The sequence below is a fragment of the Budorcas taxicolor genome, chromosome 5, assembly GCF_023091745.1.
Source record: "Budorcas taxicolor isolate Tak-1 chromosome 5, Takin1.1, whole genome shotgun sequence".
NCBI classification, from domain to species: domain Eukaryota; kingdom Metazoa; phylum Chordata; class Mammalia; order Artiodactyla; family Bovidae; genus Budorcas; species Budorcas taxicolor.
The window spans coordinates 88,713,286-88,780,982 of NC_068914.1; the positions used below are offsets into that span (position 1 = coordinate 88,713,286).

The 67,697-nt window shown below is 38.7% G+C and overlaps 2 protein-coding genes across 2 annotated transcripts; both read right to left on the minus strand.

Annotated features, from left to right (window-relative positions):
- Positions 1 to 22,643: 22,643 nt before the first annotated feature.
- On the minus strand, positions 22,644 to 45,803 carry YEATS4 (YEATS domain containing 4). Its single transcript, XM_052640749.1, has 7 exons — positions 45,607 to 45,803; positions 42,645 to 42,764; positions 40,108 to 40,174; positions 39,911 to 40,005; positions 35,735 to 35,827; positions 35,555 to 35,642; positions 22,644 to 23,289 (listed from the first exon to the last, which is right to left on the minus strand). The coding sequence occupies exons 1-7, from the start codon at positions 45,655 to 45,657 to the stop codon at positions 23,120 to 23,122; spliced, it is 684 nt and encodes a 227-aa protein (XP_052496709.1). The 5' UTR covers positions 45,658 to 45,803; the 3' UTR covers positions 22,644 to 23,119.
- A 10,847-nt stretch (positions 45,804 to 56,650) lies between these two features.
- Positions 56,651 to 62,119, minus strand: LOC128048330 (lysozyme C, milk isozyme-like). Its single transcript, XM_052640704.1, is given in 5 exon segments — positions 56,651 to 56,691; positions 56,694 to 56,701; positions 57,952 to 58,030; positions 60,071 to 60,235; positions 61,984 to 62,119. Coding segments are annotated over 5 exon segments (429 nt in total).
- Between the last annotated feature and the right edge of the window lie 5,578 nt (positions 62,120 to 67,697).

Here is a 67,697-nt window from a genome sequence, read left to right on the forward strand (position 1 = left end):
AGAAACACAGATGTAAAGAACAGACTTTTGGACTCTGTGGGAGAGGGAGAGGGTGGAATGATTTGGGAGAATGGCATTGAAACATGTATACTATCATGTAAGAAACAAATTGCTAGTCTAGGCTTGATACAGGATACAGGATGCTTGGGGCTGGTGCACTAGGATGACCCAGAGGGATGGTATGGGGAGGGAGGTGGGAGGGGGGTTCAGGATGGGGAACATGTGTGCACCCGTGGCAGATTCATGTTGATGTATGGCAAAACCAATACAATATTGTAAAGTAATACATAAATAAATAAATAAAATGACTAGAAAGACACACACACAAAGAGGGTATGGTAAGAGCCCCATGTTTGTGGGACCTTGACATTATCTCTGTCAGTTTGGATGCTCTGCCATCTAGTGCAGCCCCCACATCTGGTCTTGATGGAATGTCCTGATTAGTTATCAGATATGCCCAACTACTCTGGGGACTAGCTTTTCAGTTCAAGTCTCACCAAAGACAAACGATTTCACACTGGTAGTTCTACTGAAATCCTCCTCAGGTTGTCTCTGTCCTCCTGTGGCTCAAAAAAGCATTCTTCCCTTATAGTCGGTTTTGTCAATCTTTTTCCATATTGATTACTAAGAACAAAGAGATCATTTCTTAAGTTATGATTACAATGCTCATTTTGCCTATTTCAGTCCTATTCTAACTATTCTGTGGTACTTGCAATAATTTTTGTCGTACTTATATTGCAAATAAACTGTAACAGGAATATGTTATTGTATAGAGTTTACAGGGGAGATCTAGGTTCAATACAGAAGATATAATAAACAGGTAAAGTATAGAATGGGCTGACTCTTAATGTAAAACATTTCTTAGTCATTGGATATTATTTATATGAGATGTCCAGAAAAGGCAAATCTATAGAGACAGAGAGGAAATTAGCAGTTACATGGGGCCAAACGTGGGAATGGGGAGTGACTGCAAGTAGGGACAAGGTTCCTTTTAGGAGTGATGAAAATACTCTAATATTAGATTGCACAACTCTGTTAATTTACTAAAAATCACTGAATTAGACACTAAAATAGGTGAATGTATGGCATGTGTCTTACTTTGCTAAGGCAAGAATAGCACAGACTGGGTGGCTTAAACAATAGACATCTATTTTCTGATAGTTCTGGAAGCTGGAAGTCTGACAACAAGGTGTCAGCAGAGCGGATTCCTTGGTAGGGCTGTAAGGAAAGGAGCTGCTCTGAGTCTCTCTCCTTGACTTGCAGATGGCCATCTTCTCCCTTTATCTTTGCACCATCTTCCCTCTATATGCCTGTATCCAACGTCCTCTTATAACGACACCAGTCATATGGGTTACGGTCTGGAGTAATACCTCATTTTAATCTAACTACACCTTTAAAGACCTTATCTCCAAATGCAGTTCCATTCTGAGGTACTGGGGATTAGGACTTAACCTATGAAATTGCGGGGTGATGTAATGGGGACACAATTCAGCCCATAACAATATGTAAATTATGCTTCAATAAAGCTGTTTTTAAAACATTAATATATCAGTCAAGCACTTACTAGGATCTACGTTCTGTGCCAAATAATACATAAATCATTTCATTTGATCTTCTCAATAACATTATGAGGTAAGTATAATCATGCCCACTTGAATCATGAGTAAAGTAAGACATGGATTTGATCTCTGGGTCAGGAAGATCCCCTGGAGAAGGAAATGGCAACCCACTTCAGTATTCTTGCCTGGAGAATTCCTTGGACAGAGAAGCCTGTCAGGCTACACACAGTCCATGGGGTTACAAAAAGCGGGACACAACTGAGCAACTAACACTTTCACAAAAGTAAGACACAGGGAAATTAAACAATTTGCCTGTGGTCACAAAGCCAGTAAGCAATGGAACCATGATTCAAACCTCATAGTCTGACTTTAGAGCCCATGATTTTAATCCTTATGATAACAAATGTGCTGAGCAATCAGGCCCTTTAAATCATTCCTCTGATATTGGTTTTATAATTTCAATTATGTAAGAGGACACTTAGGCTCAAAGAAATTAAGCAAACTGCCCCAATTCAGACAGTCTGTAATTGGGCTTTCTTCAAAACCCAAGCTGTTTCTAAATATTATGGTATTTCTAATTATATGTAACTGTGGTTCTCACTGTTTCTGATAGGAGATCTCTAGAGCAAGAAAAAGCTTCCTGGCACACAACAGATGCTCAATAAATAGTTGTGGAATGAATGGAAAGATATAAAAAGGGGCTGGTCTGTGGTTTTAACATCACAGTGATGGACAAAGGAATCTGCTATGCTGGAGACCTGAGATGCCTCAAACCTGAAATTCCGGAGATCACTTGGGTTGCAGGTCAGGGGATCATCCTGCATGTGGAGTTCTTGATACAAACTCTAGAAGTTACCTTTCAGTTGAATTCCTTTGTATGGGGAAATGGTCACCCTCATAGACTCCTGGTGCAAATGCAAACTGGGAAGAATTTTTCACTGGGCAACCTGGCAATGTGTATCAAAAGTCTTATACACACACACCCTTATGTCCTGATAATTCCTTATCTAAGAATTTATGTGTTAAGAAAAAATTGAAAACAATCTAAATATCCAATGAGAAAAGAATATGGTAACCAGGAGGCCCCAGCTGGCCCTGTGGTTAGGACTCAGTGCTTTCACTGCCAGGGCCTGGGTTCAATCCCTGCTCAGGAAACTAAGATCCCTGAAGCTGTGCAGTGTGGCCAAAAAAGAAAAATATGGTACAGACATAGAATAGGAAATAGTAAAGTCCATAAGCAAGGACTTTACTTTTTATTATTATTTATTTATTATTGTTCTAGATAAAGTTTATGCTATATAATATTAAGAGAAAAAAACAAAAAAATAAAACCAATTGCAAGGCAGTTCACCAAAAAAGAAACTCAAATGGCCAGTAAGTACACAGAAAGATATTCAATCTCATTCAGAAATAAAGAAATGCAATTCAAAACAATGAAATATTTTTTATCTATAATTGGCAAAGTGTTGATCAAAGGATAGGGAAACACCCTAATACACAGTTGTTGTAAGTATAAATTGATAAACTTTGGGGAGAAATGTAGTACTATCACTAGAATTTAAAAATATTTAAATTTAAAATTAAAACATAAAATTAATATTAAAATTTAAAAATTGGACATAGCAATGTTACTTCTAACAATTTTACTTTGTTCTATAGAAATACATATATATGCAAAGATGTTCATTATAGCACTAATTGTAATAGCAAAAAATTGAACATTCAAAAAGTGAAACATGGGTAGCTCTCAAAGTAAATGATTTAGAGTTCTATGTGCTTATTTGCAGAGACATTTACTTAGTTTCAAGGTACAGCCAGGAGCACAACAGTTACCTAAGATAACTCAATAGAGGAAATTAATTGCAAAATGAAGATTCACCTCAGTTCAGGTCAGTCGCTCAGTCAGGTCCGACTCTTTGCAACCCCATGGACTACAGTACGCCAGGCTTCCCTGTCCATTAGCAACTCCTGAGCTTACTCAAACTCATGTCCATTGAATCGGGGATGCCATCCAACCATCCTTACCTCTGTTGTCCCCTTCTCCTCCTGCCTTCAATCTTTCCCACCATCAGGGTCTTTTCAAATGAGTCAGTTCTTCACATCAGGTGGCCAAAATTTTGGAGTCTCAGCTTCAGCATCAGTCCTTCCAATGAATATTCTTTTAAAAAAAAAAAATTTTTTTTTATTTTTATTGGAGGCTAATTACTTTACAATATTGTATTGGTTTTGCCATACATCAACATGAATCTGCCATGGGTGTACATGTGTTCTCAATCCTGAACCCCCCTCCCACCTCCCTCCCCGTACCATCCCTCTGGGTCATCCTAGTGCACCAGCCCCAAGCATCCTGTATCCTGCATCAAACCTAGACTGGCGATTTGTTTCTCATATGATAGTATACATGTTTCAATGCCATTCTCCCAAATCATCCCACCCTCTCCCTCTCCCACAGAGTCCAAAAGACTGTTCTATACATCGGTGTTTCTTTTGCTGTCTCGCATACAGGGTTATCATTACCATCTTTCTGAATTCCATATATATGCATTAGTATACTGTATTGGTGTTTTTCTTTCTGGCTTACTTCACTCTGTATAATTGGCTCCAGTTTCATCCACCTCATTAGGACTGATTCAAATGTATTCTTTTTAATGGCTGAGTAATACTCCATTGTGTATATGTACCACAACTTTCTTATCCATTCATCTGCTGATGGACAAGTTGCTTCCATGTCCTGGCTATTATAAACAGTGCTGCGATGAACATTGGGGTACACGTGTCTCTTTCAATTCTGCTTTCTTCAGTGTGTATGCCCAGCAGTGGGATTGTTGGGTCATAAGGCAGTTCAATTTTCGGTTTTAAGCAGTCTCCACACTGTTCTCCATAGTGGCTGTACTAGTTTGCATTCCCACCAACAGTGTAAGAGGGTTCCCTTTTCTCCACACCCTCTCCAGCATTTATTGCTTGTAGACTTTTGGATCACAGCCATTCTGACTCTTTTAATGAATATTCAGGACTGATTTCTTTTAGGATGGACTAGTTGGATCTCCTTGCAGTCCAAGGGACTCTCAAGAATCTTCTCCAACACCACAGTTCAAAAGAATCAATTCTTCAGCACTCAGCTTTCTTTATAGTCCAACTCTCACAAACATACATGACTACTGAAAAAACTATAGCTTTGACTAGATGGACCTTTGTCGGCAAAGTAATGTCTCTGCTTTTTAATATGCTGTCTAGTTTGGTATTAGCTTTTCTTCCAAGGAGCAAGTGTCTTTTAATTTCATGGCTGCAGTCACCATCTGCAGTGATTTTGGAGCCCCCCAAAGGAGGCTGTCACTGTTTCCATTGTTTCCTCTTCTATTTGCCATGAAGTGATGGGACCAGATGCTATGATCTTAGTTTTCTGAATGCTGAGCTTTAAGCCAACTTTTTCACTCTCCTCTTTCACTTTCATCAACAGGCTTTTTTAAAAAAAATTAAATTACAAAACCAATACAGTATTGCAAAGTAAAATAAAGTAAAAATAAAAATTTTAAAAATTAAAAAATAAAAAAATTAAATTAAAAACCAAAAAGAGCCTCTTTAGTTCTTCTTCACTTTCTGCTGTAAGTGTGGTGTCATCTGCATATTTGTGGTTATTAATATTTCTCCTGGCAATCTTGATTCCAGCTTGTGCTTCATCCAGCCTAATGTTTCTCATGATGTACTCTGAATATAAGTTAAATAAGCAGGGTGATAATATACAGCTTTGACATATTCCTTTCCTGATTTGGAACCAGTCTGTTGTTCTATGTCCAGTTCTAAGTGTTGCTTCCTGACTTGCATACAGATTTCTCAGGAGGCAGGTCAGGTGGTCTGGTATTCTCATCTTTTGAAGATGTTGTGATCCACACAGTCAAAGGCTTTGCATAGTCAATAAAAGAGAAGTAGATGTTTTTCTGGAACTCTCTCGCTTTTTTGATGATCCAGTGGATGTTGGCAATTTGATCTCTGGTTCCTCTGCCTTTTCTAAAACCAGCTTGAACATCTGGATGTTCACGGTTCACAATATTGCTGAAGCCTGGCTTGGAGAATTTTGAGAATTACTTTACTAGCTTGTGAGATGAGTGCAATGGTGTGGTAGTTTGAGTACTCTTTGGCATTGCCTTTCTTTGGGATTGGAATGAAAACTGACATTTTCCAGTCCTGTGGCCACTGCTGAGGTTTCCATATTTGCTGGCATATTGAGTGCAACACTTTCACAGCATCATCTTTTAGGATTTGAAATAGCTCAACTGGAATTCCATCACCTCCACTAGCTTTGTTTGTAGTGATGCTTTCTAAGGCTCACTTGACTTCACATTCCAGGATGTCTGACTCTAGGTGAGTGATCATACCATTGTGATTATCTGGGTCGTGAAGATCTTTTTTGTATAGTTCTTCTGTGTATTCTTGCCATCTCTTCTTTATCTTCTGCTTCTGTTTGGTCCATACCATTTTTGTCCTTTATTGTGCCCATCTTTGCATGAAATGTTCCCTTGGTATCTCTAATTTTCTTGAAGAGATCTCTAGTCTTTCCCATTCTGTTGTTTTCCTCTATTTCTTTGCATTGACCGCTGAGGAAGGCTTTCTTATCTCTCCTTGCTCTTCTCTGGAACTCTGCATTCAGATGCTTATATCTTTCCTTTTCTCCTTTGCCTTTCCCTTTTCTTCTTTACTCAGCTATTTGTAAGACCTCTTCAGATTGCCCTTTTGCCTTTTTGCATTTCTTTTTCTTTGGTATGGTCTTGATCAAATCAAGATTATCTAAGCCATTTCTCCTACTCTTTCTGCTTTTCTTTGTGTATCAACTTCAACTTCTGTCTGTAGATCAACTTTCAAATTCCTCTCCATGCACATAGATGCACCAGCTATAGTTCAAGCACCAGTAATGGTTGAAGATAATCCCAGGAGATAATCTGAGTCAGATAAATCCAATCATTTCTAGCCAGGGGCAAGGGCCACAGGACTCACCTCTGTGAGTAGAGTAGAGATTGTAGTTCTCACCAGAGGAGACTGCCATGGGAAAAGCCTGTCTACCCTTAACAACATGGGAAACTAGACTGGCACTGATGCTATCTATGAAAGCAGTGAGTTCATGATGGGGAAAAGATAGGGATGGAAGATGATAACTTCAGTTTTGGACATGCTCAATAGAGATGTTCACAGAACACCCAAATATACTTTAGGAAATAAATGAATGTAAAGTCTGGAGTTCAGCATGAGAATTTGGACTAGAAATCCAGGCCTAAGACAGTCAGCATAAAAAGTGTTTGAAGCTATGGGTAAGTGAGAAAAAAAAATTGCTAGTTCAAGACAGAACCCCAGAGAATAGAAAATACAGAATAAACCCAGTAAGGGGAAACACTAAAAGAGACTGAAGAACACTGCTGAAAGGATTGGTGAAAAAAAAGAAACAACACAGTAAAAATCATGAAAGGAGAAAGATATTTCAAGGAAAATAAAGTGGTCGATTCTATTGGACAAGATAAACTCTGAAAATCTCCCAGCTGGCTATGGCCCCAAGGCTCTGATGATGGACATCAGAGTGAAGGAAAACTCTAAATGAAAATGAGTTTAGGTTAGGAAATGAATTCCTCATGATTTAATACTTTTGTAGCCACTCATGGAACAGCGAGTTGACAAGCATTGGTGAAATTAAATTGAAAGAATAAGTTCATGTGCTTTTGATTCACAATTCTTCAGCAAATCTGTACTGTATAGAGTAACTTGGACTAACTTAGTTACCTGGGGACATTTATAACGGCCCAATCAGGTTTTTACTCTGAATTCACAGAACAAATCCTAGAGCTCCCTCTTGGGGTTGGCACCTCTTGTATAGTCCTCATCTTGGAAATATTAAAAGGATCAGCAAACTGTGGCCCCATGGCGGCATCTGGTCTGCCTCTTTTCGTATGGCTTGTGAACTAAGGATGTTTTTTCACATTTTTCAATGTTTGAAAAAAAAGAAGGAAAGAATTATGTGATATAAAATTTATATGACATTCAAATTTCAATGTCATTAAACACATTTTCATTGGAAGACAGTGCTCATCTATTTCAAAATAAATGCTTTCATGCTACAACAGCAGAGCTGTGCAGCAGTGACAGAGGGTATATAGCCCTCAAAGCCTAAAATATTTACATCTAGTCTTTTTCAGAAAACACTGTGGAGCCCTATTCTAGAAGATTGGACAGGGTGGTCCTGAACTGAACTGAACTGAACAGTGTATGAATACCAATTTCCCTTCACTCTCCGTGACATTGTATACTAGAAATCTTTAAATGTTTTCATTATAACAAATGAGAACAGTCTTATATTAATCTGTATTTCTCTGAATACTACTGAGTTCACACATCTTTTCAAATGTTTGACCACCATTTGCACTTTTCCTTTTGTGAATTACTTGATCACATTTTTTGCCCATTTTTCTATTGCATTGACTTGATTTTTTAAGATCGACTAAGCAGAGACATTACTTTGCCAACTAAGGTCCTTCTAGTCAAGGCTATGGTTTTTCCAGTAGTCATGTATGGATATGAGAGTTGGACTGTGAAGAGGGCTGAGCACCAAAGAATTGATGCTTTTCAACTGTGGTGTTGGAGAAGATTCTTGAGAGTCCCTTGGACTGCAAGGAGATCCAACCAGTCCATTCTGAAGGAGATCAGCTCTGGGATTTCTTTGGAAGGAATGATGCTAAAGCTGAAACTCCAGTACTTTGGCCACCTCATGCGAAGAGTTGATTCATTGGAAAAGACTCTGATGCTGGGAGGGATTGGGGGCAGGAGGAGGAGGGGACGACAGAGGATGAGATGGCTGGATGGCATCACGGACTCGATGGACGTGAGCCTGAGTGAACTCCGGGAGTTGGTGATGGACAGGGAGGCCTGGCGTGCTGCGATTCATGGGGTCGCAAAGAGTCGGACACGACTGAGCGACTGAACTGAACTGAACTGTGGGTAATACATATTATATTATTATATAATATATATTATATAGTACATATCAGTATATACTCCATATTATATAGTATAATCATAGTGTACATGTTATTGTATATATGTACTACCTCTATATTATTGCATATTTTCTGTATATTGGTATGGCATATATATATTGAAGCAATGTTTATATATATGCACACATATAAATATTCTCTTTGAGTATTATCAGATATGTAACAGGAACTATTTTTTGTGTGTGTGAGTCAGATTTTATTCTTTCCTTATAATTATTTTTTTACCTTTTTATTTTGTATTGGGGTATATAATGAATTAACAATGTTGTGATAGTTTCAGGCGGACAGTGAAGGGACTCAGTCACACTTACACATGTATCTATTCTCCTCCAAACTCCCTGCCCCTCCAGGTTGCCACTTGAGCAGAGTTCTGTAATGGGAACTATTAATCTTTGATCAGGGCAGCCTGGTGTTGGGAGTGATTAAACTCTGGGTCTTCAGAATTAGACCTGAGTTTCAGCTCAAATGTCTCAGCTCCGTTGCTTCTTTGGCAAAGCACTTAATCTCCGCAAACTTAGGTTTTCTTATTTGTTAAGTAGGAAGAAAGACATGCGCTCACTAGGTTGTCTTCAGCTAAGTGTGGGGCCATGACGCATTCAGTAAATGATAACACTTAGCATTATTACTTTTTAAAATTAAGATATAATTCACATACCATAAAGTGTACAGGTCAGTAACTTTTATTCACGAGGTTGTACAACCATCACCATGATCTAATACCAGAACAGTTTCATCATCCCCCAAAGAAATCCTTTCTCCATCACTCCCCACCTCCCATACCCCTTCCCCTGGTAACCCCTAATCACTTTCTACTTCTGTGGATTTGCCTATTTTGGACATTCCATATAAGTGGGACGATACAATATGTGGCTTTTGTGCCTGACATCTTTCCTTTAGCATAATGTTAACAAGGTTCATCCGCACTATAGAAGTTTTCAGCATTTTATTCATTTTAATTCTGAATAATAACCCATTATATTTATATACCATGTTTGATTTATTCATTCATCAGCTGATAGACATTTGGGATGTTTCCACTTTTGGCTATTATGAATCATGCTGCTGTAAACAGTCAGGTTCAAGTTTTTGTGTGAACCTATATTTACAATTCTTTTAGGTATATACCAAGGAGTAGAACTGCTAGAGCACTATGTTTAATTTTCTGGAACTCCCAAACTATTTTCCTTAGCAGCCGCACCATTTAACATTCTCATCAACAGTACATGAGCGTTTCAATTTCTTCACACCTTTGCAAACACTTTTTATTGCCTGATTTTTTATTACAGTGATTCTAGTGACTGATGGAGAAGGCAATGGCACCCCACTCTAGTGCTCTTGCCTGGAAAATCCCATGGGTGGAAGAGCCTGGTAGGCTGCAGTCCATGGGGTCGCTAAGAGTCAGACATGACTGAGCGACTTCACTTTCTCTTTTCACCTTCATGCATTGGAGAAGGAAACAGCCACCCACTCCAGTGTTCTTGCCTGGAGAATCCCAGGGACGGGGGAGCCTGGTGGGCTGCAGTCTATGGGGTTGCACAGAGTCAGACATGACTGAAGCGACTTAGCAGCAGCAGCAGCAGTGACTATGAACTGATATATATCATTTTGATTCTGATTTCCCTTATGATAAATGATTAATATATATTACCCCCCAAAGCACACCTTTTCATGTGCTTATTGGCCATCTTTATTTCTTCTTTAGAGAAATGCCTATTCAAATATTTTCCCCAATTTTTAAATGATGTCTTCTTCAGATATATAGTTTGCAAGTATTTTCTCCCAGAAAAGAGTTGTCTTTTTATTCTCTTGATAGTGTCCTTTAAAGTATAAAAGTTTTTAATGATACAGTCCAATTGATCTATTTTTTTTTTCTTTAGTTGGTTAAGCTTTAGGTGTCATATTCCTAAGTATTTCAATCTTTTTGATACTATTATAAATGGAATTGTTTTCTTAATTTTATTTTCAGTTCATCACTAGTATATTGAAATAGAACTGATTTTTGTATATTGATCTTGTGTCTTGCAACCTTGCTAAACTCATTTATTAGCTCTAATACCTGTGTGTATGTGTATTTCTTAGGAGTTTCTAGGTACGAGAACATGTTATCTGCAAATAGAGGTAGTTTTACCTCTTCTTTTCTCATCTAGATGCCTTTTCTTTCATTTTCTTACCTAACTGCCTCAAGTGTAATCTCCAGTAGTACAATGCTGAACGGATACGGTGAATGCAAACATCATTGTTTTGTTTCTGATCTTACAGGGAAAGCGTCCAGTCTTTCACAATGATGTATGATATTAACTGTGGGTTTTTCATAAATGCCCTTTATCAGGATGAGGAAGTTTCCTTATATCCCTAGTTTATTGAAAGTTTTTATCTTAGGAAGGTATTGTATTTTGTCAAATGCTCTTTCTGCCTCTATAGAGATGATCATATGTGGCTTTTGTCTTTTATTCTGTTAATACGGTGTATATATTAGTTGGCTAGAGCTGCCATAACAAATTACCATGGACTGAGTGACTTAAAAAACAGAAAGTTTTCTCATACTTCTGGAGGCTAGACATCTGAGGTCAAGCTGTTGACAGGGTTGGTTTCTTCGGAGGCCTCTCTCCCTGGCTTGCAGATGACCATCTTCTCCCTGTGTCTTCCCATGGTCTCCCTAATCTCTTTTTACAAGAACCCAGTCATATTGGGTTAGGACTTGCCCTAATGACCTCATTTTAATTTAATTACCCCATTCAAAGACCTGATCTCCAAATACAGTCACATACTGAAGTCCTAGGGGTTAAGACTTCAATATATGAACTTTGAGTTCATATACCATTCAGCCCATAACAGTGTATTTCACAGACTGACTTTTTTGGGGGAGGAGGGGGTTAAGGTGTTTTTCTTTCTTTAAACAGCCTGGTCCATGATGGGGGCCTCTCCATCTCCCCTCTCCAGTTTGGCTACAGTTCTGAACATCATTGGATTTTGAGCAGCTCCACCTAGAACACCAAGGTTGCACCACCTGGAATCTTTGCCAGAGTTTCCCGTGCTCCATAACCCAGCTCTGATGGAATCACCAGCTTCTGCTTTTCCCCTTACACATCCCTAGCAGCCCCTGGTCCCAGCCCTTGATAAGCTGGCCTGTGCCCAGAGAGAAGACAAATGGTTGGTTCTGGGGCAGGGTGCTGTCAAACTCCGTTCCATCTTCTAGCTTTCCCATGTAGTGCCTGTGCAGGATGTACCCTTTGCGCTATTTGATGGGACAGTGGTCTACTCATTTCTTGACTCTGATCTGCAGCTTCTGGGGAGGCCACCTCAGCCAGGGTATGGCCCTTTTGCTCACTGCCTGCCCTTCCGACCCTCCCGGTCCCCAGCTCTGCTCGTCAATTCCCACCCATCCCCTTCTGCAAAGTCCAGACCCTATCTGGCTACAGAGCGGCTGCCCCAACCGGGAGTTGGGGGGACTCCCATTCACACCACATCCGGTTGCTTCCCACCCAGCACATCCATATATCTGCGGCTGTTGCAGGGGATCGGCCCCAAGGCACCTACATGTCTCTACTAGGTGGTTCTGGGGAGCCCCAGTCCTGCAGGTGTACATCCAGGCTGGCCCTGTGCCTCCTCCCCAATTGCTGCCCCAAGTTCGCACCCTCTGGGGCCTGCAGGACACCCAGACTGGTCCCCTGTTGGTCACAGATTGCTTTTTATATGCTGAGCCAACTTTGTATTCTTGGAATAAATTCCACTTGATCATGAGATCACTTAATTCTTTCTATATGTTGCTGGATTTAGTTTGCTAGTATTTTGTTGAGGATTTCTATGAGCAGCTGCTAACATTATGATGGTCTTTATTCCCACCATTCAAAGTATATTTATATATGCTATTTCACTTAATTGCATGAGGTGAGTAGTCCAGTCATATTCACACTAAACTGAGGCTCAGGAAAGTGAAGTGATTTTCCCCTAATTATAAATTTGCAGTAGTATATAGTACAAATTGAAACCACAACTACAGATGAGAAGAACATTAGGGAGATGAAAGAAAGGAGGATTTGGTGAAAACAAAAAGAGAGATTTTGTATGGCTAGAAGTTTACAGGGTCAGTTTGAATGGCATCCATGATCTTAATGACATAAGAATTGAGGTCATCTGCTGATGTGCACAATAAGAGTAAATAGACTTGTGGTTTCAATTCATGCGTATTATTAAACCAAGTAGGGGTGACAATTCTGATTAATTTTGAGATATGATTTGACTAGATAAACTGGAAGGGGAATAAACCAAAAAAATGATGATAGGGCTTGGACTGTATCACTATCAGTGTATACTGCAACTTAGATTCCTTCCTTCTTGAAAAGCTCTTCTCCAAGTAAACTATCAACTCATACCCTCTCCTCTAAGCCTTAGTGGAGCTGTACAGTGATGTACCATGACTCCTCAGTCAATGGATATTGAGTTCAAATTCTACCTCTGGCCCCAGTGGATTGCATGACTTTGCAAGTCATTTAATATCGGCAAGCCTTCCAGTTCAGCTCAGTCGCTAAGTAGTGTCTGACTCTTTGAGACTCCATGGACTGCAGCACACCAAGCTTCCCTGTCCATTACCAACTCCCAGAGCTTACTCAGACTCATGTCCATAGAGCCAGTGATGCCATCCAACCATCTTATCCTCTGTTGTCCCCTTCTCCTGCTACCTTCACTCTTTCCCAGCATCAGGATCTTTTCTAATGAGTCAGATCTTCGCATCAGATGGCCAAAGTATTGGAGCTTCAGCTTCAGTACAGTCCTTCCAATGAATATTCAGGACTGATTTCCTTTAGGATGGACTGGTTTGATCTTCTTGCAGTCCAAGGGACTCTCAAGAGACTTCTTCAACACCACAGTTCAAAAGCATCAATTCTTCAGTGCTCATCTTGCTTTACACATCCACACAGGACTACTGGAAAAACCATAGCTTTGACTAGACGGACCTTTGTTGGCAAAGTAATGTCTCTGCTTTTTAATATGCTGTCTAGGTTGATCATAGCTTTTCTTCCAAGGAGGGTCTTTTAATTTCATGGCTGCAGTTACCATCTGCAGTGATTTTGGAGCCTAAAAAAATAAAGTCTGTCACTGTTTTCATTGTTTCCCCATCTATTTGCCATGAAGTGATGGGACTGGATGCCATGATCTTCTTTTATTGAATTTTGAGTTTTAAGGCAGTTTTTCTCTTTCACCAAATGAGGGAATTGAGTTAGATGTTTTCTAAGCTACCTTTCCAGTTTTATGACTCTATTAATTTAGTGAATAAGGGGAGTGGTGATTGACTGAAAATTTTCAAACAGCATGGATGAGGAATTCACTAGGGGTAGATAAGGAATTACTGAAGAGCAATGAAGCCTGGTGAAGCAGAGAGCAGGTAAGCTAGGAAGGGTAGAAAGTGAAAGTGAGAAAGTAAACATTGGGTGGGGGATGCTACCCAGAGTTGGGGATGTCATGGGGCATATTACAGAGGCTACTGGAATCTAGGTAGTTAATTCATTAAAAATTGTTTTAATTAAATATAACTAAAGAAGGACTTCCTTGGTGGTCCAGTGGCTAAGATTCCATGCTCTCAATGCAGGGGGACTGGGTTCAATCCCTGGTCAGGGAACTAGATTCCACAAGCCACAACTAAGAGTTTGCATGCTGCAATTAAGACTCAGTGAGCCAAATAAATTAAATAAATAAATGCATTTTAAATATAACTAAAGAAATTAAAAATCCAGATCAGACAGTCCAGGCTGGGACAGAAGACAGATAAACCCCACTACCTATTTTTACATCAGGATCACAATGTTATTTATCTCATTTACTGGATGATGCACTGAAGAGCAAGGACCTTACCCATAAGCTCCTTCAGCAAAGTTCCAGAAGAAAGCCCTGCCCCAAGAGCTTCTTGCTTCATTTAGAGGTCACATGTGAATTTCATTTCTCTGAATGTCACATGATGCTTCATAATAATCTTGTTTATAGGAAGCAATGTTCTGATAATGAAAAGATAACGGTTTCTGTACAGCAGAGGGTAACACAACATTGTAAATCAACTATACTCCAAAAAAATTTTAAAAACACGTCAATTTTTCCTTTTCATATAAGTTTTAAACTATTTTAAAATTCTCTTTGAAACTATTTTAAAATAAAATGCACTGTTATTGTAAAAATTTCTAACATGCACACATGTAATGTAGATAGTGACAATCCCATTCCTTTTCCTATTGTCTCCTCCAAGTCAAGCTTTCTCTCTATACACTAATGTAATATTATTTACAAAAAATGGAATCATGAACACTGTTTTGCAAATTGTCTTTTTGTTTTCTTTTTCTTTAAAATTAATTAATTTATTTTAATTGGAGGTTAATTACTTTACAATATTGTGGCAGTTTTTGCCATACATCGACATGAATTTTTGCTAACCAACCACTATAATCCAGGTATTTTTCATGTCACAGCATACACATGTGCTTTATCCATTTTGACAGCTACAGGGGAGTCCACCATATCACGATATCATAATTTATGACACTCTTATTAATGGGCATTTACCTTGTTTCCAATTTTTTGATATGTAAACAATACTGCAGTGAACATCCTTGCATATATGTCTTGCATATTTGGGTAAATGTTTCTAAATAATACCTTCTTAAAACTAACTGCTTCAATAAAAAGTTAGGTGTACAAATGTAAATTTTAAAAGTGAGATTGCTGGCTCAAAGAGTATTTTAGTAGACACTGCCAAATTATCCTCCAAAATGTCAAACCAATTTATAATCTCACCAGTGTATGAAAGCAGATGTTTCCTCACTCTCTAGCTAGCACTGGGCAGTCTTTTTGTTTTTTAAAAAAATCTTTCTCATCTTATACAGATGGTGAATTGTCAGATTTAGCAAGTAAAAATTAGAATGTCTAGGTAAATTTGAATTCAGATAAAAAGATCAACCATCTTTATCTGTGAACTGGTTTCCATGTCTGGTCTCTCCTTTGGTATCATCAGTGACCGTCTTCTCTGATTATCAACACTTATCGTAGACATTTTTCTCTTCCTTGCTATTTAAATTTGCATATTCTTAAGAGTTAGTGGGATCAAGGGAACTTCCCTGGCAGTCCAGCAATTAAAACTGTGCTTTTCAATGCAGGGGACTCAGGTTTGATTGCTGATCTTGGAATAAAGATCCCATGCCACATGGTGCAGCCAAAAAAATAAATAAATAAATCTAGTAAGACTTAGTGAGAGCAAGTATAAGTATAGGCCACTTTCACGTCCTTTTTAGTGCACTACCTGTTTTTATATTTGTTCCTTTTGCCAGTGGTTTATTTGTCTTCCTTAATGATTTCTAAGAATGTTCTTATCATTAAAGAATTAGACACATATATAGCTCAGTTTTCCTTTTAACTATTTTTGTTTCATCCCCCATCTAGAAGTACTGTGTGTACCAGTTTATCAAGCCATATCACTACGAACGAATGTGCATGCTCAGCTGTGTCTAACTCTTTGAGACTCCATGGACTAGCCTGCCAGGCTCCTCTGTCCATGAGATTTCCCAGGCAAGAATACTGGAGTGGGTTGCCATTTCCTCCTCCAGGGGATCTTCCTGACCCAGAGTCTTCTGTGTTTCCTACATTGGCAGGTGGATTCTTTACCACTGAGCCACCTGGGAAGCTATACTACTATGACAGTGTCTCAGATCACTTGGATATTTTGTATAAATACAAATTCCTGGACCTCATTCTAGATGTAGTCAATCAAATTTCTGGAAGTAAAACTTGGGACTCTGTACTTAAAAATCTCTGTTGGGGGGTTTTCTTTCTATCTCCATCTTTTCTTTTTTCCTTCTTCCTTACTTCCTACCCATCCTTCCAGACTTTTATTTAGTGATCAAGAGTAAAAAATTTGCTAGAATTATTAAAATTAAAATATAGAGGTAAACATGCAAACAATGTGATCAGAAGCTATATCTTCTGAGAGAGTACACTGTGATTAAAATGACTATTCTTTATCAGTTCTTGACTTTAGGGAGAGAAAATAAAAATTGTACCTTTTTTCCTCTTAACATTAAAGAAATCCCCTTTATTATGGAAAATTTAATGCACTTATAAAAGTAGAGGGAGTAATTCCCACGTCCCATTGCCCAACATCAGAAATGATCAACATATGGTCTATCTTGCTTTATCTATGTGCCCTATTTCCCTCTACCATATCCCATTTCCTCAGATTCAAAGCACATCCCAGGAGATTCCTAAACTCATCTGAGATCCAGAACTTTAGGATTTTGGGTTTCCGATTGTGTTTTACAAGTTCTTTCCAGAAAAATATTTACTCATGTTTTTTCTAGCTAGTCCCTGTATAATCTCATTTACTCTAGTTTCAACCTTAAAAATTTGAAGTCTATAACTATTTTTTTTTTTAAACCAAAGACAAAAGTCAGTTGGGGACATTTGGGGTAATGCTAAGGAGTAAGTACCTGAAATACCCTCTACTAGAGATTTCAATACCTCTTCAATATTCCATCAAACAGGACTTAACACCATAATTTTCTTAGATTTTCTTCAGTTCAGTTCAGTTCAGTTGCCCAGTCGTTTCCGACTCTTTGTGACCCCATGAATCGCAGCACACCAGGCCTCCCTGTCCATCACCAACTCCCAGAGTTCACACAAACTCATGTCCATCGAGTCAGTGATGCCATCCAGCCATCTCATTTTCTGTTGTCCCCTTCTCCTCCTGCCCCTAATCCCTCCCAGCATCAGAGTCTTTTCTAATGAGTCAACTCTTCACATGAGGTGGCCGAAGTATTGGAGTTTCAGCTTTAGCATCAGTCCTTCCAAAGAACATCCAGGATTGATCTCCTTTAGAATGGACTGGTTGGATCTCCTTGCAGTCCAAGGGACTCTCAAGAATCTTCTCCAACACCACAGTTCAAAAGCATCAATTCTTTGATGCTCAGTTTTCTTCAAAGTCCAACTCTCACATCCATACATGACTACTGGAAAGACCATAGACTTGACTAGATGGACCTTTGTTGGCAAAGTAATGTCTCTGCTTTTTAATATGCTATCTAGGTTGGTTATAACTTTCCTTCCAAGGAGGAAGGAAAGTTATAACCAACTTCCCACTGTTTCCACTGTTTCCCCATCTATTGGGCATGAAGTGATGGGACTAGATGCCATGATCTTCGTTTTCTGACTGTTGAGCTTTAAGCCAACTTTTTCACTCTCCTCTTTCACTTTCATCAATAGACTTTTTAGTTCCTCTTCACTTTTTGCCATAAGGGTGGTGTCATCTGCATATATGTGGTTATTAATATTTCTCCTGGCAATCTTGATTCCAGCTTGTGCTTCTTCCAGCCCAGCGTTTCTCATGATGTACTCTGCATATAAGTTAAACAAGCAGAGTGACAATATACAGCCTTGACGTACTCCTTTACTGATTTGGAACCAGTCTGTTGTTCCATGTCCAGTTCTAACTGTTCCTTCCTGACCTGCTATAGGTTTCTCAAGAGGCAGGTCAGGTGGTCTGGTAATCCCATCTCTTTCAGAATTTTCCACAGTTTATTGTGATCCACACAGTCAAAGGTTTTGGCATAGTCGATAAAGCAGAAATAGATGCTTTTCTGGAACTCTCTTTCTTTTTCCATGATCCAGTGGATGTTGGCAATTTGATCTCTGGTTCCTCTGCCTTTTCTAAAATCAGCTGGTACATCTGGAAGTTCACGGTTCATGTATCACTGAAGCCTGACTTGGAGAATTTTGAGCATTACTTTACTAGCATGTGAGATGAGAGCAATTGTGTGGTAGTTTGAGCATTCTTTGGCATTGCTTTTCTTTGGGACTGGAATGAAAACTGACGTTTTCCAGTCCTGTGGCCACTGCTGAGGTTTCCAAATTTGCTGGCATATTGAGTGCAGAACTTTCACAGCATCATCTTTCAGGATTTGAAAGAGCTCCTGGAATTCCATCACCTCCACTAGCTTTGTTCGTAGTGATGCTTCCTAAGGCCCACTTGACTTCACATTCCAGGATGTCTGACTCTAGGTGAGTGATCAAACCATTGTGAATATCTGGGTCATGAAGATCTTTTTTGTACAGTTCTTCTGTGTATTCTTGCCACCTCTTCTTAATATCTTCTGCTTCTGTCAGGTCCATACCATTTTTGTCCTTTATCGAGCCCATCTTTGCATGAAATATTCCCTTGGTATCTCTAATTTTCTTGAAGAGATCTCTAGTCTTTCCCATTCTGTTGTTTTCCTCTATTTCTTTGCATTGATCGCTGAGGAAGCCTTTCTTATCTTTCCTTGCTATTCTTTGGAACTCTGCATTCAGATGCTTATGTCTTTCCTTTTCTCCTTTGCTTTTCACTTCTCTTCTTTACACAGCTATTTGTAAGGCCTCCCCAGACAGCCATTTAGCTTTTTTGCATTTCTTTTCCATGAGGATGGTCTTGATCCTTGTCTCCTGTACAATGTCAGGAAACTCCGTCCATAGTTCATCAGACACTCTGTCTATCTGATCTAGTCCCTTAAATCTATTTCTCACTTCCATTGTATAATCATAAGGAATTTTATTTAGGTCATACCTGAATGGTCTAGTGGTTTTCCCTACTTTCTTCAATTTAAGTCTGAATTTGGCAATAAGGAGTTCATTATCTGAGCCACAGTCAGCTCCCAGTCTTGTTTTTGCTGACTGTATAGAGCTTCTCCATCTTTGGCTGCAAAGAATATAGTCAGTCTGATTTCACTGTTGACCATCTGGTGATGTCCATGTGTAGAGTCTTCTCTTGTGTTGTTGGAAGAGGGTGTTTGCTATGACCAGTGCGTTCTCTTGGCAAAACTCTATTAGCCTTTGCCCTGCTTCATTCCGCATTCCAAGGCCAAATTTGCCTGTTACTCCAGGTGTTTCTTGACTTCCTACTTATGCATTCCAGTCCCCTATAATAAAAAGGACATTCTTTTTTTGGTGTTAGTTCTAAAAGGTCTTGTAGGTCTTCATAGAACCGTTCAACTTTAGCTTCTTTAGCATTACTGGTTGGGGCATAGACTTTGATTACTGTGATATTGAATGGTTTGCCTTGGAAACGAACAGAGATCATTCTGTCGTTTTTGAGATTGCATCCAAGTACTGCATTTTGGACTCTTTCGTTGACCATGATGGCTACTCCATTTCTTCTAAGGGATTCCTTAGATTTTCTTACATGTTACTAAACACCAGAATTTTCTTACCTGTTTCTTATCTCAGTTTCACATTCATGCCACCTGATGTTCATAAAGTCTTAAATTACTCAATTTAGTAAAGAAAGATTTGAGGAGTATTTAGGCATGAGCATCAAACAATTAAATGCTCAGACTTTGAATATGAGAAGTATTATTGAGGCAGAAAGATGGTCTGAGTCACATTGTTGACTCAGCATCTAGCTACAGTCCCTTAATCTCCTACCTATAAAATATGGATAGCAGCGTCTACCACACTGCTTAGAACAATGAGACCTATATTTTGATCTTTAAAGAAGTGAGTTGCCTAATTAGATGAGTTTCCTTTAATTATTCTTCATGTTTATTTCAATGAATTATCCTTTGGTGGACTTCCCTGATACCTTGGTTGGTAAAGAATCTGCCTGCAAGGCAGGAGGCACTGGTTAGATTCTGGGTTGGGAAGATCCCCTGAAGGGATAGGCTACCCACTGCAGTGTTTTTGGGCTTCCCCTGTGGCTCGGTTGGTAAAGAATCCATCTGCAATGCAGGAGACCTGGGTTTGATCCCTGGGTTGGGAAGATCCCCTGGAGAAGGGAAAGGCTACCCACTCTAGTATTCTGGCCTGGAGAATTCCAGGGACTGTATAGTCCATGGGGTTGCAAAGAGTTGGACACGACTGAGTGACTTTCACTTTAATCTTTGGTAAATATTCTCTTCTATTTGTAGAAGAATAAGGAAGTAGAAATTAAGACATGGTAGAATATTTTTAAAGTTTTTATCATTCTAAAGAGAATTTGCTACTTAAATGTTTAAAAAATATTTTGAAATAAAATTCACATAGCACTCACCGAAATCATTGTAAAAATGTACAATTGTTTTTAATATATGCACAAGATTGTGCAATCACCATCACTAATTCCAGAAAACTTCATCACCCCAAACTGGAAATTCCCTTTGCATCACCTGGCAACATCGAATCAACTGTTTTTTTGTTTAACAGATTTGCCTATTCTGGACATTTCATGTCAATGGAATCATACAGTATGTGGCTTCTGTGTCTGGTTTCTTTCACTTGGCATATGTTTTCAAGATTCGTTCATTCTGAAGCACAATCAGTACTTATTTCCTTCTTCTGAATGAAAACTATTCCTTTGTTTAGATATACTACTTTTACTCATTCATTCTTCAGTTGATGAATATATGTGTATATATGAATATATATCAATATATGAATATATTGTTCCTTTTTGACTATCATAAATAATTCTGCCATGAACACACATGTACATTCAAGTTTTCATGTGAATGTTTTCATTTCTCTTTGGTACACATCTAGGAGTGTAATTGCTGGGTCATTAGAGTAACCAATCTTAACTCCTTGAGGTATAGCCAAACTATTTTTCAAAGTGGCTGGCTGCACCATCTTACATTACTGTCAGCAATGTATGAGATTCACAATTTCTTCATATCCTCACCAACTTGCTTTTGGTTTTGTTTAAAATTATAGGCATCCTGGTGGGTGTAAAATGGTCTCTTGTGGTTCGGCTTTGCATTTACGTAATGACCAATGATGCTGGGCATCCCTTCATGTACTTACTAGCCATTTGTATTTCTTTGGATAAATGTCAACTCAATCCTTTGTTCATTCAAAAACTGGGTTGTTCTTGTTATTTTGATTACAAAGATTCGTTGCATACTTATGGAAGACCTTACTTTAAGCCAACACAGAAATAAGACCTGACAAAGGGCTAGATTGACTCATGATTATGTATTTTAAACTCTTGTATTCATCCATGCATAAAGTCAGAATTACCTCTATGAACTTCAGCTTTATGAATACATTCTTAGGGGCTAATCTTATGGAATAATGGAGGGATGATCTCCCATGTCAGGGTTCAAGTAGAATGGGACTTTCCCATTCTTTTTCTGATCTATCCCCAAGTCTACCCCACACTGTGGGCATTGGGCTAGAGGTAGGGTAAAGCTGAATGAAGCCTGGCATAACTAGAAGTGCCATCTCCAACACCCCCAACCAGATCTCCTGGCAGAAATTTCAGACCACAGAGAGTTTTGCATACCTCCATAATGTTTATAAATGTCACAACCTAAAAAAATAAAGCAACAAGGTAAAAATTAACCAATCTACCAGGGCAGATAGATTAAAAGTATCTTAAAGTACTAGTGGCTAGTTATCACTCTCCAGAAGGTATTAAATCTGCATTAGGCACAGGCATAGCTTTCATTTTTAGGAACTTGTAACATATTCGTATTACGTTTTCCAAAATACTTTCCTACTTACTGTTGTTCCTAGGTTGCCAAGATGGGTTAGCCAATAAAGCCTTAGAAATTAAGTACCACTAGTGTTCAAATTAGATGACTCAAAAGTACAGGGCTGGGATGTCCCTGGTGGTCCAGTGGCTAAGACTCTGTGCTTCAAATGTAGGGGCCTTAGGTTTGATCTGCAGTCAGGAAACTAGATCCCTTACGCTAAAACTATGATCCAGCAAAGTCAGGGAAAAAAAAAAAAGTAGAGGGCTCACCATGTGGATTTGAACAAGACAGCCTGAGGGAGAAGGTAGAGAAATCAGAGGTAGTTTACAAAATTGTTGCATAGATGTATCCTATGTGTCTTTGGAACATGCACAAGGGATTGAATATTGTTCTATGTGAAAACTAATGACATTGCGGTAGTTAGGCAGAACAATACTTCAGATATGATCTTGGCCATCTGAGAGCTTTGGTATGTTACAATGACTGCAAATCAGAGATACATGGTCACAATACTATGGAGATACATTAGTCGTAATGAGAGAGTTCCAGGGGCTTCAAGACAAAGAAACCCATCAAAAGGCAGAAATAGCATATGCAGACTACATTTATTCAGTGCTTACTGGACACCGGGCACATCAGGTACAAAAGAGCTGGGATGGGGGAGGTAAAAATTTAATACACACATTAATTTTATGACTAATTCTAACTACTAGGGGAAGTACAAAATTTGTACAAGTTATACTTTATAATGAAATTTCAATGCCTGTCAAAAGGATAAGCTATACATACAATGCAATAAAAATGTTTTAAAATTGTGCTTAACATCACAGAACTACTCCAAAATGGGTTGGTAAAATACCTATACACCATTCATTCTTATTATACACATATTTCACATTAAAGATTGCTGGTAAAGTACAAATACTTTGACCCCATTGCTGAAAAATTTATGGTCGACAACTATATACAAAGTTCCTTTTAGAAACACTGTAGCATTTGTAGTCCATCTCTCCTTTAAAGTCCACCTTATTTTCATCTTAGCTCACTATCAAGTTGTCTTCAGAACTGTTTATATTTCTTTTGTCTGATCATCTTCTTCCAGTTTTCTGATTTCATTTTTTAAACAATTTATAGTTTCACGACTTGCTTTTAATCTCTCTTTAAGCTCTGCAATTTCAAAGCTTGTTTTTTTTTTTGCAGCTTCTAATTTTTCTCTGGTTTTCACTTCAAGTTCTGCAACTAAAGAAAACAGACTGTTATTAATTTATTGCATTTTTCTCATATGTCTGAGATATGTCACAGAGTAATAAATGTGACATTCCGTTAGGTCAATGTTTCCATGATGAAATGCAAACAACTTAAGATATGTAACTAAACACAGGAGGGTGGGTGAGAAAGTCTCAACTCTCAAGAGAGGATCTAAGACGTTTTCTATCACAAAGAATAGAATTCGGGCCACCAGTATTTTAATTCACACTTAAGATTTTAAGACATAATGTCCTTGTTTTTCTCCATTTACATACTAATTTGGAAATTAGGGAGTATATAGTCCAAGAGACTTCCAAGTAATAAGACTTCACTAAAAAGAGGATTCTTAAATTTACGTGTAGGAAAAACTTACATAACAAAACCACACTGGTAAACCTGTACCTTTTTCAAAACAGAGTAGTAACTACCTAGGCTTGAATTCTAGCTCTACTAGTTGTGCCACTCTGAATAAGCTATTTTTTTAATCTCCATGCTCATTTCCTCATTTCTAAAATACAGATTATAATGGCAAACACCTTGTGATATTATTTGCTTAAAAGATTTAAAATGAATATCATCTGGCACATAAAAACATATTAAGTACTATTATGACAGAGGAACATTAAATATTTAAAACATTCTAGCTGGCTATGTAACAAATTACTAAAGAAAAATATCATTACTGCAAAATAAACTATATTTATTTAAATATTCCACTTGGATAGTGTAGTACCATGTTTTATAGAGAAAAAAATGTCTACTATCACCCAACATTTCCACCTTGTAGACATTTCAGGTAATTGCTGTTAAGGGACAGCTGTACTTTTGTTAATGTAAAATGATCACTAGTTGGCAGCAGCATGGATTGAAGGAAAAAAAACTAAAACCTTTTAAAATCAGAAAGACTTGAGTTCAAATACACCTTTGGTCCCTTACTAGCTGAATGCTGATATCTCTCTCACTTAATTTCTTCTTTCTATATAATACAGTTAAAACTTTGTATTTCACAGAGGATTTAGGATTAAGCAATACATGTAAAAACCATTCAGCATGTTAAAAACACATAATGTGTTCTTATTTTGCCCACTGCTGGTGACTTTCTTTTTGTGATACATTTTACATTGCCAAAACAATCCACATTTTTCTTTGTAATTTTTCATTGTTTTTATTTTTTAAATTATTTTTGAAAATAGATAGTACATACACCTGATACAAAATTAAAAGGCTGAAAATTGTGTGATAAATTCCTGTAAATAGTAATTGCTAGGTTGAAGAATAACTGTGCTTATAATTTTGGAAGAATGCCAAGTGACTCTTAGAGGTTCTATTATTAATTTATAATCTCATTAGCATAGTATGTCTGTTCCCCTACTGCATCAACTTTTTGGTCTTAAATAATCTGGAAGGTTAAAAATTATATTTCAGAATAGTTTTAATTTGCACTTCTATTACTTCTGAGATTGATAATCTTTTAATATGGTTAGGGGATATTTCTCCCTTTCTTTCTATGAACTGCCTATTTATCCTTTCCTCTGTTTTCTATTAGGTGACTGGCCCCTGCCTTTTAAAAAACTGAGGTATAATTGACATACAACATATGAGTTTCAGGTGTACAACATAATGAGTCAATACTTGTATATACTGCAAAATGATCATCACAGTAAGTCCGAAGTTAACATCTGTTACCATATATACAAAAAAGATCTTCACGACCCAGATAATCACGATGGTGTGATCACTCACCTAGAGCCAGACATCCTGGAATGTGAAGTCAAGTGGGCCTTAGGAAGTATCACTATGAACAAAGCTGGTGGAGGTGATGGAATTCCAGTTGAGCTATTTCAAATCCTAAAGATGATTTGAAAGTGTGAAAGTGCACTGCTTCACTGCACTGCTGTGCAAGTGCAGCACTCAATATGTGGGCAAATCTGGAAAACTCAGCAGTGGCCACAGGACTGGTAAAGGTCAGCTTTCATTCCAGCACCAAAGAAAGGCAATGCCAAAGAATGCTCAAACTATCACACAATTGCACTCATCTCAAACGATAGTAAAGTAATGCTCAAAATTCTCCAAGCCAGGCTTCAGCAATACATGAACTGTAAATTTCTAGATGTTCAAGCTGGTTTTAGAAAAGGCAGAGGGACCAGAGAGCAAACTGCCAACATCCGTTGAATCATCGAAAAAGCAAGAGTTCCAGTTTTAAAAACATCTATTTCTGCTTTTTTGACTATGCCAAATCCTTTGACTGTGGATCACAATAAACTGTGGAAAATTCTGAAGAGATGGGAATACCAGACCACCTGACCTGCAGCTTGAGAAACCTATACGCAGGTCAGGAAGCAACAGTTAGAACTGGACATGGAACAACAGGCTGGTTCCAAATGGGAAAAGGAGTATGTCAAGGCTGTATACTGTCACCCTGCTTATTTAACTTATATGCAGAGTACATAAAGAGAAATGCTGGGCTGGAAGAAGCACAAGCTGGAATCAAGATTGCCGGGAGAAATATCAATAACCTCAGATATGCAGATGACATCACCCTTATGGCAGAAAGTGAGGACGAACTAAAGAGCCTCTTGATGAAAGTGAAAAAGGAGAGTGAAAAAGTTGGCTTAAAGCTCAACATTCAGAAAACGAAGATCATGGCATCTGGTCCCATCACTTCATGGCAAATAGATGGGGAAACAGTGGCTGACTTTTTTTGGGGGGGCTCCAAAATCACTGCAGATGGTGATTGCAGCCATGAAATTAAAAGACGCTTACTCCTTGAGAGAAAAGCTATGATTAACCTAGACAGCATATTAAAAAGCAGAGACATTAGTCAACAAAGGTCCGTCTAGTCAAGGCTATGGTTTTCCCAGTAGTTATGTATGGATGTGAGAGTTGGACTATAAAGAAAGCCAAGCACAGAAGAATTGATGCTTTTGAACTGTGGTGTTGGAGAAGACTCTTGAGAGTCCCTTGGACTGCAAGCAGATCCAACCAGTCCATTCTGAAGATCAGCCCTGGGTGTTCTTTGGAAGGACTGATGCTACAGCTGAAACGCCAATATTTTGGCCAACTGATGCAAAGAAATGACTCATTTGAAAAGACCCTGATGCTGGGAAAGATTGAGGGCACGAGGAGAAGGGGAAGACAGAGGATGAGATGGCTGGATGGCATCACTGACTCAACTGACATGGGTTTGGGTGGACTCCGGGAGTTGGTGATGGACAGGGAGGCCTGGCGTGCTGTAGTTCATGCAGTCGCAGGAGTTGGACATTGAGTGACTGAACTGAACTGAACCATATTTAGTTACGAATTTTTTTCTTGTAAGGAGAAATTTTAAAATCTACTCTTAGCAACTCTCAAACATGCAATATAATATTATTAACTATAGTCACTATGTTGTAAATCATATCACCTCTTATTTATAACTAGAAGTTTGCACCTTTTTGGCCATGGCCCCCTCAACCCCAACCTCTGGCAACCACTAATCTGTTCTCTGTTATTTTTGAGCTTTTTTTTTAGAGTCTACATATAAATAAGATTACACTGTATTTGGTTTTCTCTGATTTATTTCACTTAGCATAATGCCCTTGAGGTCCATCCATGATGATGCAAATGGAAAGATTTCTTTTTAATGGCTGAATATTATTCCATTATGTGTGTGTGTGTGTGTGCATGTGTATATATGTATGTATGTATGTATATGTATATAAAACACACTTCTTTATCCAGTCATCTATTGATGGACACTTACGTTGTTTTCCTATCTTGGTTATTGTAAATAATGCTGTAATGAACCAGAGAAGGCAATGGCAACCTACTCCAGTACTCTTGTCTGGAGAATCCCATGGACCTAGGAGCCTGGTGGGCTGCAGTCCATGGGGTCGCTAGGAGTCAGACACGACTGAGCGACTTCACTTTCACTTTTCACTTTCATGCATTGGAGAAGGAAATGGCAACCAACTCCAGTGTTCTTGCCTGGAGAATCCCAAGGATGGAGGAGCCTGATGGGCTGCCGTCTACAGGGTCCCACAGAGTCAGACACGACTGCAGTGACTTAGCAGCAGCAGCTGTAACAAACATGGGGTGTATATATCTTTCCAAGTTGGTGTTTTCGTTTTCCTTCAGGCCATACCAGAAGTGGAATTGTTGGATCATATGGCAGTTCTACTTTTATTTTTTTGAGGACCCTCCACACTGTTTTCCATAGTGGCTACACCAATCAACACTGAATAAGGGTTTTCTTTTCTTCACATCCTTGCCAACACTTGTTATTTCTAGTCTTCTTGATAACAGCCATTCTGCTGCTGCTGCTAAGTCGTTTCTGTCGTGTCCGACTCTGTGTGACCTCATAGACGGCAGCCCACTAGGCTCCTCTGTCCCTGGGATTCTTCAGGCAAGAATACTGGAGTGGGTCGCCATTTCCTTCTCCAATGCATGAAAGTGAAAAGTCAAAGTGAAGTTGCTCAGTCATGTCCGACTCTTTGCAACCCCACGGACTGCAGCCTACCAGGCTCCTCCATCCAAGGGATTTTCCAGGCAACAGTACTGGAGTGGGGTGCCATTGCCTTCTCTGAACAGCCATTCTAACAGACATCAAATAATATTTTGTGGTTTTGATTTGCATTTCCCAGATGATAAGTGATATTGAGCGTATTTTTGATATCTGTTGGCCATCTGCATGTCTTCTTTGAAAAAATATCTATTTAGCTCTTCTGTCCAGTTTTAATTGAATTGTATGCTTTGTTTGGCCATTGAGCTGTATGAGTTCTATATATATTTTGGAAATTAACTTTTTATCAGATACATGATTTGCAAATATTTCCTCCCATTTAGTAGGTTTCCTTTTAATTTTGTTGATGGTTCTTTTGCTCTGAAGCTTTTAAATTACTGGTTATTGGCCTTTTAAAATGATGTGAGGAGCTCTTTATATCGAAAAGAAACAAGTCATCTGTGATAGAAGTACAATATTTCTTTTCATGGTTTGTCTGTCCTTAGACTTGGTTGACAATGCAGAAATTTTTACCCCCTTGCTCCCCTACTCTCTTCATATCAATTAAAAGACATACAGAGAGTGAAAGCAAGCTTCGCCGGTGGCTCAATGGTAAAGGCTCTGTCTGCAATGCAGCAGATGCAAGACAGGTAGGTTCAATCACTGGACTGGGAAGATCCCTTGGAGAAGGAAATGGCGATCCACTCCAATATTCTTGCCTGTGAAATCCCATGGACTTCTGGGCTTCCCTGGTGGCTCAGACGGCAAAGAATCTGCCTGCAACGAGCGAGACCTGGGTTCTATCCCTGTGTTGGGAAGAGCCTCTTGGAGGAGGGCATGGCAACTCACTCCTGTATTCCTGTCTAGAGAACCCCCATGGACAGAAAAACCTGGTGGGCTACAGTCAATGGGGTTGCAAAGAATCAGACACAACTGCAGTGACTAAGCACATACATGGATTTCCAGAGAAGCCTGGTGGGCTACCATCCGTGGAGCCACAAAGAGCTGGACACAACTGAGCGACTAAACAATAGCAGAGTGAAAGGCACACTGACAGAGGCACATTGACAGTGGATTGACAGAGGCTGGGACACAGACGTAGGAGATAGACAAGAAAGAAAAATGCATTACAGTGTCATGAGGTAATTAGGGAGCTATAAAGCAGACAGGATTCATATCAAGGGGAGAGAGAGAGAGAGTGTGAGTGAGTGTGTGTGTGTGTGTGTGTGTGTGCGCGTGTGTGTATCAAGGAATGTTTCTTGGCAGAAGTAAAATCTGAACTGAGTTTTAAAGAATAAGATAGGAATTAGATGAAGTGGGACACAGCAGGCCTTGGAGACAGTACAGAAAGATGTGGGAAACAACAAGGACTTTATGACTGTAACAGGTAGTTTTCAATCTAGTCAGGAAGACTTAATTTAACTCATCTGTTAGAGGACAGCATTCATTGTAGACATAGATCTTTGTTCTTTGATTTAGTTACCATACTGTATTTTTGATAAATCATAAAATTGCCAAGGGTACCATATATAGGAGAAATGGGTTAATGAGGAAATCCTAAAGAAAACATTTAAAAACTTGTTTTAGCCTGTTCGAGTTTTCTGCTTCCTATATATTAAATGTTTACACATACATTTAAGATATATATGTGCATATATATGTGTGTGTCCATGTGTGTATGTATGTATGTACACATGTGTATGTATGTATGTATGTATGTGTGTGTGTTCAGTTGTGTCTGACTCTGAAATTCCATGGGCTTATAGCATATATAAATATATATAAAATTTCTATTTTAAATTCCAAATGAAGCCTCAATTTACAGTAAACCAATCCAAAGAAGAACCGTTAGTTTTGCAAAGCAAATGTAACGCACTGGTTAGAAGCACAGGCTTTTTACAAAGAGAAACAACAGTTTATTGGTTAAGAGTACAGACTCTGTGTGGGTTTAAATCCTGGCTCTGCTGAGTGATTCAGGGCAAGATCAAAACTCTCTACGCAAAATGGGGTTAACAGTAGTACCTCCCTCTGAGGGCTATTAAGGGAATTCCTAAGGGCTTCCCTTGTGGCTCAGCTGGTAAACAATCTGCCTGCAATGCAGGAGACCTGGGTTCAATCCCTCGGTTGGAACGATCCTCCTGGAGAAGGGAAAGGCTACCCACTCCATTATTCTGGCCTGGAGAATTTCATGGACTCTATAGTCCATGGGGTCGCAAAGAGTCAGACATGACTGAGCAACTTTCACTTCACTTCAGAAATGTACAGCACTTATCTAGTACGTGTAAGCTCTATTAAGCATTCAATATCAGTTTAGTTATTCCTTATTGAAGCAACTTCTATTAAAAGCTAGACCATTAGTGCTTAAGTCAATTTCTGCAGGTTTACCAATATAAATATCTTTATAAACTTTTAACGTGCTTTATAATGAGCAACCTTTATCTTATTACTCTGTCTACAAATATTACAATGCTTTTAGACCCTAAGTTCTGAGGACTGCCTAGGAGACTGGGCTGTACCACTCACTCACTCATATTAATTGAGCAAGTTTCTTACCAATGTGTGCCTCAGTTTCCTTTTCTAAATGGACTACCTAAAAAAAGTTATTATAGATATAAATGAGCTTATACATGTATAGACTACAAAAGTACTCAACAAATCTGATATTATTACCAAATATTGAGTATAATGTTCTCAAACTGGTAAAAGTGCATCTATCTTTTTTTACACCTTTGATTAATATTCCCAAATTGCTTTCCTAAAAGGCCTATTCACATAAACAATTCATGAGAAGACAGTGTTCACCACATCCTTACTAGGTACAACTATGAAAGATTTCTTTTGCATATTTGATACAAATATAGCCATACATTATTATTGGTTTGCATTTTAAAAATTACTAGCAGGGTCAAATATTTTTCTTTTTATTTACTAACCACCTTTCTTCTGTCTAGTCCACTCCTTTGTCCTTTGTTTTAAACTGAAGTTTAAAACTATATTCTATTTTTTCTAGAGTTTTACAGCTTTTAATCCTTTGTCATATCTTCCAAAAATCTATTTTTTCTTTTTTTGCCCTTTTGAAATGCATAAGTTACATACCTTTTGCAAAAAAAATTTTTTGTCTTTCAATGTAATTTCTTCTAACACCTCAAATTTAGAAAGTCTTCCCTAGCCAAGATAGATAGTCATTTCTCTAATTTTTTAAACAGGTTAATTGATATAAAAAAAAATTTAGGGACTTCTCTGGTGGTCCAATTGTTAAGACTCTGCACTTCCAATATAAGGGGCACGGGTGTGATCTTTGCTTGGCCATATGCACATGGTATGGCAAAAAAAAATCAAAAAACAATTAACCATCATTAACTAAAATGGAATTTTTTAAGTGCCATGAAGCAATGATCTAAATTAAGTTTTCTTCTCAAAAGTTATCAACTGTGCCAATACCATTTACAGAATTATCTTTTTCTTCCTTATAGATTTGATGCTGTTAAGAAAATAACCTCAAGATAGGTGAAAAGACAGCCTTCGGAATGGGAGAAAATAATAGCAAATGAAGCAACTGACAAACAACTAATCTCAAAAATATATAAGCAACTTATACAGCTCAATTTCAGAAAAATAAATGACCCAATCAAAAAATGGGCCAAAGAACTAAACAGACATTTCTCCAAAGAAGACAAACAGATGGCTAACAAACACATGAAAAGATGCTCAACATCACTCATTATTAGAGAAATGCTAATCAAAACCACAATGAGGTACCATTTCACGCCAGTCAGAATGGCTGCTATCCAAAAGTGTACAAGCAATAAATGCTGGAGAGGGTGTGGAGAAAAGGGAACCCTCTTACACTGTTGATGGGAATGCAAACTAGTACAGCCACTATGGAGAACAGTGTGGAGATTCCTTAAAAAACTGGAAATAGAACTGCCTTATGACCCAGCAATCCCACTGCTGGGCATACACACTGAGGAAACCAGAATTGAAAGAGACACGTGTACCCCAATGTTCACTGCAACACTGTTTATAATAGCCAGGACATGGAAGCAACCTAGATGTCCATCAGCAGATGAATGGATAAGAAAGCTGTGGTACATATATACAATGGAGTATTACTCAGCCATTAAAAAGAATACATTTGAATCAGTCCTAATGAGGTGGATGAAACTGGAGCCTATTATACAGAGTGAAGTAGGCCAGAAAGAAAAACACCAATACAGTATGCTAACACATATATATGGAATTTAGAAAGATGGTAATGATAACCCTGTATGCGAGACAGCAACAGAGACACCGATGTATAGAACAGTCTTTTGGACTCTGTGGGAGAGGGAGAGGGTGGGATGATTTGGGAGAATGGCATTGAAACATGTATAATATCATATACGAAACGAATCTCCAGTCCAGGTTCGATGCAGGATACAGGATGCTTGGGGCTGGTGCACTGGGATGACCCAGAGGGATGGTACGGGGAGGGAGGTGGGAGGGAGGTTCAGGATGGGGAACACATTCACACCCAAGGCGGGTTCATGTTGATGTATGGCAAAACCAATACAATATTGTAAAGTAATTAGCCTCCAATTAAAATAAATTATATTTTTTTAAAAAAAGAAAATAACCTCAAGATAATACAAAAATGCAGTTTACTAATAAAAACTTCCTAAGGTTGGGGCTTCCCTGGTGGCCCAGTGGTTAACTCAGCTGCTGATGCAAGGGACACATGTAGACCCCTAGTATGGGAAGAGTCCACATGCAGTGGGGCAACTAAGCACATGCTCCACAACTACTGAGGCTGTGCTCTAGGGCCTGTGCTCCCCAACAAGAGAAGCCACTGCAATGAGAAGTCCATGCACTGCAATGGAAAGTAACCTCCACTTGCTGGAATTAGAGAAGGACTTCCTGCAGCAACAAAGACCCAGTGCAGCCCAAAATAAATTTGAAACATGGACCAAGGAGTCTAACACGTGCGTGAGTCAGGGGCTCTGCACAAAAGCCAGGCGTGGAGGGAGGTGGGGGTTGGAGCGGATCATGCCTGGGGGGGTTTCAGGTCATGCCAGTTGGCGAAGCAAGCACACAGGGTAAGCGGTGATAATGTCGGCCACCCACCTGCCTTGAAAAATAATCTAAATAAATTTAAAAAAGAAACTTTCCAAGGTTATAAAGCTCCACATATAAGCTTTAATATAACGAAAGTAGTTTGTGGGAAAGTCTTTTTATAAAACACATTTGTTTTTACTGTTACACACATATGAATTAATGATATTAGTCTTGTTGAAAACACAGAAATGCAGGCACTTGAATTTTAAAAGGGAATTTTTCTCTATGAATATGAAATGGGAGAAAGATTTATAATGAAGAGAAAATTACCAGTAACAAATTAAAACAGCATATTACTAACGCTTTTCACCTTTTCGAAGTGATCATATACATTTCTGTTTTATGTTCACGACAAAGTAGACCATATTTTCAGATGTAGAAAATGAAGCATAAATCCTTTTAATGAGTGTGATTTGAAATTTTAAATGACTACCAAGTGGCAATTTTAATCAGTATTCAGATCACTTAACCCCCCAGTCATGGGTTTCATGAAAACACAAACACTACTATAACCATTAACGGTTTAACAGCAATCTCTTTCCCCAGCAGGGCATTTTCATCCCCTCACCCTTTTCTTTTACTGGATCACTTCTTTCAGCCTACACCTACATTTACTGGTCCACTTCCCCCGGAAAACACTGGCCTCTGGACCCCAAATCCTGCTTTTCCTACTGCTTCAAGAGCTCCTTTCCCTTTACAGGTCAAACTCCAAGACAGGCTTATCCATAGCACCTGTCTCCAGTGTCTCATCTCATTCTCTCTGGATCCACTTCAATGGATGTCTGTCCTTACTATTCTCCTTCAACTGCCCCACTGAGGTCACCAAGGAATTTCACGTTGCTATCACCTATATCGCCTATTTCTTGGCTCTTATCTTACTTGCTCTCTAAGAGGTACACAGCTAACGACTATTTCCGGATGAACCTTCTTCACTTGGCTCTAGGGTATTATGTGCACCTAGCTTTACTCCCTCCACACTCATGTTCATCTTTTTTTTTTTTTTTAAACTAATTTCCTTAGCCAGTCATCTCCTTAATCTCTAAATTTTGGGAAAGCCTAGGGCTCAATCCTTGAACCTCTGTTTATCTTCACTTACTCTACTGATGATACCATATGGCCTCACAATTTATAAATCCATCTATATGCCCAGACCGTTTCTTGAATACCAGACTTTGAGTACAATTCCCTTCTCAACATCTCCACTTACATGTCTTACAGGCGTTTCACACTCATCATGTCCAAACTTTACTTCTAATCTTTCCCCTCAAAGCTGCCCCTCCCAGACTTCCTATCTCTATGAAAAGCAACAATAATTTTTTGTTTGTTTCCTTCTTCAGGCTCCAAACCTTAAGAGTCATGTTTTGTATTAATATACCTTCTTCTCACATCTTATTAAACCATCAGCAATCCTACTGTACCTATCTTTAAAACAGAACCTCCATTGCTGCCCCATTGGTACCACTCACAACTCTATCACATCTGGACAATTGCAACAACCTCCTAACTACTCTGCTGCTACTCTTTCTGGCTTATAGTCTAATCTCAATATAGCAACCAGGGTGACTGATCTTTTGAAAATGTTACTCCTATAATGTCACTCTGCTGCTCAACACCCACAAAAAAACTTCACATCTCCTTAAAGTCCTTATAGTTACCTTTAAGACCCTGTTTGACCTGGTCCTCTATTAACTTCTTACTTCTTTGGCCTCGTCTCCCAATCCATGTCCCCTCTACTCCAGTCACACTTGCCTTTCTGTTATTCCTTGGATACGCCAAGCCTGCTCTTACCTCAGGGCTCCTGCCCTTGCTGCCCCTCTACACATAACATGCCTCCCTCATGCAGCTGCATGGCTCATTTCCCCACTCCTTTTGGTATTTGCTTGAACGCCACAATTTCAGGAAGCATTCTCTGACGTGATATTTAAAACTCTAACAATCTCCTTGCACCAGAAGCACTCCCTCACCTGCTCTAGGTTTCTCCATGCCATCCAATCACTACCTAACATTCCATTGTTCTATTTATTGGATATTTCTCTTCCTTCCACTAGAATGTAAGCTCCATGAGGACAGGGCTTTTGTCTGGTTTAGACACTGCTTTATCTTCTGAACCTAGAACAATGCTTGGCATAGTACTGATGCTCAATATATATTGTAAGCAAATAAATGAAAGATCAAAGTAACAACTGAATAAATGGTAACATAAATGTCCACATGGGGTTGCTAAATAGGTTTCATCTTGAATGACAAATGCAAATGATTGATGCAGCTGCATGAAATGCTGTGTAGAGAGAGAGAGATGCTAACCACAGTACACTAAAGTATAATGTTATGCAAGGTTCTTCACACCATCATTAGCAAAGACTAGTATACACAGAAAATGGTTGAGTGACAGGTTCAGTGAGATTAATGACAAGCTACACTTAAATGAAATTAGTGAATAAAAGACAAACAGTATTTCAGAGTGTGTGAGCAGCTGTCTTTTACCTTTTTGAAAGTTGGCCTACTTTGGGAACTATTTAAAGCATCCTTATTTGTTCTTTGGTAATACATATTTTGTTTCCTAACTCCTAAAAATTTAACCTATACATAATAAAAAAATTTAATAGTCACTTATCATACAATCCTTTCATCATCACTGAATACATTATTACTCAGGATTAATTATAAACTCATGGTACTTACATTCTGTTTCATGCTTATAGGCTCCTAAGGTAAGCTGACGAGATGTTGTCAATAATTGTTGCATCATTGCTGTTGGGTCTTGAAATATCTAATGGGATAGAATGGGAAAAAAAAGCCCTGTAACTTCAAAATCTACAAATTGAAAATGCTTTAAAAACTCTTATTATAAAATCTTCTTACCATTTCATCATAAAACTCTGAAACCACTGTTTTTTTCCCCAGCATTGCATTGGTGTCTGACTGAAACAGCTTTAATAAATGATACAGTGTTACCTGTGAAATAAAAACAGATATGACATCCGTGGGTGGTTTTTATCATCATCATATGAGATTATTATTTCTCTAACTGATTTACAGTTACAGAAGTAACTACTAAAGTAAAGCAGTAAACCTATCAAATTCAGGATCTTGTCACAACTACAACTTACAGTGGCAGATCATCCGAACTCTGACTGTACTTTTATTTTCCTATTAGGTATTAACATCTATCCATATCTGTTTAATATGTATGCTACAAAGAGGATAAGTAAAGACTGGCTACAAAGCATTCCAGAGAGTGACTGTATATAAAAATAACACAAGATATGGCTATGCAAATTAAACTGGGAAATCACTAAGACAAAAAGTCTTTTACTTATACAAATGAAATTTGCTTAACTGTGACAGATAAAGTTTACACATTCACTGTGAGGAAAAAAGATTTGATTTCAAAAGGAATGATCAATACTAAAATACTCAAGTTTTAGAGGACAAGTTAATTTCTCCAGTGTAATATTAAGATTATAACATAAGTAGCATAATAAGCAAAAAGTCAGCCACTGATAATTCACTTTGGCAAGAGCAACCTCTCTTCAAAATACTTGGAAACAGATATAATAAGACATCAACGGAAAAACTTTGCAGCACAATGTATGATTATTTGTACAAAACAAAATCTAGCAGGTAAAACATCAAAGGTTCATGCTGAAGTTGGAGAAGCAACTGAGAGGACTTGAAGAATTTTCCAAAAAGTCAGCTAAAATCATCATAAAAAGCAGGCATCATATTTAAAGCAGATAATTTGACAAATTTCTAGGACGACAGAAAGCAGATGAGACTACACCAATAGATAAACCATAATGGAGAAATTCATAACCGAAAAACTTAGGGAAGAAAACTACATTAGACGTGAGAGACAGTGGCCCCAGTGGAGCCCGAGAGAGACAGGTGTAGAAATCAAGAATGCTTTGGGTGGCTAGGTTGGTTAATCTTCCTTCTTCTCCTTTTACTCACAGACAAGAGAGCATATCCTCCTGTGGATCCTAGAATTCTTCACCCAATCAATCAATCATGAAGTAAAAATAAAGGTATTTTTAGAGAGCATTTACTCTGAAAATTTATTTCTTAGGCATCCTTTCTGAAGAAATTCCTCCAGCAAAATGAAAAAATAAATATGAAGACAAAGGATCATGTGTCATCCTCAGGAGTTGAGAGGCACTATCTAAAACTGAAAAATCCAAACTTAGGGATTTAAATACATCAGATACATGGGAATTAATTCCTAGAGAAACTGAAAACAGTAACTGTCGTTTTCCTGAAGAAGGGGTCAGAAATGGGGTTTCTATGTTATGAGGTTAAATTATACCCCCCTAAAGATAGTGAAGAATCTATACTTATCCTCAGTACCTGTGAATGTGACCATATTTGCAAACAGAGTCTTTGCAAATATAATCAAGTTAAGATGAAGTCACGGGGGGGCCCTAGCCCAATATGACTGATATCCTCATAAAAACGGAAGAGACCCAGAGATGGGAAGGGAGAGACGGCCATGTGACAGTGGAGGCAGAGACTGGAGTTAATGCTGGCACAGCCAAGAAACACCTGGGGCTACCACAAACTAGAGGAGGCAAGAAAAGATCCTCCCCTAGAGGCTTTGGAGAGAGCATGGCCAACATCTTGAAACTGGACTTCTAGTCTCCAGAACCAAGAGAATCAACTGCTGTTTTCACCCATTCAGTTTGTGATACTGTTATGGCAGCAACAGGAACTTAATACAGGAAGCTTGCACATTTTATTTTTTAATCTTTTAAAACCTATATATTATGTGTTTTATAATTTGAGCAGTATTGAAAACTACATCATAAAACTGCCCTTTCCCAACCTTGCTCAGATTTTGCGAGGCATTCATGCAGATACAGACAATGAAAAATTTCAAGACATAATGTCTCTAATTTACACTGATGCTTGAAGATTCTTAGAACAATGAAAATGCCTATACCTGCTGGCAATATTTCTAGGAATAAAACCCTAGTATTAGTATTTTGCTTTTAGAAACAACCATTCCTTTTACATAGTGGCTTCACCTGTAATAGGTTACTGGATAACGGAAGCAAATCACAAGTTACCCATGTCTTTCTTTTATAATTTAAATAAATCTTCATATGACTTATTTTCTATAAGAGTCAACTGAAAAACTATAATAGTTTCATTACACTGAAAGAACACAAGAACAGTTTGGAGTGGATAAAATTCAGGTTCATGTAGATCTACATAAAAACCTATCAATAAATTAATCACTGCAGAAGTGCAAAAGAATGTATTACCTTCCTTTCCCAAGAGTAGACTTTCAGAACTGTCTCATAATGAGGCTACATGATATAATGATTTCTTTCAGAGATGTATCTTCCAAGGTGGGGCAGGGTGGTGAGATGGGGGAGACAGATGAGGCGGCAGACAGGTAAAGCAGCACATTCTCAAAATAAAATGAATTCAAAGCAACCTTACGAAGTTAATAAGAACCTCAGCTCTAATAACATTAACAATTTCTCCCTCTCCCCTCTCTCAATATCTGCCATATTCTGTGCTCTATATTCCCAAATAAGACTATTTTGATCAAGGATAGGTGTAGTGTCTGATCTTTGTATCCTGACCTCTGAGAAGTATCTTGCAAATATATTCAATAATTTTTTGCCAAACAGAGTATCTGTGAGAGTATCACAGAAAGACAAGAATGGTAGGAGATACCAAAACGTTACCATATGGAAGATATTTAAATAACCATTTAGATGGATCTTCAGGAGGAAAATAAAAACAAACTAATCTATGAATAGTTATCAGGAAAAAGTTCAAGGAAGATTAATATAAAGTAGAACTTTCTGAAAACTAGAACTTCTCCAAATCTGAACAGGATGTTTCACTTCATGATGGAAGTTAGTCTTCTTTTCTTACTATACTGGAGGGGCTAAAGGAAACTTCTATGTAGTGGTCTACATCAACCAGTCCTAAATCCTACTGTGCATCAAAATTACCTGGGGGGTGCTGGCCCCTCTCCAAATCTATGAATCACCATCCAGAGAATGGGGACTAGATGTCTGAACTTCTAAAAAATACCTTAGGCATTTCTGGCGTAGTTAGTTAGGAACTAATTCTATCACTGGCCCAGGTGCTATTCAAGTCCTTTAAAAGCACACAGTTTTACAAATGTAATCAGATAATTAAAGTGTAAATGTTTGGTGCTGAAGGAATGAACTCAGTCTATCAAGACGAAAATTGATGATGATGAATGTTAAAACCCTGAAAGTGGAGTTGAACACTGACCATACAAATGTGCAATGAAATAGCCTGAGTTGTAACTCTGTGTTTAACAATAAAGCAGGCTTAGTGGTTTTAGTCAAAAGAGTAAAGGAAAGAGTATGACATCTGAATGCAAATGTACAGGTCCAAAAACTAGCTCTATCACAGTTAACTGTATTTTTGAGCACAAGACTTTATCTCTGACCCTTAGTATCCTCATCTCTAAAAAGAGGATCTCACCAACTTCACCAAGTTGCTGAGGGCTCAAAGCGAAAACTTCTGGGACTTTTTACATTAGCTAGTAACAACTGGAAGAAGAGAGCAAATGATGAAAAAGTAGTTATAATAAGGAATCATGAATAAGATAAAGCTGCTAGTACTGATGACAGTATGAAAAAGTAAAAAGGCATTCTAGGGTTTTTAACTAGACACTGGACACTCCCATTTCAGAAAGTATATGGACTCAACTTGTTTATTACTAATAACCAAAAAATACTAATGAATTTTAGACCTTTTTTTGCTTTAGTAATCATATAATTTCCATGATTTCTTTCAAATAACTGTTCATACTGTATTCCTTCCTTTTACACTTGGAAAATAAAAGATTTTTGAAAGGCATTTCATTTAAAAAGGAAAAACCTTAACGCATGGCAAGGTATAGCAAGACATAAACTTATATAAACTATACTTGAATAAAAAAATGTCAACATACAGCTTGTATATGTTGTCTAATGTACTATTACATTACATTTTTACAATTACTAAAAAATCCATTTTATATCTACAAAGAGTAACATTACTCACAGGTCTTTCATTAGGATCAATGAAAAATATTTTGATGATTATTTCGAATTCACCCCATCCTGTTTCAGTAATCTCATATGGAGGCTTAGTAACAACTAAAACAAAGAAAAAAGAAAACAATCAGGAATTTTTAATTGCTGATACAATTTCCTAGTTCTTTTATATTTTGTATGTTATGAATAACAGAACTACTGTACCTCTCAAAGGATTGCCATAGCTTTCATGTAATTTAAATTGGATTTTCTTCACATATGCTGACATATCCTAAAATACAGAAGAATTAATTAGTTCTGCCATCTACATATAAAAATTAGAGGGGAAGAAATGCCTAAGAAATATGAATTACAACCTGGAGGTTTGTTTTTTAAGCAAAGGAAGCTTATGCCAGATTCTTTCATAATTCATCATACATATAAGTATATATGTCTCTATTCACGTGTGTTACAAATCTTATGTTTATGTACCTCTGAGTATTGTTTGCTAATATCTGTTGACAATATTCAAAATCAATTCTGATTTTTCCATAAAAACAAATACATTTTTTCCATGTGGTAGTAGACTGTATCAATACTTCATTTTATTGCTTAATAATATTTCACTGTATGAATACACCATATTTTATTTATCCACTTATCAGTTTGGAGACATCTGGGCAATTATGAGTAATGTCACTGAATATTTACATACAAGTTTTTGTGTGGACTTTGAAAGTTTTTTGTCTTTTAATGTTGTTTAATACGTGATAGTATAACTGCTGAAGAAGAAACATTATCAAGCTTAGTTGGTTTCACTATTTTAATTCAGTCTTTTGGTGAAATATACCAAGAAAAGATAAACAGAAATCAAAGGTCAACTAGAATCTTCTTTGCCCTTGAAATAAAGATAACTTTGGGTTGCAACACTACTTGCTGTGCTGTATTTTGCTTAATTTCAGCTCCAGTGGCCTACATTCAACTGCTGCTGCTGCCGCTGCTAAGTCGCTTCAGTCGTGTCCGACTCTGTGTGACCCCACAGACAGCAGTTCACCAGGCTTGCCTGTCCCTGGGATTCTCCAGGCAAGAGTACTGGAGTGGGTTGCCATTGCCTTCTCCGCTACATTCAACTAGTCACCTTTAAATTGCGGCTGCACTGAGTTCTATGTGGGCGTCCCTGGTGGCGCTAGTGGTAAAGAACCTGCCAGCCAGGGCAGGAGATAAGAGATGTGGGTTTGATCCTTGTGTGGAAGATCCTCTGGAGAAGGACATGGCAACCCGCTCTGGTATTCTTGCCTGAAGAATCCCATAGACAGAGGAGCCTGCATGGCTATAGTCCATAGGGCTGCAAAGAGCTGGACAAGACAGAAGCAAGTTAGCATGCAGGCACTGAGCTGAGTCACTATAAACTGTCCTACATGGCAGTTTAATGTGAGGCATGTTGTGTTTTATTTACTTCCAAACTGATCATCTCTTAATTTATTAAACATGACTGAACACAGTGTGGGGTTACAGGGGAAGATGACCCTTAAAACTGACACTATAAAGTTATTTTGAATAGTTACTAGATTCCTTCACAAAATGTGCCCCCTCCTTGATAAAGTATAAGTCCAAAATTCTTCTCTCTTACATGTGGTAAAAGTATTTGAAGCAGGATAACTTTATCATTATCAAGCTATGAATCTATCCTGTGGTTTTTGGCACCATTTTCAACTTTTCAGACGTTAACATCTCTTCATGATGCCTCTAAATGCCTTTACAGATGTTTCCAGATGGTGACAAATGATAACAATGATAACATAAATTCTCATTTGCCTTATTGCTTCCACTATATTGGATCAATAACAGCTGACATACAAAATGAAGAGTTTTAAACAGAGGAATATTTATTCATTTAGTACCTACTGAATACCTACTATGTACTGACTACATTCCAGGCATTAGAGATTCAGCCACAAAACCAAACTACCAGCAGCCAGATTATGTAGCAGTTTTGTCTTTCATCTTCTGATTATCAAATTATAACTTAAATTTATCATTCCTGAAACATGTGATTATATACAAGGCTACCTTAAGAGGTGGTGATTAGAAGACATACTATGTATACAGGACAGTTCTTGTTACCATCGTTGTTGTTTAGTCGCTAAGTTGTGTCCAGCTCTTTTGCTACCCCACAGACCACAGCCTGCCCAGCTCCTCTGTCCATGGGCTTTCCTAGGCAAGAATATTGGAGTGGGTTGCCAAGTTTTTCCCTGGGAATCTTCCCGACCCAGGGACCAAACCCACTTCCTCTGTATTAGCAGGTGAATTCTTAACCACTGAGCCAGCAGGGAAGCTCATAACTTAATTTTCATTAGAAAACAGTTTTGGAAAATTGATTTCTACTAACAAGTATACAAAGATGACAGTTCTTACTTTATTCTTTCAACTTTTGGGGTAACATTTCTACAATGGGCAATTTTTTTTTACCTTTTTTTTTAAAAAAAAACTTTTTATTCTGTACTGCAGTAAAGCTGATTAATAATGCTATGACAGTTTCAGGTGAACAGAAAGGACTCAGCCATACATATACATGTACCCATTCTCCCTCAAACTCCCCTCCCAATAACATTCAGCAGAGTTCCATGTACTACACAGCAGGACCTCGGTTATCCTACAATGGGACAATTTTATTATCAGTTACTATAAAATGACATTACAATTTATCTTCAAGCAAAACAAACCACAGTGTCAAAAAGGTTTTAGGAAAAAGAAATATTTACCTCATTTCTATATGGTTTTACATATACTGTCCACTGATGGGTGTGCCCATCTTCTTCTCTTTTCTTTCCAAAATATCGAGCAACATTACCATAAACTATTGGTTTAACGATAGTAACACCCTAAAATATAAACAATTTCAACATAAATTAACATTGTATCATTACCCAAATAAACAGAAGGAAAGCTTTGAAAGCCTGATTAAAGAAATGGCAGGCGGCCTAACAACCTAGGTTTGCATATACCATGGATTTCCCTTAAAAATCAATTCCAGACCATTGGCCTCATTTTATATTACCACAAATAACTAAATATCACAGTAATTACAGTGTTCTCACTTTGAAAACATCTATTTAAATCATATAAAGTACTTTGAGAGTTTCTATTTTTGCTTTGGTTATTTAATAAAGAAACAGAAAAGGTTCTTTATTTACAGACTTTAAAGAACAACCAGTAATTAATAGTCACTAACTTTGATTGTCATCACCTGATGGTAATGTCCTTATTAATCAGCTTACAGCAAGGTTTTCCAAAGCACAGTACAAAAATTAAAGGCAGTTTCAAAGAGAATTTTTTGGTAGAATAAGGGAAGCATTTTCTTTTTATTACTTGTGCTTACTTTAATCTATATTAGAAAAACCACAACTACAACTAGCAATTCAAATCACAATTTCAAGAATAGTAATGCTTAGGAAGGGACTTTAAACATTAGATTTAAACAAACAAGTTAAATATTACATTTGAATTCAGATAATGGCAGAGGCACTTGGAAGAGTCAAGCTTGATAAACACTTGACTGATGGCATGTTTGCTATATTTGTGCTCAGGTCTGTGATGCATGTACATGTTTCTGTGCACATCTCAGAACCGCAAAGGCAGAGTATGATGAAAAGGAGAGAGAAAAAAATTTCAGGAGAAAATGCTGAATGTTGCACATGAATTGAAGACTAACTGTTGAATAGTAGGAGTGTACCTGAAGGTCAAGACCAAGATATAGCATATGTAAAAAGTGTAGGGCCAATGTAATCAACAAGTAATAAGAAGAGGAAAAGCGGTGAACAAACAGAAAAAGTTTTTCCTTTTTTTTCAAACTTCTTATTCTGTATTGGGGTATAGCCAATTAACAATGTTGTGACAGTTTCAGGTGAACAGCAAAGGGACTCAGCCATACATACACATCTATCTATTCTCCCCCAAACTCCCCTCCCATCCAGGCTGCGAGAGTTGCACCTGCGATACAGTAGGTTGGTCATAAAGAGAAAAACTTCATTGCGACTAGGTAATCCTCAAATAAATCAATACCTATTAGCCTAAAGTTAATTCAGAAGAAGGCAAGCAGTTTCTATGGAAATTAAAAAAAAGTTACAGCAAGTGCACTTTTGGGGCACACAAAGATAGGGCCTCACCTTTAAGGACTGAATGAATAAACACAAAGGAGCACTGACAAGGTGAGTAGGTAACAGATTTCATAGCGCCAGTGTTGACAGGAACTTGTAGAGGTCTTCAAATATTTAAAGGGCTTTCATTTGCCAGTGGACTTTCTACTAGGATGAAATTTATCTAAATTGGAAAAAGGTGCTTACAAGATCAGGTAACAATCAGCAAGGAGAAGAAACAGGTCCCTAATTTTAAGTTTTAAATGACTAACTCACATCCATTTTTGGTGGAAAAGCATTTGAGGACTACAAGCCTGATCTCCTCACTTCATTTTGGACTTACAAGACTTTTAGAACCTAACATGATTACAAACTGAGAAAGCTCTGTAAGTTCTCCTCTGAAAGCTAATCTTACAATCCTCTTTTCTGTTTTCTCTTTTTTCCCTTATTTTTTATTATTATTTTTCAATCTTTTTATAATCCTCCTTTCTGTAGTACTTTCTTACCATTCCAAAATCTGGCCCCAAAGCAGAGAGAAAATATGTTTATGAAACTCCTACTACTATGAATTTTACCTGGCCATGTCTTTCCCCTTCCATTTAATTTCAGTAGCTTTTGAAACTTTCAAAGAGCTCTCACTTTATAAGAAGCATTAAAGCACTGTGTGTGACAACTGCATATACAGCATAAATTTCTGTAAACAATATGATATGGAGAAGGAGTCTTAAAACCTAGAGCAACTAGACTGGTGCCAAAATTGGGTGATTTCTTTTTGAAAAAATTTTTCTTTCTGTGGTAAATAAAAATCTGAAGGGGGTAAAAACCAATGTTATATCAGGAACCAGCTGGTCGTGACATAAAAAATTAATGTGCCAGGTAACGTATTAAAGTGGGAGGGAAATTTGTCACGGTGTCAAACATCACGTTAAGCTCGATTATAACTTTAATTACAAACTAAGAAACTAACGTGTACTGAATGTTGCCTATGTGCCAGGCATCTTCTTTGCCTTGATTAATTAGTATCCTGGCCGTAGCCTTGAGGCTTTCAAACACTACAAATTTGGGGAAGTCTTCGGAACTTTTCTACCGCCAGCTCTATCGTTATCACACTTGTAAATACTGGGAGTAACATTGCCTTTTTAAGGCTGCAATAGGGGCTGAGAGAATTCGGTAAAGCATTCACCTACGTGCTTCTTTAGCATGGAATCTGCTGTTGTTATCCCACAATAGGTGGGTGACCCCGACCCCGATTTACAGGTGACCTGGGTTGGAAGCGGATGAACACCAAGCCAGGATCTGCCAGCCCTCCAAGTGGCTTCTTCCTTGGCGACGACGTCCATCTCTCCCCCAGGCACCAAGGATTATGTCAGTTTATTTTGGCTGGGATGGAAGGGAGGGGGTTACACCTGAAGTTGGGGCCCAATGAAACCACGATTTTCCCTTTGGGGCTCTGAGTCGCCGTCCTCCTAGAAACCCCAGTTTCAGCCTGAGGCAAGAAGGAGCGAAAGCTGACCCTCCCCAGGCCGCGCTAGAAAGAGCCGGGACGAAAAAGATATTCCGTGAGGGGAGGCACCGGCCGTGCACTGACCTTCACTCTCCCGCCGGAGTCAGGCCCAAATTCGGCCATTCTCTTGAACATATTGTCTTACGGTAGAAGCCGCAGCCGCCAGGGAAAGAGACCGGGGCCGGCGGGCTCGCCGCTCCCTCAGAGACCCCACTCCTCCCGCGCGGGCCCAGGAGGAGGGTTTCTGGTCGAAGGAGGACGAGTCAGCGGGGTTCCGGTCGCCTAGGAAGCGCCAACTCCTCGCCGGGGACGGCGTCCCGGAAGCCCATTCAGCTCTGCTCTTGGTAAGGTCGGATCTAGAGTGGGCGGCAGCGGCGAAGTGTGCGCAGGCGCGACGAGCTCTCTTACACTGCGCACGCGCAGGGCCACTGCGGTGGGTGTCGGTGGACCAATCTCGGTTGCCAGGGTCAGAGGAAGCCGGCAATTTCCAGTCAGCATGTCGACGGCCCAGACCACCTGGCTTCGCAGTGACATAGAAACTGGCTGTTCGAGGTGATACATTGCCATCGCTAAAGCGTTACAGTTCTGAAATTATGTTCATGATAGCTCGGCTACTCACCGCTTTTCTTTGCGTTCAAGTAGCCGTCTCAGGGGACCACAGAGGATGAGACGGTTGGATGGCGTCACCGACTCATTGGATATGAGTCTGAGTAAACTCCAGGAGTTGGTGATAGACAGAGAGGCCTGGCGTGCTGCAGTCCGTGGGATCGCAAAGAGTCGGACACGACAGAGCGACTGAACTGAGCAGTCTCAGACTTACATGGTTGCATCGATTATTTATTTATTATTCTATTTTTATTTAAATTTATTTATTTATCATTTATTATTATTTATTTATTATAATTTATTTACTGCCTTTTTCATCTCTTTCCTTCCTTTTTCTGCTCAGTTTCGATTCTAAGATCCCTAACGTGACAACAGACCTCCCCTCCTTTGTCCCTTCTGTGGTACTAACTACTTTGCAAGTTTTGTTGTTTGTTGTTCAGTCTCTCAGTCGTGTCTGACGCTATGCCACCGCATGGGCTGGCATACACCAGGTTTCCCTGTCCTTCACTATCGCCTGGAGTTTGCTCAAACTTCTGTCCATTGAGTCGATGATGCCCTCCAACCATCTCGTCCTCTGTTGCCCTCTTTTCCTCCTACCCTCAATCTTTCCCAGCATCAGGGTCTTTTCGAGGGAGTCAGTTCTTTGCATCATGTGGCCAAAGTATTGGGCTTCAGCTTCCGCATCAGTCCTTCCAATGAATATTCAGGGTTGATTTCCTTTAGGATTGACTGGTTTGATTTCCCTGCTGTTGAAGGGACTCTCAAGAGTCTTCTCCAGCACTACAGTTCAAAAGCATCAGTTCTTCGGTGCTTAGATTTCTCTATGGTTCAACTCTCGCATCTGTACATGACTACTGGAAAAACCATAGCTTTGACTAGGCATGCCTTTGTCAGCAAAGTTTTGTCTCTGCTTTTTAATATGCTGTCTAGCTTTGTCTTAGCTTTTCTTCCAAGGAGCAAGCATCTTTAATTCATGGCTGCAGTCACCATCCACAATGATTTTGGAGTCCAAGAAAACAAAGTCTGTTTCCATTTTTTCCCCATCTATTTGCCATGAAGTGATAGATCAGATGCCATGTTCTTAGTTTTTTGAATGTTGAGTTTTAAGCCTTCTCTTTCACCTTCATCAAGAAACTGTTTAGTTCCTCTTCACTTTCTGCCTTAAGGGTGGTATCATCTGCATATCTGAGGTTATTGATATATCTCCAGTCTTGATTTCAGCTTGAGTTTCGTCCAATCCGGCATTTCATATGATGTATTCTGCCTATAAGTTAAATAAGCAGGGTGACAATATACAGCCTTGATGTACTCCTTTCCCAATTTTGAACTAGTCCATTGTTCCATGTCCAGTTCTATCTGTTGCTTCTTGACCTGAAAAATACCCTACAGAAAATAGGCAGTTTAGCTAAACACATGCCTGGTACCAAGACTTCATCTGTCATTTAACTCTAAAATACTGGCAACCAGGCCTTTTTTTTTTCTAGTAGAGAATAGGGAGAGGCTGCCCTGGGGGATGTGACCAGTCTAAGAGGAGAGATCTAAGGAGCCTCAGTGAAACTGACTCAACCCACCAGGTCATCCTTCAGTGAAGTACACATGGTCAAATCCACACAGGCCCTCAGAACCTCAAATGACTTTTAAAGTTTCCCAATCCTAAATTTAAGTAGATAACCAAGGATTGCCAAATAACAGAGAAATGCCTCTTGTATGAAAGATATAATCCAAAGTAAACAAGCCAAATGGCAGATTAGAGGAAACAGAGAAGTCAACTAAAATCAAAGTCAATCAAACTGTTATTATTAATATGCTGTGTGCTGTGCTTAGTCATTCAGTCATGTCCAACTCTGTGACCCCATGCACTGAGGCCCACTAGGCTCCTCTGTCCATGAGGATTCTCCAGGCAACAATACTGGAGTGGGTTGCCATGCCATCCTCCAGGAATCTTCCTAACCCAGGAATTTAACCCAGGTCTTCCACATTTCAGGCAGATTCTTTACCATCCAGGCCACCAGGGAAGCCCAAGAATACTGGAGTGGGTGGCCTATCCCTTCTCCAGGGGATTGTCCTGACGCAGGAATTGAACCAGGATCTCCTGCATTGCAGGTGGATTCTTTACCAGCTGAGCTCCCAGGGAAGCCCCTATTGTACTATATCCAAAATATAGTAAATACTATATATTACTATATATATTAATATTATAGTAATATATATTTACTACATATTATTATGTATAGTAAATATATTAATACCATATATAGAATAAGAAATAGCAAGCATGACACAAAACAAGGGGAAAAGAGTATTGAAAAATGAAAAGGAGTTTTTGGAAGTTAAAACTATGATAACAGAAATGGAAAAAAAAAAAACTCAGAGCAAGGTTAGACTAATGAAATTCTCGCTGCCTCTGAAGACCTAGAGGAGATTTAAATGGAAGACATAGAGCAGTGGGGATTGCGAGGTACAAACTAGCATGTATAAAATAAACTGAGACTTCCTTGACCGTCCAGTGGCTAGGACTCATCACTTCTACTGCAGGGTGCATGTGTTTGATCCCTGCTTTGGGAACTAAGATCTCACAAGCCATGCAGCACAGTCCAAAATAAATAAGTTACAAGGATATATTGTACCATACAGGGAATATACCCAATATTTTATAATAACTAAATGAAATATAACCTATAAAATTGTGAATCACTATGTCATACACCTCAAACTTAGTAATATTGTACATGAACCATACCTCAATAAAGAAAAAAGAGCCCTAGAGTTTGGGAATTGAACTAATGATAGATACAAATAAAGGTAAGCCAGTATAACAATTATGCAGTTACTGGCTCTAGGGAAAATAAAATCTTGCATAAGAGAAGAAAGTAATTGTATTTGCTGCTGCTCCTGCTAAGTCGCTTCAGTCGTGTCCGACTCTGTGTGACCCCATGGACGGCAGCCCACCGGGCTCCCCCATCCCTGGGATTCTTCCTGCAAGAACACTGGAGTGGGTTGCCATTTCCTTCTCCAATGCGTGAAAGTGAAAAGTGAAAGTGAAGTTGCTCAATCGTGTCTGACTCTTAGTGACCCCATGGACTGCAGCCCACCAGGCTCCTCCATCCATGGGATTTTCCAGGCAAGAGTACTGGAGTGGGGTGCCATTGCTATGTAAATACTGAATATTGATCTTAAAAAGAATATGTAATTACATTGGAAGGATGGGTTTTAGGGAAAGGTGCCATGTGTGATGAGATACAGAGGAGGAAATAGAACTTAATCCTTAACTTCCACTGTAGGAACCAACATCAGGAACAATACAAGTCTGACACTTTAAACCATGGGAGAAAATATAATTTTTTTTCTTTTTTCGGTCATATCTCACAGCTTCTGAGATCTCAGTTCCCAGACCAAGGATTGAATCCAGGCAATGGCACTGAGAGTACTGACCTAACAGGTAGGCCACCAGGGAACTTCCTATGATTCGTTTTTAAATTTAATTAAATTTATTTATTGGCTGCGCTGGGTCTTTGAGCTGCACAGGGGCTTTCTCTAGTTGCAGCAAGCAGGGACTACACTCTAGTTGTGCTCAGGCTTCTCATTTCAGTGGCTTCTCTTGTTGGAGAACATGGGCTCTAGGGCACATGGGCTTCAGTGCTTACTGCTGCGGTATTCAGTAGTTGTGGTGCCTGCTGCCTAGAATTCTAACATTAAGCTAAAAAAGTAGAAAACAGCTGCATGTGAAGAGGGAAAAATGGGGAGTTACATAAAAATCTTGTAGAAGTATCTGACTGTAAACATTGAGAATTTATAACCTCGTAAAAATTTAAAATGATTTAAAATTAATTTTATAATAAACATGTATTTAAATGAAAAATATTTTATCTATGAATGATATTAGTCACTCATGACTATAACTGTTCGTAATTCCCTTTGTGTCTGCTAAGTCGCTTCAGTCATGTCTGACTCTGTGACACTATGGACTGTAGCCTGCCAGGCTTCTCTATCCATGAGGTTCTCTGGGCAAGAATACTGGAGTGGGTTGCCATGTGCTCCTCCAGGGGATCTTCCCAATACTGGAATTGAACCCACATCTCTTACATCTCCTGCACTGGCAGACAGTTTCTTAAGCAGTAGCGCCACCTGGGATGCCCCTTAGCAACTTAAAAAAAAATATTTTTAAAGTAAGTCTGCTAAATACAAATGGAAGAAATGTGCTCAGGCCTCAGTTATAATTAGTGCCACATGAAAGCCCAGTTTTAATCTGGAATATCACTCTCTGTTTCAAATAATACCCTGACGTGAAGGTAAGCAACATTGGAATTGAACTTCTTTTAAAAATGATGAAACTTTCATATTGATTTTTACTTTATCCTCTGAATAAGGGTGAAAATTTGGTTTTGGAACTTGATTGTATTAAAATAACAGGTATAAGTAAGACATGACATTTATCAAAAACACAGCAAAATCTCCAACAAGAATTGCTTTCTCTCTTAGGCCAACTTTTGCTAATCTGCCGGGGTCCAGCCCCGGTGGATCCAGGGTGATTCGAAGGTGGGGATGGAGTCGGCGTCCTTGGAAATAACTTATTTAATTACAGATAGAGAGAGATTAGAAAATTAGCAGAGAAAAAGAGGCCGAATAACTTGGTTTACACGGAATACCAATCACCACCTACGTAGGCCGCAGGCGTCTTCCCGTTCTCCCGAAGGAGAGGAGGCACTGAGGCCCCCCCTGGTCCGATCTTAGAAGCCCAGGCAAAATTAGCAGGCCTGGTGGGTACCCATGCACCAGATGGGAATCCAGCCAGAAAAATGGGGAGCAAGAAAGAACGACATGGGGGAATCAGTCTTTCCGGAAACTGATCTGATTTCTTTATTTTTGGGTTTGCTTATATACCTTTTGTTACACATAGGGATGAATACAGAGTCACACGGGTGACAGCAGTCCTGACCTTTATCAAAATCAGGTGCTTTACATAAAAAAAAGATCTTAGGGGTTTTACATCATCTTCTGGCCATGAGGCCTGCTGACATTTTATGACCCTTTCTTTCTGATAACCAAAAACTTATTTTTTCCAAGGGTGTTTTTTCTTAAACCAGGTACCACTCTCCAAATAAAGTTGCATTCCTATAGGGTGAGGGTGTAGTGAGTTACAATCAAGAAAGGAATTTATTTAACCCAAGGTTAACATGATTAATCTTAGGTTAATGCTTATTTCTCCTATATGCTTAAAGGTTAATACTTATCTCTCCTATATGCTAGTTATATTCATTATAAGGTCAGGGAATATGGAGATTTAGCAGCAAACATCAGCCCAACAAATGAAAATCCTTTCACCAATGTTCCCCTTAAGATCTATTTAGTCTTAAGATAGTGATAAAGTTACATTTTTACATAGCAAGGACACAGTGATTTATAACAAAGTAGACAGGGGAGCCTGATGGGCTGCCGTCTATGGGGTCGCACAGAGTCGGACACGACTGAAGCGACTTAGCAGCAGCAGCAGTAGCACAGTGATCTGTTATAAAAGAGAAAATTCATTAACTCAAAAAGTCTAGTATTGTTAACCTTAAAAACTACTATATTTCCTTTTCTATATTCCAAATACATTGATTAATATATTCCCAGGTGCCTAAGGATATGGAGGCCTCGTGGCAATCATTGACTCAACAATGAGAAAAGCCCTATGCTAATTAAGACTCCCAAAATACTCCAAAACTCTCTGTGCTGTTTATGGTTGAGAAGTAGTAAACAATCATGTGCGTAGTGGCAGGAGTATGGATAATCCTGTCACACAAGCTAGTTTGCCAGCAGAGAGGTTTGACCTGAGACACCCTTATCCCACCCAGGGCAGGGAATTAGCAATTATTGGCACAACAAATGAAAAACCCTTCACCAATATAATTCCTAAACAACCCACTATACTAATAATTTCTAACTTCCCAAAATAATTTGCCTTTAGTAAGTCTAAAACATCTCATGCCTCTCAGGTTGGAAGGCTGTAAACAATCACATGTGGCCAGACGAACCTATACAGGTGGACTAGATAACCTTCAGAGGAGTTCGTAAGTTTAAACACTCTTGTCACGCCCAGGAATTTTTATTGACTTGGAGCTGCACGTTTACTCCTTCTCCGAGAGAACCGGTGGGGAACAGCCCCCCATAAAGTCAGGTGTAGGCGAGAGCATGAAACAGTAAAGTAGATAGACTCTGGTTTTGGGGGTAGATGCTGGGGAACAGGGGGTTTCCTGAGGTTTGATCAAGCCTCCTTCCTCATGACCTTTGCCATGGGCGGAGTTCCTCACGCTGGCACTAATCTCTGGTTGTTTCTTCAGTCAGCCATTGTTATGGTTCAGTCCTGGTGCTTCTCAGATATATCCTATCTCTGCATCTGAGCTGTTACTCTTCAAGCCTCTCTCTGCTACCTTGACTCATTCTTTGTACACCTCTGAATGTCCTGTTATGAATAAACCCACATTCTTTCCTGTTGATTCATATCAAAATGCTCCCAGAATCTTGAAACCTGAGGATGCACCTGAGTTGGGCCCCTCTGCTGTCCTCCAGGGGACTGGTCACATAGATTTGAGACCTGGCTCTTGAAGCCGCAGAAGCTGCTATACTAGAAGTGAGATTGGAGAGTAAAAAACTCTCAGAATGCCCAGCCTGGGGGAATGTAGTAAATCATCAGGGAGATTCATTCAAGCAGCTGGTTTTTATTGACCATGTATCACGTTACAGGCACTGTTCTAGGTATTGGGAATGTGGGCATAAACAAGACGAAAAACTTTCTGCCCTCCTTGCTGTAAAAACAGTGTCCCAGCATGGTATGTCAGAGATGAAACGCAGTAAAGATGTCCCGATGTGGAAGAAGGGGTGACTGCTTGAGGGGTATCAAAGCCTGAGTGGAGACCATCTATTCCATTGTGTGGCAGTGTTGGGAGATTGGTTACATACAGGCAAACTGATTAAATATGTGCATGTGCTCAGGATACATTTTAAGACTATTAAGGAAAATGGGTACCTGCTTTCTCACTGTATAACAAGGAAGTTATCAACATAAGAAAAGAAAAAAACCTACAATTAACCTTGTGGCATGGGATTAGAATTGGAGGTATTCTATGAACTCAATTTGAGTAGATAAACGTTAGGTAAATACATACATCCTCTAGCTCTGTCCTTTGATGGGACATGGGAACAGTGCTACTCTACTGCCCAGAATTGTTTTTTTAAATACTATTATCCACTATGAGGGCTAAGAGCTTTTGGAGAAATAGCTGATTCTAGGCTGAAGCAGAAAAAGAACAAGGTGAGCATTAGGACAGCTTGTGCCAAAAAACAAAAAAGTACCCAAAGAATGATGAGGTCATGTCAAGATGACACAGAAGCTAGCTTGCAGAGTCTCTCTGAAAGAGAAAAACCCGGGACAATGAGAACATAAAAATAAATGATAGCAATGGATTATGACTCATTATAATTGGAATAAAGTAGGAAGCCAGGGGTCCATACTGATATAATAAGTACATGCAAAAATTGATATTTTGATGAGGAAGAAAATTTCTCAAAGTATCTTGTCCTCTCCCAAATACTTCACAGTGAAGGTGACTTACAGACATCACCTTAATCAAATGATCAATGTGAACATCCTCTGAAACAGAACATTTCAAAACTGCATGTCACCTGAAAGGATGCAATGAGAAGAGGACAGTATCACATCTGTGGCATCCCTGCCAGAGATGCATAACCTAATCTACTCCAGAGAATATCAGAAAAACCTTAGGCTATTTTACATCATGGCTGGTTGAGGTCTTCAGATGGGTTAAAGTCGTAAAAGTCATGGAAACATGAAGAAGTTACTTAGATTGAAGGAAACTGAAAAACGTAACAACCAAATATAACATGATTCTGAATTAGACCTTTTAATTAGAATTTGTGGGATACTTAATGAAATTGCATAGATCTGATGACTAGGTGTTCCTAATTTTGTCAGTGTTTACCTCCTCATATGGATGATGTTTTGAGGTTCTGCAGAAATACACACTGAAGGATTTGTAGCCATGGGCACCATGTTGACAGTGTATTCTCAAACTGTTCAGAAAACATAAAAGGCTGTACTGTACTTACAAATTTGGGGAAAGATTGAGATTGTTTCAGTCTCTTTAAAAAGTGGGAAAAACTCTACTCTTTTGAAAGTTATACTTCATCTAAAAGAAGAAGTAAAACATGTCTATCAAATGGTTACAGGTTTGAGTCCTGGGACACTCCAACACTTAAAACTCAATCAGCAGAGAAACAGTCAGCCAAGAAGGACTGAGAAGGAGCCATCAATGAGACAATATAAAGGAGGAGAGCTGAGGAAGAAAAAGTTTTCAGAAGTAGCAAGTGGTTCACTCTGTCAAATGCTGCTGAGAGATCAAGTAGGATGAACAGAAACCAGGTGGTCACTAGAACTGGCCCCAAGGCATCCTGGGAGGAGTCACATTGGAGCCGTTTTCAGCTGAGTGAGGACTGCAGTCAGATTAAGAAGAGGTGAAAACACAAAGGGAGGTGAGAGCATGGAGTGGGTGAATATAGATATCACACCCCAGAAGTGTTACTGGAAAGGGAGCAGAGAATGATGTTGCAGTTGGAGGGTTATGTAGAGCCCACGGAGAGTTCTGTGTAACAAGCCAGGTTACCAGGGCAGCATGGTGATGGACTGCATGTGGAGACACTGCCACTGGCTAGAGCAGAGGCCCTTCATCCTAGCAATAAAGGGGAAGGAAGGGAAGGTAGGCCCAGGGAAAGACGTGAATTCTGTTATGATGGCCAGCAGAGGAAAATTTTGTATGAGTTGCTTCTGTTCTGTCTTTGTAATATGAGACCAGGTCATCTACTGAGAGCACATGTCAAATACCAGTGGTTGGACTTGTTTACTGGGGGTTTGAAAAGATTGGAGAAGTAATTAGTGACAGTCATTTTGGAGAGTGGGGACACCAATACAGAAGGATTGAAGAGAAGTGACTAAGATGATTAGGCTGACTTGAGGGCCCATTTGAGATTTATGTTTATGAAAGTAAAGTGAGGGGAATTCTTTGGTGGTTCCATGGTTAGGACTCCATGCTTTCACTGTTTAGAGTAAGAATTCAAGCCCTGTTGGAAGTTGGAGAAGACTCTTGAGAGTCCCTCGGACTGCAAAGAGATCCAACCAGTCCATCCTAAAGGAGATCAGTCCTGGGTGTTCATTGGAAGGACTGATGCTAAAGCTGAAACTCCAATACTTTGGCCACCTCATATGAAAAGTTGACTCATTGGAAAAGACTCTGATGCTGGGAGGGATTGGGGGCAGGAGGAGAAGGGGATGACAGAGGATGAGATGGCTGGATGGCATCACCGACTTGATGGACGTGAGTTTGAGTAAACTCCAGGAGTTGGTGATGGACAGAGAGGCCTGGCGTGCTGCGATCCATGGGGTCGCAAAGAGTCGGACACGACTGAGCGACTGAACTGAACTGAAGTGGGAAACTAAGGTCCCAGAAGCTGTGAGGCACAGCCAAAACAGATTAAAAATTTAAAACATTGAGAATCAGCATGCTTATGGATTTCTCTAGCAGTATCCACCTGTTTCAGTACAGGTGAGGATGTAGGAAATACTAAGTGTCAGATCATTATTTCCCAAATATACACACATGTATTTCTTCAGAGACATTAAATGGGTCCAAACAAAGGAAGACAAGGTATGAATTGCAAAGCTTTTAATGAAAATGTTTGTTTTTCTTTTACAACATGCATAAACTCACATAGGTTTGATAGCAATTAATTCAATGCTTACAAACTTATCTGTCTCTGAATTTAGTCATAATGGATGAATTTAAGCTAATAAAACTAAGGAAAATCAACAGCTCATCTAATCCTTCTTTATATTCCTTCAGGATCAGCAAGATGCATAAATGAGTTCTTTGCACAGGCTAAAATAGGTTGATGTATAAATTGTAAGCTTATTTTAAAAATTCTGTGTACATGTAACATTTCTGTGAAAACATTTAAACCAAATGTCACACTTGTGAAAACAAAATTCTTGATTTGGGCTGTTTCCATTTTTAGCCATTTGACGTTCTGCTCTTTTTGACTGAATAGATGAGAGTTCACATGCCTACACAGGTGGGACTTTGCCTAAGATCAATTTGCTTAAAGATATTCTTTTGTTATATTTTTGTTGAATATTAGGGAGTACTTACATCATTCAAGATTAAGTCTGGGTTATCTCTTTGAAGAACTAAATGTACTAGAGATACATTTGATAATGAAGATTTTAGACAAATATTCACCAGCATTAGTTCTGTTAGCAAGCTGAAAAATGTTGTAGGCCTAATATCAAACAATAAACACGAGGTAAACATCAAGCCTCTTAGAAGAAAGACCACATGCTCCTGCTTCTGTAAAAACATTGTTTGTTTGAAAGAATGATAGTATAACCTTTTACTCAACGATTACTTCCTTAATATGAAAAAGAGACAAAATGAGCTGAAGACGAACACTCCACAGTTACACTCCGCAACCCTTAACATAACTCCTGAGATCTTTGTTTTGACACTTGTTTCTCCATGCCACCCTATAGAAAAAGATGAAACAAATGATAAGATTGAAACATATCTTCATTGCGTTATACATACTTCAAATCCTTTGCGAGAACAAAATAGTTAATCAGTACATGAAATACAAGCTACAGACAGATCCAAATGTTGCTATTTATTAACTGGAGATATGTATACCAGGGACGTCACATCTCCACAAGCCTACACTGTAGCACAGAATGCTGAACACAAATGTTGAGTCTTGTGAAGTCCCCAACAGCACTGCAAAGTGCATTCCACATTTACTTAAATCCAAAAATAGTTTCCAGAAATTGTGTAGAAAATTTCAAAACCTCTAGAAATTCCCTAAAATAAACTGAGTAGTAAAAGAGCAAAAGATTCTGAATCAAGTAAAATAGATTGTTTCTATGTAATACACTGTTTAGCATAAATCTAAAGCTGCAATTTTCAATTCTCAGTAGCATACTGTATAGTCTTTGGAATATTCTTTCACTTCTCTCACATCAGCAGGATAAATCAGCTCTCCTCTTTAATGCTTAACACATACCCTGCTCTTAACAGAAACTAAAGACTAAGAAGATTAGTCTTATCCTAAAGACTAATTACACCTGTTGTAGGTCCATTATACTTCAAACACAAACATACAAACAACCTCATAGGAAAGTGGTCAGATTTGTGGTTACCTGGTGTGGGGTTTGGAGGTGGGGTGAGGGGGTAAGGAACTGGACAAAGGCAGTAGAAGGTACTATAGACTTGTAATAATAACAGTAGGGATGCAATGTATCACAGGCCTATGCTGGTGGCTCCTGCCTGCAATGCAGGAGATGCAGGTTCGATCCCTGGGTGGGGAAGACCCGCTGGAGGAGTAAATGACAACCCGCTCCAGTATTCTTGCCTGGGAAATCCCATGAAGAGAGGAGCCTGGCAGGCTACAGTCCATGGAGTCATTAAAGAGTTGGATCCAACTTAGCAACTAAACAACAACAGTACAAGATACAACATGATAAATATAATTAACATTGCTATATGTTATACATATACAAAGGATGCTGAGATTAAATTTTAAGACTTCCATTCCACACAAAAATTTTTTTCTTCTCTCTCTCTAATTTTGTATCTATATGAGATAAAGGATGCTTACTAAACTTATTGTGATAATCATTTCATGATGACTATAAATCAAATCATTATGCTGTACACCCTAAACTTTTACCATGCTCTGTGTCAATTACATCTCAATAAAACTGGAAGGGGGGGAAAAACATACCATGCTTTAATGCCTTGTGGATCACTGACAACCCTCTTTGCACATGCTACAGCTTGAGTGATGTCATCTTTCAGCAAAGCTGAAAAAGAAGTGGTGAGAAATGAAAACAATCTTCATAGAAATTTCATTTTAAGTTTAGGTTCAGTCAGCTTTATTCTCTTAGACTGAGGAAAGAACAAGTAATATTATTTTTTAAGAGTCCTTATATCTGTGTGAATTTTCGAGGAAAACTCTTTCTTCATTCCATCCCGTTTGGTATGAAGTAAAGCATTCTGTTTCTCATTTACCAAAGTCAGTGGATGTTCAGGAACTATTAACTAATGTGATACGAGGGACTCTTTTTACTAGGCAGTGTAAAAACAAAACAAACAAGCAGAAACAGTCGAGCAGTTTTTCACTCAGCAACTCTCCTAATGGAAATTTATCCTAAAGAAATCATGGTATGTACCCAAAGATGTGTATACAAAACGTTTGATAGCAGTTAATATAAAAGGAGAAAATGGAAACAGCCTAAGTGCTTAACAGTGAGAGATAGACTGAGGGACTCCCTGATGGTCCAGTGGTTAAGAGTGTACTTTCCAGTGCAGGGGGTGCTGGTTCAATCTCTGGGGGAAGGAAGATGCCAAATGCTGCAGGGCAACTAAGCCTGCACATCCCAACTAGAGAGAAGCCTGCATGGCACAATGAAGATCCTGCCTGTGGCAACTAAGACTTCACATGGCCAAAAATAAACAAACAAATGTTAAAAAAGAAGTGGATTGATAAATTATAGAATATCTACATAGCATAACTCTATTCATCTTAAAAAATAATAAAGATTAGTATTTGTTAACAAAAATAATTTTGTATTATAATAAAGAGCAAATTGTATAGCAGTAAATTTAGTAACAATTTCTTTTATGTTGAAATACATTGCTTTTATGTTCTCATGTGGATAAAAATGTGCATCAGTTCAGTTCAGTCGCTCAGTCGTGTCTGACTCTATGACCCCAAAAATGTGCATAATATAGCCTTAATTCATTCACATGACTGATGTAGATTCTGAAAGATGTGGATACTAAAAGTTACCAGTGGTCATGCACCTCTCAGTATTAAAAATTTCTATTCAATGACCACAGGTTATTCTATAATGTAAAAATTATTTTTTTATTTTTAAAGTATTATTTAAAAATATTTTTTAAAATAAATTAACTGGATACAAAATAATATTCTAAAGACTATTTATTAGGATTTTGAATATTTAAAAATATAACTATCAGTTTTGCAATATTTTTTCAATATTTTATGTACTAAAGATTCATTTGTTATCTCTACTTTAAAAGGAACTCATAGATTATTTATTTCATCCCAATTAAATCTGTAAATTAGCTTGTTAGAATGATTATGCTTATAAAGGCACTGTATTTTTTGGAGATGCAAACCAAAGAATTTAGAAATGAAATGTCATAATGTTTCTAAATCAGTTTAAAATCACTCAGCAAAAAAACCCCCATATACATAAAAGAAGTAATTATGACAAAATGTAAAAACTATAAAAGTACATGATGAGCATATTGATGTTTATTATGCTAATGTTTCTAATTTTCCATATATTAAAACATTTCATAATAAAAAAGCAAAGTTATATTTTAAAAAAACCACACATATTCCTCTTCTTTGGTTAACTACTAATCCTTTCGTTTTCCAATAAAGGAGTGCAGATTAAAAAAAAATGAAAAACCCCTATAACCAAATTACCCCTAAACCTTTACAAACAAGTAGGAGGAATGGCATTGTTCTCTACAAAGCATTAACATGTCCAGTTATGATGAAGTGATTGGTCACTCCAGATACTCTTGTATGTTAGCAAACAGCAACCTTTTATGATACCAGCTCTTTAATTTCTTACTTGAGGAATTATGAGGAGCAAAATAAGGAGTTGTAGGAAGTTAATATGGAGTTTTTCAAGGTCCCTGATGAGCCCTTCAAGACCTTTTTATTTCTATTGACTCTTGACCTAAAGGATCATTCCAGTTTTCCCATAAGATGTTTACAGAAAAACCTGAATGAACTTTTTGGATAACCCAACAAGTATAACCAGAGGGGTCCTGTGCCATCACTCCACATTATCTTGTCTTACCGCTGCAGGGTATACGACAGGCGTTAACTGCTCTTGGGGTTTTGCCATCATTGCACCACCACCGGCTATTGATTTGAAATATCCCATAATCAGTGCTTTTGTCTCCATGATTGTAGTTTGTAGCACGTGTGTTGTAATTGCTTTCCCATCTGGCCAAACACATCCCTGAAAAAAAAATTAGTAATAAACAGCAACACGACATAACTTATACTTCACAGCATAATTAGTTCTTTTTAATTCTGCTTTACTAACAACTTGTTTTATAAGTATAAAGATGTATCTTACTTGTAAAATATTTTAACACTTTTGTGTTAAAGGGCCCTTAAGAGAATTCTTTTGTTAGCAAAACATTTGTTAATACTAATGAAACAAGTAACATATTTAAAAAAAATATTAAAATAGATGTTTCCTCTATTGCTATTACCCTTCCCCTGCTCCCATTGCTCATGTAAGATTCAGCCTAGAATAGAAAAGTCAACAGAGTTGAGTGGATTCAGTCATTAGCGGCATATGTGTGAAGTAAGTCGCTTCAGTCATGTCCGACTCTATGCAACGCCATGGACTGTAGTCTGCCAGGCTCTTCTGTCCATGGGACATTCCCACAAGAATACTGGAGTGGGTGGCCATGCCCTCCTCCAGGGGATCTTCTCAACCCAGGTCTTAAATCCATGTCTCTTATGTCTCCTGCATCAGCAGTTGGATTCTTTACCACTGAGCCACCTGGGAAGTCCAATTAGTAGTATGCTGCTGCTGCTGCTGCTGCTGCCAAGTCGCTTTAGTCATGTCCGACTCTGTGCGACCCCATAGACAGCAGCCCACTAGGCTCCCCCATCCTTGGGATTCTCCAGGCAAGAACACTGGAGTGGGTCGCTATTTCCTTCTCCAATGCATGAAAGTGAAAAGTGAGTGAAGTCACTCAGTCATGTCTTACTCCTAGTGACCCCATGGACTGCAGCCTACCAGGCTCCTCCATCCATAGGATTTTCCAGGCAAGAGTACTGGAGTGGTGTGCCATTGCCTTCTCCAAATTAGTAGTATATGCATACGCTAATGGAAAAATACTTTTATCTGGAAAAATAAGGAGTTTTTGAGAGGGAAAAAAAAATTTCTTACGATACCTAAAGTTGAGTTTGGATATCAAATTAGAGTCCTGAAAAGAGTTATAGAATAGGAAAGACTATGTTATCCATCCATCCATCTAGCCGGTTACTCATTCATTCAAAAATAGTTATGGAGGGGAAATGTCTGAATTCAGTCTGAAAAATACAGTGATGACATTGACAAATATGGACTAAAATACACAGTCACTTTTCCTTAGGACACATCTTGAATTTTGTGGAAGAAAATGAAAAATAATCAACTGGAGTCAGAATAATAAAATGTGTTTCAGGCTGCATTTCAGGGATCCTTATATAGATATTGATTGAGGGGAAATAGGTTCCTTCTGTCCCTGTTTTAAGAGTTCAATGAAATCTATAAAAACTTTGCCCAGTGTCATGGTAGGGGGACTAAAAATGAGAAAATACTGCCTTACTCAGGCTTGCAGAACTCAAGTTCCAAACTGTAAATGGCTAGAATTAAACACCAAGGGCTTGACAAACATATCCCAGGTGCTGAAATATATTTTATAGTCAGCCTCCATATGCCAGCTGGCAAATTCAGTGGCTCTAGAGGAGAGCAGTGGGACTTGGCATGCTTCTAACTGTATAGAGTTTAACCCTCCCATGCTTCAATCCTTTACCCAGTACATCTGATTCTAAAGGAACCATTGATGTTTTAACCATTGTAAATGTACAGACCCGTCAAGAAATAAGAAAAGTCCATCCACACAATATCCCTTATTATTCATCCTCTTTTAGTATCTGTTCTACACCTGGCTCACTATTTGGAAGGAGGAAGAAGAGTTAACTTACAGTTTGCCAGGCTGACTCCCTGATAGCCATCCAATCCAAGTCTTTTCAGAGTTCTGGCAAGCTCACACCTCTGAAATTTCTTGCCCTGGACAGCAACAGAAAGGAGGAGAAGCCCCAGAATAAGGAGAGCCTTCATGTTGACTGACAAGCCAGAAGTCCAGGCTGACTAGGGTGAGCTGGACTTGGTATTTAACATCTTTTCACTTCCCTCTTCTCTGACCAGTTTTGGGGCTACACCCTTGGTGACGTGTAAAGCAGGGCCTGTGTTTTGGTCCACTGACTTAAAAAATTTTCTTCCTTATGTTTAAAGGAATATGCTGATGTCATAAGTATTAACCTGCAAAAAAATAATAAAGTGAGATTGCCTAATGACCTTGCTCAGGAAGAACTGGGATTAGCACTATAGCCCAAAGAGGAACTTCCTCCTATTTAAATGTAAATTTGAGCAACTATAAAGAAGCCTGTGTTTTGGTCCACTGACTTTAAAAATTTTCTTCCTTATGTTTAAAGGAATATGCTGATATCAGAAGTATCAACCTGAAAAAAGAATAATAAAATGAGATTGCTTAACGACCTTGCTCAGGAAGAACTGGGATTAGCACTATAGCCCAAAGAGGAACTTCCTCCTATTTAAATATAAATTTGAGCAAGTATAAAGAAAAAAAAAAACCTGAATATTTTACACAACTGAAAATGAGCTCAACTCTTTCACTAATTTTTTTTCATTACATTGTTTTATGTACTTTCACTATGTTGTCTTCTTTTTCATGTAAAATTATTATATATATATATATATATATATTTTTTTTTTTTTTTTTTTTTTTTTTTTTTTTCCACAAAACAACATGACACACTGCCTGGTGTTCTGATAGGTATGTAGCTCCACACCATGTTGTTCAACCAGATTCCTCTACCAACTGTTTTGGTGTCTATTGAAAATTCTTAATTTGTGAATCATTGTTTTCCTATGATAGGTAAGCTCACGAGAACAACGTTCCTAACTCCTTTCTGACAATGCCTTACTTCACATTTCCATGTTAGAACATAAAAGGTCATTGCAAAGCAAAAGAACTTAACAATAAAACCTGCAGAGGGATAACAGAATATGCCACCCAAAATCTTCCCCTTTGGCATAAGGATTATTTTGAGCTGAAGGCAATTGAGAGGAAACAGATCCAAGAAAAATTCTCTGTCCTCCCCCAACTAGTTTCCTGAAAGCAGAACATAAATTTGTGTAGATATTAATCACCAATAACTATTGACATTTATCAGCCCCGAGCTAGAGGACTGACAAAACAACATTTACTGAGTAGCTAGTATCTTTCATTAGCTTCTAATGTATTTATCGTCCCACAGTCTACCACCCTTGAAGCTAGAACTCTTCCTATGTCTTGTTGCTACTCTAAAAATATATTGTTATTTGATTAAGATAATCTGTAAATCCTGGTTCTAGCCATGTTCTTGAGTTACTGCTGCCTGTATTTCTCATAAGTATATATGAAATATACATGTTAACAAACATGTTTGCTTTCCTCTTAATTTTTTGTTACAGAGCCCCAGCCAAAAACCCTAAAAGGGTTTCAGTTTCAGCTTAGTTGCTCAATCGTGTCTGACTCTTTGCGACCCCATGAACCACAGCACACCAGGCCTCCCTGTCCATCACCAACACCCGGAGTCCACCCAAACCCATGTCCATTGAGTCGGTGATGCCATCCAACCATCTTATCCTCTGTCATCCCCTTCTCCTCCTGCCCTCAATCTTTCCCAGCATCAGGGTCTTTTCCAATGACTCATTCTGTGTATCATGTGGCCAAAGTGTTGGAGTTTCAGCTTCAACATAAGTCCTTCCAATGAACACCCAGGACTGAGCTCCTTTAGGATGGACTGGTTAGATCTCCTTGCAGTCCAAGGGACTCACAAGAGTCTTCTCCAACACCACAGTTCAAAAGCATCAGTTCTTTGGTGCTCAGTTTTCTTCACAGTCCAACTCTCACATCCATACATGACTACTGGAAAAACTATATCCTTAACTAGACGGACCTTTGTTGGCAAAGTAATCTCTGCTTTTGAATATGCTGTCTAGGTTGGTCATAACTTTCCTTCCAAGGAGCAAGCGTCTTTTAATTTCATGGCTGAAGTCACCATCTACAGTGATTTTGGAGCCCAGAAAAATAAACTCAGCCACTGTTTCCACTGTTTCCCCATCTATTTCCCATGAAGTGATGGGACCAGATGCCATGATCTTCATTTTCTGAATGTTGAGTTTTAAGCCAGCTTTTTCACTCTCCTCTTTTACTTTCATCATGAAGCTCTTTAGTTCTCCTTCACTTTCTGCCATAAGGGTGGTGTTATCTGCATATCTGAGGTTATTGATATTTCTCCCGGCAGTCTTGATTCCAGCCTGTGTTTCTTCCAGCCAAGCGTTTCTCATGATGTACTCTGCATATAAGTTAAATAAATAGCATGACAATATACAGCCTTGACGTACTCCTTTTCCTATTTGGAACCAGTCTGTTGTTCCATGACCAGTTCTAAGTGTTGCTTCCTGACCTGCATAGAGATTTCTCAAGAGGCAGGTCAGGTGGTCTGATATTCCCATCCCTTTCAGAATTTTCCACAGTTTATTGTGATCCACACAGTCAAAGGCCTTGGCATAGTCAATAAAGCAGAAATAGATGGTTTTTTTGGAACTCTCTTGCTTTTTCAATGATCCAGCAGATGTTGGCAATTTGATCTCTGGTTCCTCTGCCTTTTCTAAGACCAACTTGAACATCTGGAAGTTCACGGTTCACATATTGCTGAAGCCTGGCTTGGAGAATTTTGAGCATTACTTTACTAGCGTGTGAGATGAGTGCAATTGTGTGGTAGTTTGAGCATTCTTTGGCATTGCCTTTCTTTGGGATCAGAATGAAAATTGACCTTTTCCAGTCCTGTGGCCACTGCTAAGTTTTCCAAATTTGCTGGCATATTGAGTGCAGCACTTTCACAGCATCATCTTTCAGGATTTGAAAGAGCTCAACTGGAATTCCATCCCTCCACTAGCGTTGTTTGTAGTGATGCTTCCTAAGGCCCACTTGACTTCACATTCTAGGATGTCTGGCTCTAGGTGGGTAATCACACCATCGTGATTATCTGGATTGTGAAGATCTTTTTTGTACAGTTCCTCTGCATATTCTTGCCACCTCTTCTTAGTATCTTCTGCTTCTGTTAGGTCCATACCATTTCTGTCCTTTATTGAGCCCATCTTTGCATGAAATGTTCCCTTGGTATCTTAATTTTCTTGAAGAGATCTCTAGTCTCTCTCATTCTATTGTTTTCCTCTATTTCTTTGCATTGATCACTGGGGAAAGCTTTCTTATCTCTCCTTGCTATTCTTTGGAACTCTGCATTCAAATGGGTATATCTTTCCTTTTCTCCTTTGCTTTTTGCTTTCCTTCTTTTCACAGCTGTTTGTAAGGCCTCCTCAGACAGCCATTTGGCTTTTTTGCATTTCTTTTTCTTGGAGATGGTCTTGATTCCTGTCTCCTGTACAATGTCGTGAACCTCAGTCCATAGTTCATCAGGCACTCTGTCTATCAGATCTAGTCCCTTAAATCTATTTCTCAGTTTGACTGTATAATCATAAGGAATTTGATTTAGGTCATACCTGAATGGTCCAATGGTTTTCCCCACTTTCTTCAATTTCAGTCTGAATTTGTCAATAAGGAGTTCATGATCTGAGCCACAGTCAGCTCCCGGTCTTGTTTTTGCAGACTGTATAGAGCGTCTCCATCTTTGGCTGCAAAGAATATAATCAGTTTGATTTTGGTGTTGACCATCTGGTGATATCCATGTGTAGAGTCTTCTCTTGTGTTGTTGGAAGAGGGTGTCTGCTATGACCAGTGCGTTCTCTTTGCAGAACGCTATTAGCCTTTGCCCTGCTTCATTCTGTACTTGAAGGCCAAATTTTCCTCTTACTCCAAGTATCTCTTGACTTCCTACTTTTGCATTCCAGTCCCCTATAATGAAAAGGACATCTTTTTTGGATATTAGTTATAGAAGGTCTTGTAGGTCTTCATAGAACTGTTCAACTTCAGCTTCTTCAGCATTTCTGGTCAGGGCATAGACTTGGATTACTGTGATTTTGAATCGTTTGCCTTGGAAATGAACAGAGATCATTTTGTCATTTTTGAGACTGCATCTAAGTACTGTGTTTTGGACTCTTTTGTTGACTATGATGGTACTCCATTTCTTCTAAGGGATTCCTGTCCACAGTAGTAGATATAATGGTCATCTGAGTTAAATTCAGTCATTCCAGTCCATCTTAGTTCGGTGATTCCTAGAATGTCAACGTTCACTCTTGTCATCTCCTGTGTGACCACTTCCAAATTGCCTTGATTCATGGACCTAACATTCCAGGTAAAAGGAAACAGATGTTTCCTCTTGTACAGTTTCTAGTGATGAGGATGAGACAGTGAAAGACGGGAACACTCCACTCTCCCTGGAGACTGCAGTTGAGATACAGGATAACTGACAAGAGACCAGCAGAAAGTAACAGTTCTAACCATGTCAGTCTCCTGGAGATGTTCTGGACAATGGACTGGTTCAAAACTGAGAAAGGAGTACGTCAATGCTGTATACTGTCACCCTGCTTATTTAACTTATATGCACAGTGCATCGTGTGAAATGCCGGGCTAGACGAAGTACAAGCTGGAATCAAGATTACAGGGAGAAATATCAATAACCTCAGATATGGCGAAGACACCACCCTTTTGGCAGAAAGTGAAGCGGAACACAGAACCTCTTGATGAAGGATAAAGAAAAGAGTGAAAAAGATGGCTTAAAACTCAACATTCTAAAAACTAACATCATGGCATCTGGTCCTATCACTTCATGGCAAATAGATGGGGAAACAATGGAAACAGTGACTGTCTTTATTTTCTTGGGCTCCAAAATCACTGTGGACCGTGACTGCAGCCATGAAATTAATCAACGCTTGCTCCTTGGAAGAAAAGCAAGACAAACCTAGACAATATATTACAAAGCAGAGACATTTCTTTGCCTACAAAGGTCCTTATAGTCAAAGCTATGGTTTTTCCAGTAGTCATGTATGGATGTGAGAGATGGACAATAAAAAAGGCTGAGTGCTGAAAAACTGATGCCTTTGAACTATGCTGGAGAAGACACTTGAGAGTCCCTTAGACAGCAAAGAGATCAAACCACTCAATCTTAAAGGAAATCAACCATTAATAGTCATTGGAAGGACTGATGCTGAAGCTGAAGCTCCAATACTTTGGCCACGTGATGCATAGAGCCATTCCTTGGTAAAGACCCTGATCCTGAGAAAGATTGAAGGCAGGAGGAGAAGTAGATGACAGAGGATGAGGTGGTTGGATGGCATCACCAATTCACAGGACATGAGTTTGAGCAAACTCTGGGAGTTGGTGATGGACAGGGAAGCCAGGCGTGCTGCAGACCATAAACAGTCACAAAGAGTGGGACATGACTGAGCGATTGAACAACAATGATAAGAACAGTCTCCAAGCTCTGTGCCTGTAGTGCACAGTCAAGAGTGGAGGATAAAATTTCTCCTTGTCCCTTCCTTTACAAATTCACAGTGGCAGGAGAAAAATAGTTGTGAAAACAGATCTTGAATTGTGACTCTTGTGAATTTGTTTTTGGTAATCAACACCTATGGTTATTGATTCTTAGCCTCCCAGAAAGAATCATGCTTT

What these genes read in the sequence shown, in the direction of transcription:
- YEATS4 (XM_052640749.1), bottom strand. Translation starts at nt 45,657, where the DNA reads ATGTTCAAGAGAATGGCCGAATTTGGGCCTGACTCCGGCGGGAGAGTG. An exon ending in TTGATCCTAATGAAAGACCT is followed by an intron (nt 35,828 to 39,910) that starts GTGAGTAATGTT and finishes TTTATTTCACAG; the next exon opens with GTAACACTGTATCATTTATT. An exon ending in CTATAAGCATGAAACAGAAT is followed by an intron (nt 23,290 to 35,554) that starts GTAAGTACCATG and finishes TGTTTTCTTTAG; the next exon opens with TTGCAGAACTTGAAGTGAAA.